At 42.7% G+C, this 65,463-nt stretch overlaps 2 protein-coding genes across 5 annotated transcripts; both read right to left on the bottom strand.

Annotated features, from left to right (window-relative positions):
- Nucleotides 1-5,500: 5,500 nt before the first annotated feature.
- On the bottom strand, nucleotides 5,501-28,875 carry LOC109437592 (zinc finger protein 805). 4 transcript variants are annotated; one of them, XM_074315429.1, is made up of 5 exons: nucleotides 28,451-28,875; nucleotides 26,161-26,287; nucleotides 22,419-22,514; nucleotides 8,815-8,934; nucleotides 5,501-8,199 (listed from the first exon to the last, which is right to left on the bottom strand). In XM_074315429.1, exons 1-4 carry the CDS (start codon nucleotides 28,481-28,483, stop codon nucleotides 8,861-8,863), a joined length of 330 nt encoding a protein of 109 aa, XP_074171530.1. In that variant the 5' UTR covers nucleotides 28,484-28,875; the 3' UTR covers nucleotides 5,501-8,199; nucleotides 8,815-8,860. The 4 variants fall into 4 exon arrangements, with proteins under 4 accessions (XP_074171530.1, XP_074171532.1, XP_074171531.1 ...); XM_074315431.1 differs by lacking the exon at nucleotides 22,419-22,514; XM_074315430.1 differs by lacking the exons at nucleotides 5,501-8,199; nucleotides 8,815-8,934 and adding an exon at nucleotides 19,687-21,156.
- On the bottom strand, nucleotides 15,616-62,585 carry LOC109437590 (uncharacterized). The gene is given in 5 exon segments (XM_074315433.1): nucleotides 15,616-19,159; nucleotides 39,893-41,349; nucleotides 57,427-57,516; nucleotides 60,779-60,905; nucleotides 62,292-62,585. Coding segments are annotated over 5 exon segments (3,330 nt in total). The 5' UTR covers nucleotides 62,511-62,585; the 3' UTR covers nucleotides 15,616-17,722.
- Nucleotides 62,586-65,463: the final 2,878 nt, after the last annotated feature.

Below are 65,463 nucleotides of genomic sequence, written 5' to 3'. Positions count from 1 at the left end.
AGGCCTTGACTTCAAATCTCCCCATACTGTACTTTCACTTTCTCAAATGCCCAGGATCACTCCCACACACCAACCTTTGCTCAGGATGTTCTCTCTGCCTAGAAGTCCAGGTGTAGGGCTAACTTCTATTGTATCAGGTTTAAATTATATGCCACAGTAGGGCTTGTGATTGGAAGGGGGAAAGAGGAGCTCAGGGCGATCCAGGAGGTCAGGCCATGTTGTTTTTAGTAGCTGATCTGGAAATCACCTCTAAACTCTGGGAATCTCTTGTTGAATATAAACAAGTTCACAGAACACCAACCTCAGTCAAGGCCACTCAGTGACCATGATTGAGTGAGACAAAGACAAAATTACCCTATCATTGTGTCTGAGCACAGACAAAAACAAGAACCCTGTGCAAACAGAAATGACCACATAGCCCCCTTTTCCTGGGTAACATAAGTGACAGCTACATCTTCTATCACCTGCTGCTTCAGTGCAGCTTCCTTCCCCTGCCTTGTAGGTAGCAAATTTTAGGATATCTGATCATAGAATTAACCCCACATCTCAATAGTCAACAGCATCCACTTCAGACCAAAGCTATATTTCCTTAAACTCTCCTCCAAATAACTGAACACAAGCCGAGCCTAGAAAATGTCCTATCATCCTCTTACTGAGCACCCTGTACTTCCGTGTTGTATCCCACATCACAATGTACCAACCTTACTGTTCCACAGGTCTCAGGTATGTTGCTGGTGCTTGAGGGTACTGGTACCACATACCTGCAGACTGAAACACTCCCCTAAATTCTAGACTTATACGTCCAACTAGTTTGTTTCCTCTTGGATGTCTGATGGACATTTCAAATTCACTGAGTACAAAACAATTCCTCATCTATCCCTGCCCGTCAATCTCACTGCTCACTACAGCCATGGTAGCCTTCATCTGGCATGTGCAACAGACCATGATATTGTCAATCTCTGTTACCTTTGCTGGAGGTGTTCTACAACTGACTCTGCCTGGGGATCTGTAAGGAATAGAATATATGAAGGTCTGCCTGGGAACATTTGGGGATGTAAACTCTCACAGTGGCTGGGATATGTGCATGGCCTTGGAAAGATTGGCTACCCTCCCAAAGACCAAGAAAACAACATGATGAGGAGCCTGGCCTTCGCCTCAGCGCAACTGGGCCAAGCTCCGATACATCTAATCTTGTACCAAGGGCTGGCCCTGGCTCCTAGCCAGATCCGAGACCAATTCCTTGTGTTGCTGACATGTATGCTTATTGGCTCCTTGCCACTGTTGTTAGTGAAGTCCTCAAACCCCAGAAAACCGAGGCAGGCACGGTTGTTCCCCCAGCCGCCTCTGCTACTGCAAGATATTTCGCCCGTACTGATGAAAGGCCATTATTGCTTCTGCGACTCTAATTGACTGGGATTTCACCCGCATGGATGAAGGGCTGGTGCTGTTTCTGCACATGATGTTTCGCCCGTGGTGCTGTTTCTGCGACTCTAATTGACTGGGCCCTGGTGGTATGTATTGCCTCCTTGTTAGTGGTATGATGATATATTCCCCTAATCTCTGTCTTGTTTTACTTACTTTCGCTTTGTAATAAAACTCTAACCCCTTCATCCCGGCTTGTGGTGGTGTGTCTTGCGTATCGCGCCTTGAAATTAAGTCTGTGCACAGCAATCGATACTTATCGACACAGGATCACATATCCTTCAGGAGTCTTTGTATCAACCACTTGTCTGCCCTGCTTCCTGAGCTTTCGTTCAATGCCCATCTTCCCATTTTACACACAAGAGCACTGAACTCCAAGGTGACATGGCTGGGGATGGGTATGGTGCAGACAGGCTGGAATCCCAAATCCAAGCTCTTAGCTCCTAATTCACTCTGCCCCCTCCACACCTGCCCTCTCATTCCCCCATTTCCATCCTTCTTTCTCTGTACTTCTGGGGTCCCCAGACACATTTCTGTCAACGCAACAATTACTTGATTGCACGGGCTTCATTTAATGTTCTCCACATGAGACGAGCTCAAGGGCAGGGCCCACATCTCAGTCACCCCGGGTAGCTCAGCTCCTCACCGTGTGCCATGTGAATGAAGGACAGGGTCACATCACTTGCCCCAACAGTGGCAAGGTCATAGTGGCCCCTCTGACTGAACATGGAAGACCAGACAATGAGAAACGGGAGATAAGGGAACAAACCTGAGTCCTTCATCCTCTGGAGGGCATGTCATAACTGCTTTGGGACAAATGCAGGACCAAGTCTCTGAATCTGCTGTTATACTGAAGATCTCCCAGGTGTGGAAAGAAACATCTTCTGCAGGAGAGGGTTTCTTTGATTTTTATGGACCCAGGAGCTCAGCTACAGGTACAGCCAGAGCCACTGCACAGATACGTTTTTCAAGAGAGGATAGATGGGCCCTTGAGAGACAACTCTCACAAATAACAGAAAACTATACAGGTTGTCACTAAAAAATCGTAATTATTTTGACTACTGACTCATTGAGAAATGAGTGCATAATGAAACATGGTAAAGGCACCACAGAATGGCTTCATCCACAATGGTGATTCAAAACTATGCCTGAGCTCATTGACGAGGCACTGAAGACGGTTCACAGTGAGGGTGTGATTATTTTTATATTAAACAATGTGCTATATTTTTTAACATGAGGTAATAATGATCATGTCATATAGTTCAACATTTAGCCTCATAGACAATCCCATAGGAGATATTCCAAAATGAACTTCCTGATGAGAGCACCAACAAAGTGAAACCCACACGTACCTGCATGTCTTCAGCTCGCTGGTAGTTCCAATCACTTTTCTTTATGGCAACACTTGATACATTCTCATAAGATTAAATACTGATATTGCTTATTCATTTGTTTTTTCGAAGTTTAGCATGAATTTAAATTGAATGTATGCTTTTACTGTTTTAGCCCTAATTCAACGCCTAGAAAATTATTGAGGTGGACTTAGAAAAGACCCTCAAGAGATTTTAAAAAGTGAAAATTCAGCCAGAGGAAGGAATCAGGACTCACTGGGAAGACTGCACAGCTTCATGATCATCTTCATGCCTCAGAGAAAATAAAAAACACGCAGATCACGATGGAAAAATGACTGTGTTGGATGTTTAAACTGACATGAAAAAAGAGCTTGGTTTTTTTGTTCATTTGTTTCTCTTAACAGTATCTTTTTAAATTATTTTTTAAAAATACAGTTGACATACAATATTGTATTAGCTTCATATGTATTACTTTTTTGTTGTTTTAATTGAAGTCCTCGCTCACCACTCTTATTCAACATAGTATTGGAAGTCCTAGCTATAGAAATCAAGCAAGACAAAGAAATAAAAGGCATCCAAGTTGGAAAGAAAAATTGTCATTATTTGCAAATGATATGATCTTATATATTGAAAATCCCAGAGACTCAACTAAAACACTATTGGATCTAATCAATAAATTCAGTAAAGTTGCAGGATATAAAAATCAAAACACACAAATCAGTTGCATTTCTATACACTAGCCATGAAACATCTGCAAAATAAAGAAAACTATCCCATTCAAACAACACCAAAACCAATAAAATACCTAGGAATAAATTTAACCAAGGACGTGAAATACCTGTACACTGAAAACTACAAGACTGTTGAAAGAAATCGAAGAATACACAAACAAATGGAAGGACATCCTGTGTTCATGGATTAGAAGAGTTAATATTGTTAAAATGTCCATGCTGCTCAAAGCCATCCATAGATTCAATGCAATCCCTATCACAATTCCAACGGCATTTTTCACAGGAATAGAAAAACAATCCTAAAATTTGTATGGAACCACAAAAGATCCCAAATAGCCACAACAATCCTGAGAAAGAACAAAACCAGAGGTATCACACTTACTGATTTCAAACTATCCTGCAAAGCTATAATAATTAAAACAGTATGGTACTGGCATAAAAAAAATGATACACCAATCAAACAGAACAGAGAGTCTAGAATTAAAATCCACATAAATGCTCAAGTAATATTTGATAAGGGAGCCAAGAACATCCAATAGGGAAATAGTCTCTTCAACAAATGGTGTTGGGAAAATAGAAAAACCACATGCAGAAAAATGAAATTGAATGCCTGTGTTACACCATTCACAAAAATTAACTTGATATGAATCAAAGCCTTAAACATAAACCCTGATACCATAAAACTTCTGAAAGAAAACACTGGGAAGAAGCTCCTCGACAATGATTTTTTGGATATGACACCAAAAGCACAAACAACAACAACAAATCAACAAGTGGGACTACATGAAACTTAAAACCTTTTTCACTGTAAAATAATTAACAAAATAAAAGGGCGACCTATTTATTTAGGTTCTCCTAAATAACAACTCAATAACAACAACAAAAAAACCCCAAACAATCGATTAAAAAATGGGCAAAAGAACTAAATAGACAATTTTCCAAAGAAGATACCCAAACAGCCAACACATACGTGAAAAGGTGCTCAGCATCACTAATCATCATGGAAATGCAAATCAAAACCACACCAGGAGGTGGCTGGTTAGCTCAGTAGGTCAGAGCACATGCTCTTAATAAGGCTGCTCGTTCAATTTCCCCATGGGCCAGTGAGCTGCGCCCTTCACAACTACCTTGAAGACAACTTGAGCTGAGCTGCCGGTGGGCAGCCAAATGGCTCAGTTTGTTAGAGCGCATGCTCTTAACAACAAGGTTGCCGGTTCTACTCCCACAAGGGATGGTGAGCTGTACCTCTGCAACTAGCAACGGTGACTGGACGTGGAGCTGAGCTGTGCCCTCCACAACTAAGATTGAAAGGACAGGCCGGCCCGGTGGCTCAGGCGGTTGGAGCTCCATGCTGCTAACTCCGAAGGCTGCCAGTTCGATTCCCACATGGGCCAGTGGGCTCTCAACCACAAGGTTGCCGGTTCAACTCCTTGAGTCCTGCAAGGGATGGTGGGCTCCGCCCCCCTGTAACTAAGATTGAACACAGCACCTTGAGCTGAGCTGCCGCTGAGCTCCCAGATGGCTCAGTTGGTTGGAGCGCGTCCTCTCAACCACAAGGTTGCCGGTTCGACTACCGCAAGGGATGGTGGGCTGAGCCCCCTGCAACTAGCAACGCAACTGGACCTGGAACTGAGCTGTGCCCTCCACAACTAAGATTGAAAGGACAACAACTTGACTTGGATGAAGCTGATGAGTCCTGGGAAAAACATACTACTGTTCCCCAATAAAGTCCTATTCCCCTTCCCCAATAAAATCTTGAAAACACAAAAACAAAAAAAGAAAACCCACAATTTAAAAAAAAAAAAAAGGAAAGAAAGAAAAATGTTGACAAGAAAGTAGAGAAAAGAGAATCCTTGTGTAATACCGCTGGGATTGTAAACTGGTCCAGTCACTTTAGAGAACAGTATGGAGGTTCTTCAAAAAATTAAAAATAGAACTACCATATGATTCAGCAATCCCACTTCTGGGTATTTATCCAAAGGAAATGAAAACAGGTTGTTGAACAGATATATGCACTTGCACGTTTATTATAGCACTGTTCACAACAGCCAAGATATGGCAACAACCAAAGTGTCCATCAATGGATGGATAAAATTGATACACACACACACACTATTCAGCCAAGACAAAAAAGGAAATCCTGCCATTTGCAAAAACATAGATGGACCTTGAGAACATTATGCTGAGATAAGTCAGACAGAGAAAGACAAATACTGTATGATCTCTCTTACATGTGGAATCTAAAAGAAAAACCAAATCAAATTAAAAAAAACAGAGTGGAACAATGGTTACCAAAGGCTGGTGGGTAAGAAATGGAAGAGATTGCTGTTTAGAGGGTACATACTGGCAACTGGTAGATAAATATTTCCTGGAGATTTAATAAACAGTACAGATTACAGACAACAAAACTGTATTACAAACGTTCAATTTGGTAATAGACTAGATCTTAATTGTTCCCACTACCAGAAATGATACATATGCAACGTGATAGAGGTGGTAGTTAACACTACAATGGCAATCATAGTGCAATATAAATGTATGAGATGAATATATTGTACGTCTTAAACGTTGTACACAGTGTTATATGTCAATTATACCTCAAAACAATACCAAATAAATTAATACTGAGGTCTCAAACGATCTTAAGTGGCACAGTAAAATGTACCTATTCATAGGTGTGGACTTATCTCCTTAGATATGAAATAATCTTAGGCAACAAGACTTTTAGTATTCTCCTTTAAGTTTTAAGTGCTTCACATTTATCACAAAGGCTTATGCTCCCCAATGGTTGAGACAGTGTTTTGTAATAAAGGATTTCAATAAATATTTCCAGAGCTGTTCTCAAGTGCGCAGGTTACCTGACGCAGGAAGGCAGAGCATGTACATTAAGTCAGGTGACGGGGACAAGTCCCCTTTACTTCAAACCCTGCTCCTTTTCTGCCACCCAGCAACAAAAAACAATGAATAACAAATTGTCATGGGTTTGTCAGGAAAACCCCAAAGAAGCCATGAATGCATTTCTTTTTGTTTCGTCTACTTCCTTTCTTCCTCCTCCTTTGCGTCTGTTTTATGTTTTTTAAATATTCCTGTGATTGCTTGTCAGTGAATACCAAGGGTAGAGCTACAGGTGAAGGTTTTTATAATTGCACAATAATCACTGGTTCTCTTTTATAAATTCTCAGATGTAATATCTTAGGCTGGGTCGATTTCCAGTATGACTCTGATGATTTGCCTCCGAGTTTCTCATAGCAATGACACTTGCTGGGCTTCTCTTTGGTAAAATTCTCGGATGCCAAGTAAGATGCTTCCTCTGGTCAAAAGCTGTTCCTCAAAAAGTTACATTCTAAAGGTCTTTCCCTAGTATGAGTTCTCTAAATTTGACTGAGGTATGTCCACTCGCAGGCTTTCCCACGTCCCTTATACTCACAGGTTTTCTCCTCCAACACACATACTTTGAGGCTGGGTGAGGAATGAACGAAAGCTGAAGGTGGGTCTGCATTCACTGTATTGACAGGTTTCTCCCCAGTGTGATTCCTCACATGTTGAGTTAGGGAACAGCAGTCACAAAAGGCTCTCCAATATTCTTTCCACTCAAAGGGTTTTTCTCCAATGTGGATCCTATTACCCCAGAAAAAAACAGAAGGGTGAAGAAGGCCTTTCCACATTCACTGCACTCAGGGCTTCGCTCCTGTGAGAACCCACTGGTGATGAGTGAAAAAACACCTGTCACAAAAGGCTTACCAACATACTCTGCACTCAGAAACTTTGTCTAGTGTGGGAAATAGCTCCGGCCTCTTGAGAAAGGCTTTCTCATGTTCACTGCAGTCAGGGCTTCACTTCGGCACAAACTGCTAATGGCGTAACATGCCAATGTTGGAATCCTTACCCGTGTTCCTTCCACATGTGCAGATCTTCCCCTGTGGAGACCATGAAGGCATCACCTGGTCCATGTGAGTTCTGTTCGTGGAAAGCATGTCCTGGACAGAGCAGACTATCATCTGTCCCCACACCAATGTGTTCATAGCTCATCTTCCTTGGGAGACTCTCCTTGGCTTCCAGCAGTTTGGTTGTTCCCTGGCTCACCTCACCCGGGAGTCCCTTGAGACTCCGAGTCAATTGACCCTGCAGTGAGGCTCCCTGCAACAGGGCCAGCTGAGAGGAGGAAGGCTTTATGGTCTCAGGTCATGCTTTCTCGCCTAACATGAATCCAACACACACACAAAGGCCTGTTAGTGATGCCGGCACAGAAAGACCTCCCCACACTCCGTGCTCATGTGTGGCTTCTCCCAGTCAGGGGCCTGGTGCTGAACAAATCCAGAGTTGGCCAGAAGTTATTCTGACCTGCCCTGCAAGTGAAGGCCTTCTCTAACACACAGGATCTGCCACTCCTCACAAATGAGGCCTAGCCCTCTACCCTTCTAAACAATTCTGCTCCCCCTGCTGCTTCTGCCTCTGATCAAGGCTTACACTGAACGGGAAGTCTCTCCTACATGAGTCACATGTTGCTGGATGGTCACTGCCAGACATTGGTCCCTGTGGCTCAGCCAGGTGCAAAACTGTCTGTCAAAACCAGGCTACCCATCAGAGTGAGCCTTCTGTGGGGAAGGGCCCGCCTTGAGAGTTCTCATCTGTGACACTTCCAGAAACACCCTGCTCAGAAGGTGCAGCTTCATCCTCCTGTCCACACCAACAACCTGGAGAAAGAGAAATGCTGGTGAAGTACATGTTTAATGGGGGGGCAAATGGCATCCCATAACAAACGTGTGTCTGACAAAGGAATTAGTCCCTGGGACTGTTGGCAGAACATGGGTGCTAGAATCAGGATGAGGAAGGGCTGTTGTGCACTTCACAGAATGGAGGACACATCACGGGGAGAGGGTCTGAGGACAAGGAACAGTGTAAGGAGAAGAGATATAGTCTCCCAACAAGGCATAGGCTCCTTGTGACAGGTGAATGCTATGCCAAAGGGTGTGTCCAGGGCCAGAAAAATCTGTCTGAAACTGAATACTTAGTCTTCAAGGAAATTTTAACGAAATGTGCACACCTCATGACATGTTCATTGAAAGCCAATTCTGTAGAGCACTACATGGAGTACCAAGAAAAGAATAGATAAGATGTGGGACGAGAAAGGTGGGGGACTAACCGGTACCTAAAGTCCGAGTACAAATGACAAGTGAGCAAAGCATCAAAAATGGGGAAGGAAAAGTGAGATGAGGTTAACCACTGATGTTGGCATCAAACACTACTAGTCAAAAGCACAGATCACTCATGTAATGCGAAGCCAGCCCTGATGTCACCACTGCACTCACCAGGGCCAGGCCTCCTCCAGGTCTTCTTTGCTATGGCTGGAGCTGTCTACCTTCTCAGGAACCCTGGGCTCCCCTCTGGCTCCATGTGGGTGACTCCATGGGACCTGGAAACTGCAAGTCCTAAGGGGAAAGAGCTGGTGAGTGGCCAACCATGACCCAGGGCAACGATTTCCACAGAGAAGAAAATTAAATTTAAAAAAAAAAAAATCTTGGAAGAAACTCTTGCAGGAACAGCTCACTGTTTTTCATAAGGCGTAATCACATCAGTGCCTGCAATTCTTTGAATAGTTAGGCCTTGGGAAATGTCATTTGGAGGAAAGGGGCAGAACCTGGGAACAGAAAGGCCAGGAATTGGGATAGTCCTCCCAGCCAACGTGTGGCCAGGACATTGGCAATCTGTTGAACAGACTGTAAGTCTCGTGACCCCAAATCCTTCATTTCAAAGCTTTGGATAGTACATGTTGGGGCTGCTCAGGAAAAGGAGAAGGCAGTAGAAGGCAGTGCCCACTGCCTGGCCCTGGTACCCACACCAACTACTCCAGGGAACCAAAGAGCTGTGCTGTGATAGAACCATGAGACACAGAGCTGCCCCTTGGGAAAAAAAGGAAGACTAAAACCCAGCCCAGGAAACTGGGAATCATACCCACCCCCCCTGGAATCCATGCCCTCATTAAGCACCTCCAGCTGTGTTTGGGCTGGACCTAAATACTCTTTCTTATTAATAAGAAACAGAATATGGCAAAAATGATGGGAAGGCCTTTTTTTTTTTTTTAAGATTTTATTGGGGAAGGGGAACAGGACTTCACTGGGAAACAGTGTGTACTTCCAGGACTTTTTTCCAAGTCAAGTTGTTGTCCTTTCAATCTTAGTTGTGGAGGGCGCAGCTCAGCTCCAGGTCCAGTTCCCATTACTAGTTGCAGGGGGCACAGCCCACCATACCTTGCGGGAGTCGAGGAATTGAACTGGCAACCTTGTGGTTGAGAGCCCACTGGCCCATGTGGGAATCGAACCGGCAGCCTTCGGAGTTAGGAGCATGGAGCTCTAACCGCCTAAGCCACCAGCCTGGCCCTGGGATGGCACTTTTGAGAATAGATTACAAAAATACTGGCTTCTATGTTGAATGTTGTCTCTTGCTCATGTTCATGGGAATCAGCTGCCTTGTGGCCTGCTTTCAGAGAAGACAACATAGCAAGAAACTGAGGGAGGGCTCTGGCCAACAGCCAGCAAGGAAATGACAAATTAGCCCAATAGTCTCCTGCTTGTGTACATGATCTTGAAGAGATTCATCTCCAGTTAAGCCTTCAGGTGAGACAACAGCCCTGGACAGTGTGACAGCAATGTCACAAAAGACCTTGAGCTAGAGGTACCCACGTAGGATATGTCTGATTGTGACCCACAAAAACCATGAAATAATAAATTTCTGTCTTTTCAACCTACTAAATTTGGGGGAATTTGCTGTGTACCAACAGATAACTAAAACAGGGACTTACCCAGTGAGGACACAAGTGCAAAGTTCTCCAGCATCACATCACGATACAGGCATCTCTGAGCCTCCTCAAGGAGCTCCCACTCCTCCCGAGAGAAGTACACGAACACGTCCTCGAAGGTCACACAGCCCTGCCATGATGGGGAGTTGAGCCCACAGGCAACAGGACCCCCCAGTCAATCTGCTCACATACCCAACCCCTGGTCCCTCTCCTCCCAGCCTCCCAACTCAGAGGACACACCAGGCCTCTGATCACTATGTCCAGCCCCAAACAGAACCAGGCAGGTGGGCAGACAGATACTCTGTAAATTATGGGTCTGGCGGGAAGGGCCCAGAACACCTTGCTGCCAGTCAGTTCCCCTGGTGCCATCCAGACCATGCCTCCAAGACACAACTTTAAGGCTGTCAGTTCATATTCCTCCCTGGTCTCCCTTCCTCCTGTCTCATTTCTATTCTCCACTCTGCAGCCAGAAGGAACATGCTGAATGAAATCTGTTAAATCATCTCCGTTCTCTGATCCAAACTTTCAGAAGGGGCACTTAGCTCCTCCAGATACCATTCCAGGCCGGGCTTCTGCCCACGCTGTTTCCGTAAGATACAATAGAGATCCCGATCACTCCCAACTCAGTCTCACTTCCAAGTCTTTGTACATGCCTGTTCTCGTGACTGGGACACACTTCCGAACATTTTTTCTTCCATGTAATCCTTGGCTTGTTCTCAGGACACTAGTCCAGAACTGACCCCCTCCAGGGACTCCACGAAAGAGAACCGAGAGATGGAAAGGTAGAGCCCTAGGACACCACCATCAGCTACCTAGGGGAATGGTGACGACGAGGGTATGTGACGGTGAGGCCAAAGGACCCTCCACTCACCTGCGCGGGATTCATCAGCGCTGCCGCCCACGCCTCTGTCACCCGGCCGAATGGGCTACGCGGAGCCCTGTGTGGCGTGTGACCAGGGTGGGGTAACCTCCTGCTTCGTGTCGCACTTTGAGCGTCGCTATAAGAGGGTGTAGAACCCTCACAAGGCCCAGGCCGCCACTTTCAGGTGTCGGGGCGCCGGATCGTTGAAGCCCTGGGCAAGCACGAGGCACGAGGGCGCCCTTCCCACAGTCGCCGACAGTCTCTGGGAGACAGAGCAGGCGCCAGAAGTCACAATCGCACAGGAGCAGGGACAGCCCCGCCACGTCACCCTCCTTTCGTGCTCCGCCCGAGTAGCCGCCTAGCGCTGCGCTCCCATCCACGTGGACCCGGTCCAACCAGCAACTGCGCGCTACAGGAAGTATTCCGGAGGCAAGGCCAGAAGTCCCGCCCCAAGGCGCCGGAATCGCCCCTCTCCCAGGCTTTCATTGGCCCAGAGCTCGGGCGGAAGCGTGAGGCATCTCCTTCTGAGTAGTTAAGTCTATTCCGTGTTTGTGCGCATGTGCGGTTTCTCTTCTCCATATCAACCGACAAGCGGCGCTAGTGGAACAGGCCGGGAAATAAAGTTCCAGGTTTCCAAACACAGGAGCGGTTGGTTCTCTTTCTCTTAAAACGACCAAATTTCGATAGGCATGGAAGCAAAGCCTGCCCTCAGTTATGTAACCGCAGGACCAGGGAATCTGTTAGAAATGCCAGCTCTGTGGCCTAACCCAGACCTAGTGAATCAGAAACGTTGGGGACCGGGTGCAGCATGCTGCTTTATGGAATCTTCTGGTAGCTCACTCAACCATGAGAACCATAGCGCTACTGTGACTTTGATGGGAAGTAGTTAAGTCCCTCATGGGAATGCACATAAAAGTGCCTTTCACATAGTGCACAATAAATTAATAACTACACTAATCCCCCCATCAGTGGTTTTGCTTTCCGCAGTGTTAGTTAACTGTGGTCACCTAGTCTGAAAATATTACATGGAAAAGTCCAGAAATAAATAATTCATAAATTTTAAATTGCACACAGTTCTGAGTAGCATGTTGAAATCTCAACTCATCCTGCTCCGTCCTACCCGGGATGTGAATCATGCCTTTGTCCAGCATATCTGCACTGTATATGTATATGTCTGAATAGAAAAATACATAGTATAGTGTTCGGTACTATCCTCCATTTCAAATATTCACTGCGGATCTTGGAAGTATCCCCCACAGATAAGGGAGACCACTGTCGTTAGCGTTATCATCACAATGCTTTCATGTACACTGCTGTGGGAGGTGAAGTGGGGGGGCATCTCTGCAGGATTCTTGCCATTATTTAACAAAACAAAACAAAAAATGACTCACTGACTCAGCAGGTAGTTGCATAAGTTTTGATTAAAAGTTTTACATAAAAGCACACATTTGGGGCCGCCTGGTGGCTCAGGCGGTTGGAGCTCTGTGCTCCTAACTCCGAAGGCTGCCGGTTGGATTCCCACATGGGCCAGTGGGCTCTCAACCACAAGGTTGCCAGTTCGATTCCTTGAGTTCTGCAAGGGATGGTGGGCAGCACCCCCTGCAACTAAGATTGAATACAGCACCTTGAGCTGAGCTGCTGTTGAGCTCCTGGATGGCTCAGTTGGTTGGAGTGCGCCCTCTCAACCACAAGGTTGCCGGTTCGACTCCCGCAAGGGATGGTGGGCTGCATCCCCTGTAACTAGCAACGGCAACTAGACCTGGAGCTGAGCTGCGCCCTCCACAACTAAGACTGAAAGGACAACAACTTGAAGCTGAATGGCATCCTCCATAACTAAGATTGAAAGGACAATTTGATGTGGAAAAAAAAGTCCTAGAGATACACAATAAAAATCCTGTTCCCCTTCCCCAATAAAATTAAAAAAAAAAAAAAAAAAAAAAAAGCACACATTTGTACTATTTGGCTTTAGTTATTTTTTAAACAGCACGGCAGGGTTTCTTAAACTACAGGTAGGCATGTTGCCCAAGAGATGCCTTATTGCAGGCCACACAGTTCAGATCTTGGAAACATCAGGATTAACTGCTCTCAGGCCTAAATGGATAGTGGAGTTGATATAGCTTCACACTTGTGACATACTAGTTCACAGTAACCAGGACCTCCCTTTTCCCCTCCTTCATCTCCTTCTGACCCTCAGAGGAGGTACAAATAAGTAATCATGAGATGGCCCAGCCTGAAGCTCAGAGGCTTCAGGTCATCAGGTCCTGTCCTCATCAAAACACCATCACAATAAGCCCATCACCTGAACTTGCAGCCCCCAAGGCAGCACTAAATCCTGGGGAGGTGTAAAATCTAGAATCACTGAGGAGATCCCCAGAATGGTGCACAAATACAAGAACAATTAATACACAATTTCAGTCATTTCTGCCTATATTCAACTGGCTGCAACTCATTCACATGGTCCCAAATTAAGTGTAAAGAAAGCTGAGACACTGTTCTGCCAGGTGTCCAAAAAAAGAAAATAGGATTGGTAAGCATCTGGCCAGTTTATGTCACAACCCATCAATCTGGCCACCAGATGTATATTTTATTATTTATCCTATGTATTCTGCACTGTCACCCTTTTATTATTACAAGTCAAAACACCATTAGTTACTGAGCTCATTTCACTGTTGACAATCCCTAAGGTGTGTTGTCCTTTGCATCATGTTCAAATATTGTTCCTTACCATTAGGAAACAATCAACACAAAATAGTCTCCACTCACTCCCAATATATAGTGGGTCAGGGACATAATGAAAGGACATACTGAAGATCCTGAAGAAATCGCCAACAAAGATTTCAATAGTGTTTTTCAAGAAAAAGCGTGGAATAAGATTATATGTGGCCAAAAACGAAAAATGTAATAGAAAACTAACTCACAGAAAATGAATGTTAAAGGTTCCATTTAAGGTCAAAGGAAAGTGACCAGGTGAAAGGTCTGCAGCAATACTTTTTTTCCCTGAAATTAAGACCTAACCGGAAAATAAGCCCTAGCATGATTTTTCAGGATGACATCCCCTGAACATAAGCCCTGATGTGTCTTTTGGAGCAAAAATTAATATAAGACCCAGTCTTATTTTCAGGGAAACACAGTAGAAGGAATAAAGATCCAAAAGGATGCATCTGTGAATAATAGTTATTCATTATCTGTATAAAACATAAACAGTATCTCATTGCTGAGTACAATGATAGAATTATCATGCAATCCTCAATATCCCTCATATTGTGCAAGAGGAAGGTGAAGGTATTAACTCTATGCTCATTTATGTTAAGGACAAGTGTTATAATTTTAGCTTAAACTTTAATAGGAGTATATACACTCCCAACTAAAAGAAAAGTGTAGAATGTAAACAATCTACATAAATTTTTAAAGGAAAGTACAAGAAACAGAACTGAAGCAAAGATAAGCACAAAACAGAAAAATGCATTTAAACCCAAATATACCAACTACCATATGAAATGAGTATGGAATAAGTGTTTAAATTAGTAGTCAGTAACTTTGGTGGGTTGAAAAATATCCAGCAATATTCTGTTTACAGTGACACTAAGAAATAATACAGAAATAGATGGAATAACACCAATACTATAAAATCTCATCCAGAAAAGAAGAAGAGGAGGAACACTTTCCAGTTAATTTTTGGAGGTCAGTATTATTCAGACACCAACACCACTACAAAAAAAATTAGACTATGGACCAATATGTACATGATTTTAGACACAAAATTCCCCAACAAAATAAGAGACAATATCACACGATCACATCAATCGAAGGAGAAAAGAATTTTCCCCCCTTCATTCGCCTCCCCTCCCCACTCCAGTTTAAACCATTGTTTCTCAGTCTAGTTGTGTAGGACACAGCTCCCTGGCCCATGCTGGTATTATGAGCCTTGCGCTTCTACCAAGGGAGATAGTTGGTTGCCGGTTGCCAGTTGGCCACTCATGGCAGCACACGGTAGCCTGTGGCAGGAAATAAGCAGCCCACGGATGCTCACAGCAGCCTAGCTCCAGGGAGAGCTGTTGTTCACAATCTTAGTTGTAGAGGGCGCAGCTCACTGGCCCATGTGGGAATGGAACTGCTGACCTCAGTGTTAGGAGCACGGCGCTCCAACCACCTGAGCCACCAGGCTGGCTGGAGAAAAGTATTTAACAAAATTCAACATCCATTCATAACGAAAGCTCTTAGCAAATTAGGAGGGAAACATTCTAAACTAAAGAACATGTGTAATAAAAACCCACAGCTATCATCTTATTTAATGGTCAACACTGAATTCTTTCTCCCTACCATTAAGAACAAGTGTGTCCTCTTTCATCACTTCCATTCAACACTTTACTGGAAGTTCTAGCTGGTATGATAAAGACAGGAAAAGGAAATGAAAGGGTTACAGATTAGGAAGAAGAAATAAGATGTTCACTATTTACTGGTAACATTATTGTTTATGAAGAAAATTCCAAGGAATCTACAAAAAAAAAATGCTGCTAGAACTAATAAATGAATTCGGCAAGACCATAAGATACAAGTTCAACATACAAATATCATATTTCAATATAACAGTAATGATCATGTGCAAACTGAAATTAAAAACCCAACAATGCATACAATGACTCAAAAAAAAAGTGCCTAGATAAAAATCTAACAAAATACAGTCAGGGTCTATAAGCTAAAGTTACAAAACATTAGCGAAATAAATCAACAAGGATCTAGATAAATGGAGAGGCATACCATGTCCATGGACTGAAAGAGTCAATATAATAAAGATTCCAACCTCACCAAAATGACCCACAGATTAATTTCTACCAAAATCCCAGCATGAAGTTTTGTAAATATAGATAAGCACATGATAAAAATGTATATGGAAAGACAGGAAAAAAAATGACATGGAAATCTAAATCAATTTTTTAAAAGGATATGGAAGAACCATTTTACCCAATTTTAAGACTTAGTAATAACTACAGTAATCAAGATAGTGTGGTACTGGCAGAAGTTAAGACACAGCAATCAATGGGATAATATAGAGAACTCAGAAATAGCCCAGCATGAATGCCCAACTGATTTTTGACTAAGGAGTAAACGCAATTCAATGAAGGTAGGATAGTCTTTTCAACAAATGGTGCTAGAACATCCTTAGGTAGAAACACAAGAAAGAAATTTAATGTAAACCTCACATGGCAATACAAAAATTAACATGAACCAGAAATGTAAAAGATAAAACAGTAAAACTATAAGAAAACACAAGAGAAAATATTCCAGACCTAAAGCTTTCTGAAGACTTCTTAGACATAACATGAAAAGGATGAAGGTTTTCACAATAATGCCATGGATAAATACAACGAAAATGGCTTGGCCTACAATGCCAAAACTACACATGTACTCACTTAAAAGGCCCTAAGGAGGGTTCCAAGTGAATACGTGATTATTTTGATATCTTTCTGTACAGTATATTTCTTAACATGAGGTAATACTATCACATGAAGCTCAAAAAAAATCAATGAAGGAATTCCAAAATACCCTGATAAAAGATACTAGTCATTAGTCTTTATATCGAGACTAAGCTTATGGTGACAACAGTGCCACTCACACATACCTAAATGTATACATGCCCATTTCACCTGTTAAAATGCTAGTTAATTTGACAGTGAACCTTCACACAATCTTTTGTAAAGTTAAAAATGAGATGCTTTCTCTATGTGTTTTTCTGACTTTATTATCATTCTTTAGCTTAACTTAGCCATGTTTTACTTTATTTTCACTCTCATTCAACCCCTATAAAATTGTTGAGGTGGAAGCGTCTCTAAGGAAGATTGAAGAAGCTCAGAAACCACAATCAGAGGTAAGAATTAAGTTTTATCTGGAAAGGTTGCACAGCCACTATCATCCTCACCTCACAGAAAAATAGAGAAAAAACAAACAAGTGAATGGATAAAGACGAAGTATGAGTTTTTTGGGTGGTTAAAGACACATTTAAAAAAATCATGATTTTCAAAATTCAAACAGTCTTAAGTGTGCAGTAAAATGGACCCATTCATAGACATATAAAAGCAGTTCATCACTCAGGCCTTCATATTTCTCACAGACTTATGCTGCTCACAGGTAGAGACAATGTTGTAGAACACAGGCTTTCTTTCAATCGATGTTTTCAGACAGCTAACTCTCCCAATACTGGACAGAAGTGAAGGTATATAAAAGACAAAGGGACAAGACCCTCTGATCTCTGAAACAACACTCCCCTCTCCCCAAATAAACTAAGGATGGGATGACAAATTGCCATAAACTTGTATGGAAGAAGCTGTGCTTGCATTTGTCTTCCCTCTTCTGTCTCTTCTCCTTTGTTTAAATTTCCCTGAAAATAATTTTGTAGTATAAACTAAGGAGGAAGATGTGGCTGAAGGTTTTGCTAAGTGCATGATAAACACTGGGTCACTTTCCTGGATGAATTCTCTGATGTTGAATGAAATTCTAGGCTGAGTCAATTTCTAACGTGACTTGTTAAATGACAACTGATATACTGCAATAGAAGGTTTTCTCACAGAGAAGAAAATTGTGGAATTGCTCTTTGGTATGAATGAGTAGATGTTACTTCTGGCAAAACATTTTCCTCAGTGGTTACATTAAAAAAGTCTTTCCCCAAAAGGAGTTCTTAGAGGTTGACTGCAGTCTGCCCATTTGTGAAGGGTCTTCCCATTTCTGTTACACTGACAGGGTTTCTCCCAGAATGCATCCTTTGATGCTGATTCAGGGATGAGCTGCGACTAAAGGCCTTTCCACACTCAATGCACTCATAGGGCTTCTCTCCAGTGTGGATGACGGTGTGTCGAATGAGGCTTGTGCTCCAGCAAAAGGATTTCCCACACTCCATGCATTCATAGGGCTTCTCTCCACTGTGAATCCGCTGGTGCCTTGTGAGGCCTGAGCTGCGGTTGAAGGCCTTCCCACACTCACTGCACTCATAGGGCTTCTCTCCAGCATGGATGCTGATGTGTCGAATGAGGTCTTTTCTAGTGCTGAAGGCTTTCTCACATTCTTTGCACTCAAAAGGTTTTTCTCCAATGTGGGCCCTTTTATGCAAGATAAAAGTGTAGCAGTAGGTGAAGGCCTTTCCACATTCAGTGCACACATAAGGCTTCTCTCCTGTGTGGATAATGGCATGTCGAATGAGGTTTGCCCTCTGGCAAAAGGCTTTGCCGCACTCCAAGCATTCATAGGGCTTCTCTCCACTGTGAATCCGCTGGTGCCTCGTGAGGTATGACCTGCGGTTGAAGGCCTTCCCACACTCACTGCACTCATAGGGCTTCTCTTCAGTGTGGATGCTGAAATGTCGAATGAGGTCTGACCGATTGGTAAAGGCTTTCCCACATTCTTTGCATTCATAGGGTTTTTCTCCAGTGTGGGCCCTTTTATGCAAGATAAAAGTGGAGCAGTGGGTGAAGGCCTTTCCACACTCACTGCACACGTAAGGTTTCTCCCCAGTGTGACTCCGCTGGTGCTGCTTGAGGTGTGACCTGCGGTAGAAGGCCTTACCACACTCAAGGCACTTATACGGCTTCTCTCCAGTGTGGATAACGTAGTGCTGAATGAGGTCTGTGCTGTCACAAAAGGCTTTTCCACATTCCTTGCATTCAAAGGGTCTCACTCCGCTATGAATTTGCTGGTGCCATGTGAGGTGTGACCTGCGGTTGAAAGCCTTCCCACACTCGACACACACAAAGGGTTTCTCTCCCGTGTGGATGATGTAGTGTCGAAGGAAACCAGTCTTATCACGGAAGGCTTTCCCACATTCTTTGCACACAAAGGGTTTTTCTCCAGTGTGGCTTCTGTTATGCAGGACCAGATTGGAATGGTGGGTAAAGGCCTTTCCACACTCACTGCACACATAGGGCTTCTCCCCAGTGTGGATCCGCTGGTGCCTCGTGAGATGTGATCTGCGGTTGAAGGCCTTCCCACAATCGAGGCACTCATAGGGCTTGTCCCCCGTGTGGATCATGTGGTGCTGCAGGAGGTGTGTGCTCTTGCTAAAGGTTTTCCCACACTCTGTGCACTCATAGGACTTCACTCCAGAGTGAATGTGCTTATGTCGAACCAGGAAGCATTTCTTGTTAAACACTTTCCCACATTCCTCACATTTATAGGGCTGTTTCCCTTCATGAATTAAGGGACCTCTCATCAGTCTGCATGAGTCTTGTTCACATAGAATGTCTCCTGGAGAGACTGGTTCCTGGACAATCCTGTAGGGCAAACCATCATCTCTCCCTAAACCATCACATTCAGAGCTCAGTTTTCCAGGGAGCTTCTCCCTCGGGGATTCTGTCCCTGGTCTCAAAGGTCCTTCCTGAACTTCTGATAGCCCATCCTGACCCTTGCCTTGCCCTACACGGGCATCCCCTGAGGCTTGATGAGTCCGTCTTTCCTGGAGTAAGAAATCCTCAGACAAGGCCAGGTGGGAAGGGGGAGGCTGTGTGGTCTCGGGTTTTGTGCTATCACCTGAAGAGAACACACACACACAATGGCTTATTAGTGATGACAACACAGAAAAAACAGGATCACCATTTCAGTGAGAGCAAGAAGATGAAGATAGTGGCCCTGTGTTCAATCTCTGAAACCCAGGTTTGCCATTTATTTTTTTGGTTCTTGGACTCTTGAAACCTTTAGAAGGGAGACTCAGAGGGAACGGATGGATGGGGGACAAAGTGTCTGGAGAGTACAGGCGGGTACAGCATAATGACACTGAGTTTGCTCAAAGCAAGAATATCTCAAGGTGCTACAAGGGGCCAGCGAAGGGGCACCTAATGCAGCCTAGATGGGAAGCAGTAAGATCGTGGTCTCTGGCCACAAAAACTGTAGGCCCAAGTTCCAGAGGAACTCAATATTAGCTTTGTGGCACCTGGCAAGGGACTCAAATTCTGTAAGCCTTCACTTTCTTCTCTAAATAATAAAGCTAAAAATAGTGCCTGCCTTATATAATGCTTATACAGAGGGTGCCAAAAAAATGTATACACATTTTAAGAAAGGAAAAAATTGTATTGAAATTGTAATACTTAATATATACCGATAACACAAGATGAATATAAGTCAAGTCACATTTGATTTATGCAATTACCAGAGGTGCTCAAAGTCGTTATCATCAGTGTAATTTTAATACAGGTTTTTCCTGTACCAGAACAACGCAGCTCAAATTCTGCCTGCACAAAGTCAGCTGACAAATTCCTTAGCTGTTCCCGTCTCAATTTCCTCATCTGCAAAATGAAGAGACTCCGTTTCTGCCTCACAGGCTGTCATGAGGGCTAAGTGAGAAGATGTCCGTAAAGCGCTTTGCACTGTGCCGGGCACAGCAGGAGCGTTCGGTAAACTGTGGGCCATTAGCCAAACCATTGTGATCACTGCCACATTTGAAAATTTGGAGCAAAGCACTGACCGTAGAAGCAGCAGTTCACTGCTGTTGTTGGAACAAAGGGACTTCCCCACAAGGCCTCAAAGGGCAAAGGGAACTATGTTACCTTGAGCTGACAAGGACAGGGAGGGATGGACATGCACATGTGAACAGTGGGGATGGGAAAGGTTGCAGACACTGCGAGTCTGGTAGTTTCTACTGATGCTGAACATAAAGCTACCCCACGACCTATACACATACCGGAACAGGTTAACAGAAACCAATGCTTACATACACCAAGACACGGCAAGAGTATTTCCTGCAGTGTTAAGTTAAAAACAACAGAAATGTCCATCAAGACAGGAATGGATAAATGAATTTCAGTGACATAACACATTGTACTGAAATTGATCAAAGTCCAACCACACAAAAAGAATTGTAAGGCAGGGGCCGGCCGGTGGCTCAGGCAGTTGGAGCTCCGTGCTCCTAACTCTGAAGGCTGACGGTTCGATTCCCACATGGGCTCTCAACCACAAGGTTGCCAGTTCAATTCCTCGAGTCCCGCAAGGGATGGTGGGCAGCGCCCCCTGCAACTAAGATTGAACATGGCACCTTGAGCTGAGCTGCCACTGAGCTCCCAGATGGCTCAGTTGGTTGGAGTGCATCCTCTCAACCATAAGGTTGTCGGTTCGACTCCGACACGGGATGGTGGGCTGCGCCCCCTGTAACTAGCAACAGCAACTGGACCTGGAGCTGAGCTGCGCCCTCCACAACTAAGACTGAAAGGACAACAACTTGACTTGGAAAAAAGGCCTGGAAGTACACACTGTTCCCAAATAAAGTCCTGTTCCCCTTCCCCAATAAAATCTTTAAAAAGAATAAGAATTGTAAGGCAGATATGACAAATAGCAGACTGTGGGGCTCAATAGTCAAAACTGATCTATGCTGACAGGCTAAATAGGGGAACCTAGAGAAGGGCTACTCAGGGCATGGACCTCGATGAGGTGCTGGAGATAGTTTATATATTGGCCAAGGTGGTGTGTAAAAGTTTATACATATGCAAAAATTCATCAAGCTGACCTCTTAAGATTTTGCACAATACAGGATGAGTACACCTCATTCAAAAAGTGCAAGAAATAATAGTAAGTGGGAGGTATGGAACACAAGTGTAGACATCTCTTTGAAGAATGACAAAGCTTCTCTAAGATCGATTGGACAGGGAAAGGAATCAATGCCAGTGTGAAGCCATTAGAGAGGCATTGGCACTTTTTATTTACTTTCCCCAAGCACAAGGCCCTGAGAATATTTTATGTCAAGTAGAGAACAGATGAAGTTACTGAAGAGGCAGAAAAGAAGAAGCAGGTTTCCGGAGAAGGTGTGATCTAGACACTGGTGCAGGAATCGGCCGTGTTTGGAGGCAAGACCTCCCCTAGGGAGGTGAGAAGGGAAGACACACACACGAGAGATGAAGATGAATGTGTAAGGGTGAGGACCAAGCCACACAGGAAGAAGACTATTTTTGCCATGAAACTCTGCTGAGACATCAGTGGCACGACAAGATCACACGCAACTTCCCCAGGGCCACAAGGCTGCTGTGCGTCACAGCTAGCTTTTAAACCCAGGCAGCCAGAGCCTAGAATGCAAATGTACCTAACACCCCACAACTCCCCACCAGGAGCAGTGAAGAGTGTGATAGGGCTCAAAGGAGGGGGAGAGAGGACCACAGATTAAAAGCCTCCATGGATCCCAACCTTACAGAGGCCACAAGAAAATTCCCACAAATTCCAGAGGCAGTGGTCAACTCATTGTCAGCAAGGGGGCCGTGACCCCCACCTGGCCAGCTGTTGGCACCCACCTGGGCAGGAACTTGGGGAGAGGCCTCTCTTTGATGTCTGTAACTCCGGGCTATGTTCCAGTGGGTAGATCAGCTCTGGTTTGGGCAAGGGACAGCCTGTTCATAGAGATAGAAAGAAGACATAGGGATTTTGGTGACAAGAAAGAAAACCTCTCAGTCTAGGCTGGGACTTCAGGATATGGAGGAGACCTTGGAACAAAGCTGCTCCCATTCACGCAAACAAAATGCTGTGACCTGGAAACCAATGGCGAAAACACCATCATTGGGCCCCAGACTGTTGACATTCAGGCTGGCTGCATAGACCACACCAGTTCCCTTTGATTTCCATGTGTAGAATCCCACCACAGAGATGCTTTCTCGTTAATCCAAGTCGGGCCTCAAGCTCCCCAGGCATCAGCAACCCCAGGGCTCCTGGTCGCCACCAGATCCATTCAGACAAAACCTGTGGGCAAGGCCTGGGCATCAGTACGTTTTACACAAGCCCCAGGTGATGGTGACCCACCTACCTGATAGGTTAAAAAGCCCTGGTCTCCATCATCTCACAAATGACAGCCCTGATCGTCAGTAGTCTGAGATAGGCAGGTGACCCACACGAACCACTCTGAGTAACAAGAGAGCTTATTCCAGGAAGGGCGGAATGACACGCCTACAGCTCCTGTTGTCCTGGAGCGTGTTGAGACTTCTGTGAGGGACCCAGCCTGAGCATCACGACCAAGGACAGGAAGCGAAGAAACAGATAACTGGGTTAGCACCCACCAACCCAGGAGCCTGCCCACATCTGAGTTTCTTGTTGGATGAGATGCTGAATTTCCTTCAGGATGAAGACTGAGCTGGTGTCATGTGTAGCTAAACACATATCAACAAATATGAAGGGAAAAGACGCTGGAGAAGTCAACAGCAGAGGAGCCGGGACCACAGAAAAGTCACCTGCAGATCCTGCACCAAAGCTCAGGGTTCACCCATCTTCGCAAAGCAAATGTTCACTCACGTCTGCCACATGCCCAGCACAGAGCTCGGTGACAGGGCAGTGGAAAGGTGACCGAGGCTGTCCTTCAGAACTATCAGAAGCCATTCTCCCTGTGACCTCAGGGCCTTTGCACATGTCAGCCTTCTACCTGGAAGGCTGTTCTGACTCCCACCTAGCTCCTTCTAGCTAACTCTAACTCTTTGGGTCTCAGCTCAAATGTCACTTCCTGAAAAGACTTCACTGAACTGTGGCTCCTGGGTCCGGGTGCTTCATTAATCTGCCATGTTGTTACGGAATTTTTAATCCTAATAGTAAGTCAAAAACTAACACTTAGGGCATTTCCCATTTCTAGTTCTGCATATAAGGAGCTTGGGAGTTGCCACTCCATCCTAACAAGTGAAAAGCTGCAAAGACTGAACGGCAAAATCAACAACTCTTCTTGGAACAGTGACAGAGGGGAGCACACAGGGCAAACTGCTGCCTGCCCCCAAGACTGCAGAGATAGACAGCGAATACAGGGAGTCATGGCTTTCCAGAGCAGACTCATGAGCAGAAACTGCTGTGGGAACCAGTGCCTGGGCAGGAAACCTGAGCAGTAAGAGATGAATTGTTGGAAGCTCAGTGCAGACAACTCCAGGGGGACCCAGTCAGAGAAGGATCCTCACAATATTATGAGATTTACCTCTAGGAGCTCAACTAGATTCCCACAAAAAATACAAGAAAAACATCCCCTTGGGCTTCTGGCAGGGGGAGGGGAAAAGAACCAATGTTGAAATATTCCATAGTGCCCTGTTCTTAACAAGCCCGCCTCTAGGAGAAACTATGGAGTTAACAAAGCCTAACCAACTAGAGTTTTATCAGAGCCTAAGTCACCTGGGAGAAGGGTGTACAACAGCAAGGGTGACCCTGCTGTGAACTATGGACTCTGGGTGACTATCATGTGTCAGTGTAGGCTCTCAACTATAACAAATGTCCCATCTGGGGAAATGTCGATCATGGGGAAGCCTGTGCATGTCAGGACAGGGGTTGTATGGGAAATGTCTGTACTTTCCTCTCAATATTGATGTGAACCTAAAACTGCTGTAAAAAATCTTAAAAACAAAAAAAAACCAAACTAGTGTTAATAGGGTGTAACCACATCCCAGGGACTGCGCCAAGCAATTTAACAGCATCGTTTTGTTTCAAATTGAATTAAATTTATGTAGTAATTTAGAAAAGAAATGACATGTTTAAAATATTGAGTCTTTTCAAAAAGGAACAGGTTAAGTGTCTTCATTCATTGATCTAACTGGTTTTTATTCTTTTTTTTTTTTTGGTCCTAAGCAGTGTTCTGTTGTTCTTCCTGTAGGCATGAAAAATTCCATTTTAGGATTTCCTTATGGCATCCACATGAAGTACATACTCTGAATGAGCACCATTTTATAGATGAAGAAACCAAGGCTCAGGGAGGCAAAATGATTTGTTGAAATCAGGTAAATTGATAGCTGAGCCAAGATGGAAACCAGGGTCTAGTCGTGTCTGGCATCTGGCCTACTTAACTACAAAGCTACACAGCACTGTTCCAGAAAAGGCTGAGTCCCAGTGTGAGGATGATGACCAGGACAATGATGGTCTCACTAAGAGTCATGACAGCAGCAGGAGTCACAAATGCTAAACCACATAGCAAGGAATCACCAAGCATTGTTCTGAGCCATTTACCCTCATAACAGCCTGTGAAGTAGATACTATTTCACCTCACTTTACCTATGAAATAACTGAGGCACATATGGGTTCAGTAACTTGCCCAGGAATGCACAGCTCATAAGTAGCAGAGTAGGGACTGGACACCAAGGGTCTGAGACCAGACACTGGTCTTCCAAGTGCTACACTAAGGAGGAAGCTACGAATACTCCTGTGTGGGGCCAGCACCCTCAGACAAATGAGCTGTGGTGATGACAGGACATGAGCAGAATTCAATTCTCAGGAAACAGGGACCAGAGAGGGGCAGGCTTGGTGACGCCAGACTTCAGCATTTCACGAACCAATAAAATAAAAAATTGGGAATTCCACATAGTGATCTGGTCAAAATGACACATTTGTACAAACATCAAGTATCTATTCTTATCAACATTTCACAAAAGAAAGGACTTGTACCATCAAAAACTGCAGAGCTTTTCAAAATAAAGATGAGTCGTTTAAATTGAGTGGATTAACCTTTATGAGGGACTCATTGCAATGGCCCTATTTTCCTTCCTTGCCAATGACAGCATGCTGGGAGAATTGAATGAGTGAAGAGAAACAATATAAACATACAGAAAGAAGTAGAGACGAGGAATGTATTGGCCTCAGAGAGCAAGGGCTGGATGACCACTTTCTTCTGCAAAATAGCTGCGGCAGAAAAATCCACTGTGAAAAGACAATGACACAGGCCACCCCAAAGAGAGAAGCCAGGAGGAGAGACCCAGAAGCCAGGGCTAATCATGGTTTTCTGAGTTCTTTTATCTGTCCCTCAAGGAGCCCAGCCAGAATGCGCCTTTGGGTTCTGCAAGACACCCTCACTTCCTCCCAACACATCCTTCTCCTTTGGCTGTGACCAAAGGTGAAAAAGTCTGTTTCTTGCCCAACCCTTGCTAAGAGACAGGAGACTAGGTAGGAAGACAAGAGTCCAGAAAAAGACTGAAGCTGTGGGGATTAGGGAGGGCAGGCTACAGGCCTTCTCAACCAGCAAGCCTGGAGCCAGAGGATAGAATGAAGGAGGTGGCAGGTCCCCCACATGGCAGAGTGGGGAGGACTTACCCAGAGATACCAGGAGCCTGCAGGTTTCCAGCATCACCTCCTGGTACAGGGTCCTCTGGGCCAGGGCCAGCTGCCCCCACTCCTCCTGGGTGAAAGTCACTGCCACATCCTCAAAGGTCACAGGCATCTGGAAAGTCAAATAGAGGCAGTAGTGTTGGTCCTGTGGCTGTTGGATGGGATCAGAGACCGTCTGTGTCGATGGAAAAGGGGCAGAGAGCAAACACTTCCTGAGGGCTGAGCTCTGTGTTAGGCTCAAGGAAACAGACACTGCTTGCACTGATCACAGCAGTGCAGGAGACCAGTCCCCTCTGTGGGAGCCAATGGAGGAGGACACAAGGTCAGGACCATCCTGTGTGGACTATGAGGGACAGAATAGTAAAAACTCTCGGATGTCAGAGGAATAGGAAGTAATAATGATAATGAAAACAATACCAATAATAATTACAGTACCTGCACCCAAGACTCACTGGTCCTCACTGTGTGCCTACCTGTGTTAAAAGTGACAGGAAGTCCCCAGTTCTGACGTCATACTGAGATGCGAATCCCAAATCTTAAAATCAACACTTGCCTACTGTGTGAACTTGGGGACCTCACTTCATTTCTCAGAACCTGGATTTCTGGATGAATACAATAATTCTCACTCAGCAATAATAGTTATAAAGAATTAAAGAAAAAATATTTGTGAAAGAAATACTGGGGTGACTGAGCACAGCCTGTAAAGTCAATACCATCATCTTCACATCAGTCAGAGACCTGAGATCCAGGGGGCTCTACCAGTTCACCCAAAGTTTACATGTCTTATGAGCAGAGGTAGGATTTGAACCCGGGCCCCTCTGGTCTAGGGTCTAATTGCATAACCCTGACATTCCTCCATTAGCAAAGCAAAATCAGAGTTAGTGAAGATATGAAGTATTTCAAATAAATTTCACTGTTACATTCATTTCAGCCACCACTGAAAATATTTCTGTGGACTTGGGCAGAGGAGCAGACTCATTATCACCCACCTTACAGGAGAGTCACCTGAGGTGGTGGCACCTGCTTGGGAAGTGGCAGGACCAGCTCCCGTTGCTTCTGTGCCTTGGAGACTCCCAAGGAGAATCCACAATGAGACATCATTTCTTTAACTTACCTCTTTCCTGACAGCACATATCCCTGAGGAAAGAATACTTCGGGACCAGGAAGAGGAGTTGCCAAGGACAATGCAGGCTGTGACCCACAACAGAACGATGTCTGTCCTGGCTGAGTAGGCTGGAACATTCAGCAAATGACCACAGTCTGGCCATCCTAGGACATGTCTCAGCAGACTGAGGGAGGGGCAAGGCAACCCCACACGTCCTCTGGGGACTCCTTAAACAACCAATATATCCTCTTTCTGTCCACCTGCTGAAATGCCATGTCCTCAACTCATGCCAAGACCACCTACTGGAAGGTATCCCACTCGGCGCTTACTTTACGTGTTACCTGCAGGCCTCCCTATCCACTGCTGGTAGAGAAGAGGGTAAAAATACAGGCTGTGGTAGACATAGTGGTTGTTAGTTTCTGCTACTTAAGAGCTGCGGTGACCTTGGGCAGGTAACTGAGCCTCTGAGCCTCAAGTTGATCTTGTGCAAAACAGAACTCAGCTCTGAGTTGAGGATGTAACCAGGTTATATATTATGCCTGCCTGTCAGCCCACAGCAAGGACTCAATGAAGGTCAGCTATTCTACTTTTTTGTTATTGTTTTCTCTTTGCTCCCACAACATCCTGGACAAATTCAATCAGATACACTTATTTCATTTGGCTAGGTTTCTACACAAAAATGCCAGAAAGATTGGCAAGTAGGGAAGAGGCCGTTGTAGCTGGAACAGCTAGGAAAGGCCTCTCTACATAGGTGACATCTGAGCACAGGCCAGATGAGAGGGAGGCCCTGCAAAGGTATAGGGACAGTATCCCAGGAAAACACTCAGGCAAGGACAAAGACTGGGGGATGAATGAGAACTTGGAATGGTCAGGTTGATGTTTCTGAAGAGGTGGTACGGGAAGAACGGAACGCCAGAGGTCAGCCGGTGGGTGACGGGGTAGGAGCCTGCAGGCCATGGCGGCGGCTGGATTCGTAACTGCTCATGGGAGCTTAGGAAGGAAGCATCATTTGTCCTTCACGCAGTCTGAAAACGTGTCACAGACGCGACACAACTGTAAATAAACGACAAGGACAAAGAAAATGCAGTGCCTTTCCTGACCTCCACCCTGCCCAGGAGCCCTCTCGGAACCAGCAGAGAAGCAGCAATGCCCAAAACATCGTCCACTCACTTGTGCCGGGTCCATCCACACCGCCGCCATCATGGGACCCTGCGGACAAAGCGGGACCCGGAGAGGTGGCGACCGAGGCGGCTCCAGAATTCTGCCGACCGCCACCTCCTCCCTGCCCAGAGCAGGGCAACGTCGCCTGACTGTCGCACTCAGTTTCCCCGAGTGAAAATGCACACCAGGCCTAAGTGGTCGCGTCAGGGTTGCGGGGACCGAGGTTGGGGCCCCGGCTGGCGCTCACGGGGTGCCCCTTCCCTACCCGGGCCGGGGAAACGCGCCCGGAACATCCCTCCAGCTCCTAGCGCACCGGAGGCGCAACCCCGCAGTCAGATGACGTACATCAGCCAGGAGCCAGAAGCCCCGCCCCGCCGGACCGGCCGCAGGAAACAGCCGTCCTGGGCCGTCATTGGCCCCGCGCACACGCGGCTCCTAGCCTCCTGGGTAATGCAGTTGTTTTCCTAGCGACAACAGGGTGTGGGGAACTGTCCAAGCCAGGAGACCCTGAACGCCGCCTCAGATCCGCCTCTTCACAACTGAGTGAACAAGAAGCAGAGGGATCGAGGCTCAGGAGGCAAAGGCCTTCGCCCTCGGCGTGGAATCAACGCTGCGATCTTGGTTTCTTCTCTCCGGATCCCTTTACAGGGCACGCGGATGAATGAGCAATCTAAATAAACGCCCACAGGAGGGTGCCGGAAGTCCCGCCCTGACATTTTACAGAACGCACAGACCTCAAACCCTTGTACCTACTTTGACCTGGAGCCACCTCCACAGGATGCACAGACTTCTGAGTAAAACAACTCAAGACCACTGTCAAGGTAAGAATGTCCAAACCTGTAGTGAGTTTTTTGTTGTTGTGGGTTTTTTTTGGAAGTGTATTTGAGCCAAACAGGATATGCCTGGAGTCAAGATCTAAACAGAATGAGAAAACACTGTCATTTGCAGATTCTTTTATGCATATAGAATTAAGGAGGGAACGTAAGGAAGATGACATGGAGGTGGGAGAAAGCAAGGCGGGAATTGGATTGTAGGATGGTTAACAAGATTATGTGCTCTCTAGAGGGTAGTCACGTTTTGGAGGGAGGGTTTTGAAAGTGTGGTCAAGCATTGTTAAGTCTGAAAAGACACATTTCAAAGGTGTGTTCATCTAAATGCACAGAAACAATGGACAGGGCTTGCTTAAGGTAAAGATAAGCCTTTTACTAAAAAAGTCATATGCCTGAGGTGTGACTACTCACCATGACCTACCCAGTTAGGAATTTATGATCAGATCACCCTGTGAAGTTACTTTCCATAGAACCCCTTTTTTGTCCACACCACAGTGTGTCCCATATGCATTTCAAACTATGTCTGAACATTGGGAGAGAGTTTGTGACTGGATATATAAATTTTGGAAGTTGTTAGCATACACTGTTATTTTAAGTAATGATACTGGGTGACACCAACAGGGAATGAGTGTGTAGGTAAAGAAATGGACAGGGGTGAACACCAGACAAACCCAGCATTAAGTAGTTGCAAACCAGAAATCAAAAAAGTCACATTAGGAATATTAACAATCCTTCAACAATTATATTAAGAAAAGTCTTAGAAGTCATAATTGGTGACTTTTTTCTTCAAATGACTATGAAGGTGAGAAAATAAAATTCAGCTTCCGATGACCTGAGGATACATAAAGTTATGAAAATGGAAACAGGTCAACAGCATTTGACCCTGCTGTACTGTCACAGGCAAAGGAATTGACCTCTCCTTTCTCCTTTGCCCCCCACATGTATAAAATGGGAATCACAACACACATAATAAGTATTCATATTTATTTGATTTTTAAAAATAAAAGCACATAGAGGGAAATGAGACAAATCTTCCTTAAGAATACCAAAGAATACATAGATACCCCTATTTCAGGTAGTGGAGTTTGATTCCCTTCCACCTGAGTTGGCTAGACATAGTGACTAAGTATGGAAAGAGAAAAACAGTAACTTGACATCAGAGGTCAGGGTGATGGGATCAGATCATATAACCATTCCCAACTCATAGAGGCCTTTCTGCATCTCTCAATTTGAAGTGGTCCCCCACCCCAATGTGACGCTGTTCTATTTCTCTTGTCACTCATAACCATTTGAAAATATATTTACCTATTAACTAATTCAGTAAGTACTTATTGAGTGCCTATCTTTTGAGAGGCACTACTCTAAACTACGGGATATATAACCAAAAAAAAGTACATTACTGTTCTTGAGGGTCTTTCACCCTAACAACCAATAATTTTAAAACAACAACAACAAAACCTAAACAATATAGATGGTTAAAAGGAGGCAGTGCTATGGAGATAAGAAAAAGTAGAGCAGGTAATAGTGGAAGAGTGGGACAAAGCAACTTTGCAATATTGAGTAATGTGGTTGGGACAGGTCTCATAAGACATTGATATCCGAACACAGACTTTGAGGACTGAGTCACCAAGTGGGTATCAGAGGGAATAGTGACCCACATAAACACCTAGGACAAGAGTACAGGGGTGTCTGAGGAAGAGCAAGAAGGCTAGTGTGGCTAGAGCTGCATCCACAGGGGTTAGAATGGAGTGGTTCAAGACAAGTTGGACAGATAAATGGAGACAACTTTTAGAGAGCCTCGCAGGCCATTGTAAGGAGGTTCTAACATGTTCTCTGAGGGTTCTAAAATGTACCCAGGAATTGTTTAACCTGGTATGGTTAAGATGCACAGACCTGGAAATGATTGTCATAACGGAAGTTTATACTCACAGATCTTTATAAAGGGGAAGCAGGGCATATCACATTGCGCAACGTGGGGAAGACCAGGATGGGTCAGGGGGCAGGAGAGGAGAAAGCCTGACCCACAGCCTTTATTGTTTTCCACAGGAAAGGCAGGGCCAGGGAAAACAGCTTAGGGCTGCCTAACTTGAATACTGTCAGCAGACTTTGGGGCATAGGGACCTCCCTATTTGTCTGGTACCAGGCCCTGAGATGACCAGAACAGAATATTGTCTCTTTAAGCCAGAAAGAGTGGGTGGTTCCAATTAGGGGCTTTGAATTGTTTAATTTGCATATGAAAGGAATGGCCCCTATGAATATTTTGCTGAGACCATGGAAGGGTCATGAGAGGAGGAAGGAGATCTGTTAGGAAGTTCTCACTGCTTTCCATGTGTGTGAGGATGATGACTTAAACCAATGTAATGACAGGGGAGGTGGTTTATCACAAAGTACAAACAACAATTGATCAAATAGGACATGTAATCAAATGAGCACTACAATACAGATATGGATATAATGGATTTATAGTATGGATTGGTTGTTTCTTTAAATCTATCCATACCCCCCACTGTACCCTTCAAATGTTAGGCATATTCAAGATGATACTATGGTGTATCTGTTACAAAAATGCTTTCATACAAGTACATGCTCAGGCAAATATGATTGTTTTGCTGTAATAGAGCCTAGGCCAAAGTACAGAGAGGTGGGCTGTGCAGGAAAGTCTTAACTGAAGTCTTTGGTTGCTCAAATGCTGCACATTCCAAAGAAAAAACTGGCTCTTGACCAGCTTCAGGAAGACCACCTGAGTCCCTCAGTTGCCTGGGACCTGACTCTGGATTGATTAGGGCAAGGAGACAGTGGCTCCATGTGTGAGACTTTGAAAAGTTAGGTTAAAGGGTGTGGGCTCTGGATTGGTTGGTTTGCATGTAAAAGGCGTGCTCAGGGGAGTCTTTTGCTACCTCTAGGAATCAGCTAGCCCCTGGGACATTCCAAAGAAAGAGTAGTCTCTGCAGTATGAGCAAGGTACCAGATGCCAAAACATCAGAACAAAAGATACACTTAATACATGGACCTTCAAATTACAGAGTGGACAGGAATTTCCTTAAAATCATCCAGCAGGTAAGAACAGGGCCAGCAAGTATAACCAGGTAGGCAGACTAGAGGGCCCATGCTCTTTTCACTGCCCATTTACAATTTAGCTGAGACCATTCCATTATGAGATGCATAACATACCTGTGAGCAAACAGATTACAAATCTTGAACCCTCAAAACACAAGGATGACATCACTGAGGATTCCGGGGGTACCCCAGCTTCCCATAACTGAGACAGGGAAGGTGGTCTGGGCCGGAGGGTGAGTACAAAGGGGAGCTGCACATACTCCCAGAGAGCAGGTTCCCGTAGGTCTCTAGCATCATGTCCCTGTAGAAGGCCCTCCTAGCCAGGGCCACCTGCTCCCACACCTTCCAAGTGAAACTCACACACAGATCTGTGAACATGACTAAGCCTGCAGTAACACACTCCTCAATCTCAAGTTATGTACATTTAATGACACAGAAATGATTATGACCCCATGTTCTTTAATTTTCTCTTTCTTGAACCCAAAGGCTACAAGTTTCATAAGCAGAAATAGTAAAGGAGAAATTGTTGGCATATGTGCAATGGAAATACACAGCATTGACCTGGCCATTATATCTTTGTAGACATAAAGGCAAACAAAGGGAATATTTACAAGTTAAATCACTTGAAGACATATCTATATACATATATAGGTATCAAGAGAGACAAGATCCTTTCCCACCATTCTCTGTACCTTATCAAATTAAATACTGACTGCTTTGTAAGAATTTCTACTGTGACTTAACTGACTGTTTTAGTTACCATGGTTTGCGTGTGTGCGCGCGCGTGTTCCCCACAGAGCTATGATGTATTTTTTGTTGTAGCAAACTATATTTGTCAAAAATATTTGAACTTACTCAACATTGTAACACCATTCAAGTCACTGTGAAGAAGAGTTAACACAGCAGGCCTTAAACTGCTATCCTTTGAACTTCAGCATTTGCCCTGGGCTGGAATTTGGGACCTCAGATTTTGGAAGGTTTTCTATCATTCCCAGTAATGATGAATGACTCAGTGTGTCTGTTGTTTGTGTAAACAATGTGGTGTATGCTGGTGACCTGCTATCCTTCTGGTGGTCTAAAATCTTGGTTATGTTCTAAACAAAGAATGCCCCAAAAAATTCTGGGCACTGAGTTTCTAATGAGCCTCTCTAGCAGACATTTCACACCTTCTGTCCTAACTCATTGATGAATCCTAAATTAAGCACTCAGAACGTCTAAAGCTTGTCCCTGGTTTTCTCTGGACTTCAGTCCATGCCTTTTCCCTTGTCTGACTTTGCTTTGTATTCTTTTGCTGTAAAACAATCATAGCTATTGAGTATGGTAATAGGCTCAGTCCTTTGCGTTTCCATAGTAAATCATCAAACCTGGGATAGTGTTGACTTCTGACACAACTATTCATTATGATTTGCAGTCTTATAGATCCGGCCATAAAAGCCCATGTAGATTCTCATTGAGGTCAACACGTCACGTACTATGCCAACTATATACACAGCTTTGTGTAAGCATTCTGTGAGGGACACAAACATTAGAATAAAAATACACTGCTGCATGTGGCCATTCACTAAAACACACACATATTGAGTGTCTAGTAAGGAAAATAAAAAGGTAAAATGACAGTGGCTGGATGCAGGGTGATGAAAGAAAAATGGCTGCAAAGTATCAGGCTTGGACAAAGCAGAAGGTAATGGGATTCACTGAGATGTTTTTCAGGCACCCCAAACATAACATCTAAAACCAAATGCCTGCTTAAATCTCTCTCTACCTTCCCCCAATCTCAAACCCAGAGATCATCTGTATATTCTACAAAGTTACAACAGATTATACAACCATTAAAGAGTTTGGTTTATCTCATTCAACCTGAAAGAATGGCCAAGATGAATTGTCAAATGAGAAAAGGGGGTTACAGCTAAATGAGGATTATTTGATCTATTTTAGTAAAAATGAATAGTGACCAGGAAAACAAAGACTTATCCTGTGAGAAAAAATATAGGAGTCGTACAGGCATGGATTCTACAGCCACCCTATCTGGCCTCCAATCCCTAATCTCACACTTCCCAATCGACTACAACTTTGGGCAAATTCTTCAACCTTTCTGTTCCTTAACTTTTCTCATCGGTAAAACGGGGATAACAAGACCTACCACAGAGACTTGTTGCAAAGGTTAAGAGTCAAAATGTGTAAAACATTCATAACAGTGGCCGATACACAGTAATACTATGTTTGCTTGCTCTTATGATTATTATGTGTGCATCCATAGCCATGGCTACATGACACATGCATAAACTCAGTGTATATGAATACAGAGAAGGTGTGGAAGGATGACCAGTGGGTAACAGACATTAGACTCATTCAGCCTGGAGATATGAATTTGGGGGAACCTCTAGATCATTCAGAATAAAATGAATTGAGAGGGAATTAACTCACTCATAGAACACAAGTGAGATAGCAATGACCACGGATGGGTCCTAGGAAGCACAATGGTTTAATAGATAGAAGATACAGACCCTCTGAAGGAGAAGGGAAGGAACTCACAGAAGCTAGGAAAGGACCTTCAAATCAGAGAGGAGGGTATCAGTAAAAAGGTCCAATAATGGAAGGGGGGAGGGGAGAGGGCAAAAGGGAACTTTGTGAGATCTGCTGAAGTCAGTTACAGTGGTAGAAGCCACTCTTTTAGTTGTCAGTGGAGTGAAAGGAATGTGAGACAGTGAGGACAGAAGTGGACACAAAAGTTATACAAAATGTGTCTGTGAAAGAAGGGAGTAGGGCAGAGCTCAATGGGCAAGTGGGACAGAAAGTGCCTGAGGGTGAGACTAGAAACTTGAACACGGGTATGGATCATGAGGATAGAAGGGATTATGAGGGAGAAGTTAAAGACCAAGCAGTAGGGGCATAAAAGACAGAGGAAAGTGGGAAAGTCCTAGACAAGTTGGAAAGTAGGGGGATGTGTTCGACCACAAAGAGGAAGAGTAATCCTGGAAGAGGAATGACCCCTTCTCCTTTGAGGCTACAACACGGTTTAGAGAGCTGGGGAATTTTACACAGAAACCTTTCCTGAAGAATACAACTCTAAACAATCTGCAGATCACACCGTTATAATATTTGTCCTTAGAAACATTTGTGGATACCAACATATAAGACTACAGGCCTGCCATTCCTTCAGATGATTTAGGATTTCCATTCCAACGTCAAGATAAACCACCAGAGAACCATGACTTTGAACTACTACGGTTTTGCCTGTTTTCTCAGAGTCCTTTTTTGGCATTATAAACTAAGCAAAGAACTAGAAGATGTATAAAAGAACCAAATGGAAATTAAACAACTGAAAAATGCAAAAGCCAAAATGCAAACTCACTGGGTGAGCTCAATCAATTAGATATGAGAAAGAAATCAATGAGTTCAAAGAAAGATTGATGCAAATTAATTAATCTGAGCAACAGAGAAAAATAGAATGGGGAAAAATACAGATGGGAGCCTGAAGGACCTGAGGGGTAAAAAATGAGGTCTATCATTCATGTTATTGAAGTGTCTGAAAGAAAGGAGAAAGTATGGGGCTTCAAAACTTTTTGAAGAATAACTAAAAATTTCCCAAATTTGGCCAAGGGCATAAAAATCCCACAAAAACATCCTTCAGGAATGAAGGGGAGGGACATAAAGACATTTTTAGATGAAGGAATACAAAACTGTTTGTTACCAAAAGATCTACCCTAAAAGAAAGACTACAGGAGTTAGTGGAAAAGAAAGGAAATGTTAATAGAAGAAATCTTGGGATTTCAAAAAGGAAGAAAGAACAATGGAATGTGTAAAAGTAAAGGCAAACAGACTATGCTTCTCATGAGTTTTGTAAAACCTATTTGAAAGGTAAAGCAAAAAAGAACATCACCCAATATGGTGCTCAGCATATGAAGAGGACATTCTTAAGACAATTGTATTATTAAAGAATGGGGAATGTAAAGGGACCCAATAATAGTAAGGTTTCTATACATCAAAGTGCTAAAATGTTAATATTGTAGCCTGTGATAAGTTATGTATATAATACAATACCTAAAGTAATCATTAAAATACAAAGAGATATACTCAAAAACATCACAGATACATCAAATGGAATTCTAAAGTAACCCACAGGAAGGCAAAAATAACAACAGGGGGACAATACACAAGGAACAAAAACAAAAATAAAATGGCAGACTTAAGCCCTAACACATCAATAATTATTTTAAATTTAAATGGCCTAAATATACCAATTTAAAACCAGAAATTGATAAAATGGATAAAAAGTATGACCCGAGTATATGCTAGTCACAGAAACTTACTGCAAATGTAATGATATAGATAAGGTTGAAAATGAAATTATGAAAAAATTTAAACCATGCAAACATTAACCAACATATGCAATAGTGACTACATTAATATCAGATAAAGTATAGTTCAAAGCAAAGAAAATTTACTAGGGCTAAAAGGTGCATTACATAATGATAAAAGGGTCAATAGACCAAGATGACATAGCAATTCTAAATGTGTATGCACCAAACAACAGAGCTTTGAAATACATGAAGCAAAAAACTGATAGAACTTAAAGGACGAACAGACAATTCCACCATTATACTGAAAGACTTCAACACCCATCTCTCAGCTATTATAGAAATACTAGACAGAAAATCAGCAAGAATATAGAAAATCTGAATAACATCATCAACCAAAAGGTTTGTGTAGACAGTTACAGAAACTCCATCCAATAACAGTAGAATATATTCTTTTCAAACAGTCTTACAGAATATTCAAACCAGACCATAGCCTGGATCATAAAACAATCCTCAACAAATTTAAACAGCCAGATCAAACATATAACAAACTAGAAATCAGTAACAAAAAGAGAACATGAAATATGCCAACACTAGAAAATTAAACTACATACTTTGAAATAATCCATGGGTTAGAGAGGAAGTCTGAAATGAAGAAATATTTAAAACTGCATGAAACGTAATCAAAACATATTAAAACTTCTGAGATGAAGTTAAAACACTGCTATGAGGGAAATTTATAGAACTTAATGCTTACATTAGAAAAGTAAATCTCAAATCAATAATCTAAACACCCACCTCAAGAAACTACCAATGAAAATATAACCAAAGTAAATAGTAAAAAGAATATCAGGGGAAAAAAATCAGTGAAATCAGGAACCGAAAGATAACAGTAAAAACAATGAGATAAAGTGCTGGCTTTTGGAAATGATCAAAAAATTGATAAATACTAGAAGACTGACAAAGATAAAAAGAGAGTTGACACATTTCTCATGAGGAATAAAACAGGGTATACAAACAGATTCTGCTGCCATCAAAAGAATAATAAAGGAATACTTGAAGCAAATAAACTTTAGACATAATGAAACATTACTAGAAAAGGACAAACTATGAAAATTCATCCAATAGGAACTAGATACTCTAAATAGTTCTATACATATTAAATAAAATAAATATATAATTTAAAAAACATCCAAAAGAATAACCTCCATGACTAAATGGTTCACGGGAGAGTGCAACGAAACACTAAAAGATCAAATAAAACCAATTCTACACACTGTCTTCCAAATAATAGAAGAAGGAACAACCCCCCAACACATGTTGGGAGGCCAGTATCACCTAGACACCAAAACCAGACAATGACACTACAAAACAAACAAAACCTACAAATGAAATTTTAAAAACCCCAGAAACTACATATTACTCTCATGAAAATAGAGGAAAACTTCCTCCATAAAATACTAGCATATTGAATACTGTAATATATGAAATTATACTCCATGACCAAGTGAGGCTTATTCCAAGGACACAAGGCTGGTTCAGCTTTCAAATCTCAAGTCAATATAATACATCACATCAATAGGCTACAGAAGAAACAAAACATGACTATATCAACTGATAGAGAAAAAGCATTTAACAGAATTCAACACACATTCGAAATAACAAAAAAAAATCAAATTAGGAATATGGGAAACTTGATAAGAAACCTCTATGAAGAAAACATTAAGACTAACATCATACTTGATGAAAAACTAAATGTTTCCCCCTAGTATCAGGAATCAGACAAGGATATCCTTTCTCACTACTACCATTCAGTATCATATTGGAAATCCTAGCCAGTGCAGTACAACAAGAAAAAACAGGTACATAGATGAGAAGGAAGAAACAAAACTATCACTATTTGCAAATTATATTTCTATGTAGAAAATTCCAACCATTCTATCAAAAGAAATGGCTACAGTTCAGCAAGGTTTCAGGATGACAAAATAACATAAAAAAAATCCTTATATTTGTATACTACCAAAGATTGTGTGGAAATTGAAAGTTAAAAAAATCAATGCCATTTATACTTAAAAAAAAAAAAAAGCCTAGATATAAATCTTATAAAAATTGTACAAGACCTGTTATTGAAATTTATGAAACTGTAATGAAGTAAATCAAGCCATACTTAAATGTAGAGACATACCATGTTAATTAGACTCAACATAGTAAAAATGCCTATTCTGAACAAATTGATCTGCCAGTTTAACTCAATTTCTATCAAAATTCAATAAAGATTTTTTTGATAAAAACAGTCAACTATATCTAAAACTTTATATGGAAATTCAAAGTAACTAGGAGTGATAAATCAGTTTTAAATAAAGAATAAGAAGAATCACTTTACCCAATTAAAAAACTTATCATGTAACTATAGCAATCAAGTAAACCAATAGTACAGATCCAAGGAAATATCTGCGTATTAGGTCTTTAACACCACATCAAAAATTTGTTTTTAAATAACCAGACAGCCTTAAACAGCCTTAACTGATGTAAAAAAAATGTGCCTATTCATATGTTTTCTTATCTCCTCAAATAGGTATTTGGTAACTCAAACCTTCATGTTTGTCATTAAAATTAAGCTCCTTAACAGTAGAGACAATGTTTTAGAACAAATAAGAGGTTCAATGAAAGTTTCCAGACCTGCCCTGAACTGGCAAACTCTCTGGACATTGGACAGTAATGAATGTATATGTACAAGACATAAAGACCCTATATCCTTTACTTCTGGAACAAAACTTTCCTTCTGCCAATTAAACTAAGGAATCAGTGACAAAGTGCCCCAGGCTTGGCAAGCAGTCTGAAAGAAACTGTAGTTCTTGTTCTCTTCTAAGTCTCTCCCGTCTTTAAAAAAAAAAAAAAAAAAAAAAAATTCCTGAGATAACACTGCAGTATAAACTAAGGAGACAGATGTAGGTGAATGTTTTATAAGTGCATAATAACTACTGGGTCACTCTCCTGGATGAATTCTCAGATGTAGAATAGGACTCTACACAGGGTCAATTTCCAATATGACTCATTAGACGATGACTGATAACCTCCAACACATTTTCTCACAGGGAAAATTGTGGGGTTTCTCTTTGGTATGAATGAGTAGATTCTGAGTAAGATGTTTCTTCTGGTAAAACATTTTCCTCAGTGGTTACATTCAAAAAGTCTTTCCCCAAAAGGAGTTCTTGGAGGTTGACTGAGGATTGTCCACTTGTGAAGGGTCTTCCGACTTCTGTTACACTGACAGGATTTCTCCCAGAATGAACCCTTTGATGCTGACTCAGGGATGAGCTGCGACTGAAGGCTTTTCCACACTCACTGCACTCATAGGGCTTCTCTCCGGTGTGGATGATGGAGTGTCTAATGAGGTTTGTGCTCCAGCAGAAGGTTTTCCCACATTCAAGGCATTCATAGGGCTTCTCTCCACTGTGAATCCGCTGGTGCCTCGTGAGGCCTGACCTGCGGTTGAAGGCCTTCCCACACTCACTGCACTCATAGGGTTTCTCCCCCGTGTGGATGCTGAAATGTCGAATGAGGTCGGCCCGATTACTAAAGGCTTTCCCACATTCTTTGCACTCAAAAGGTTTTTCTCCAGTGTGGGCCCTTTTATGTAAGATAAAAGTGGAACAGTGGGTAAAGGCCTTTCCACATTCATTGCACACATAAGGCTTTTCTCCCGTATGGATCCGCTGGTGTCTCTTGAGGTATGACCTATGGTTGAAGGCCTTCCCACACTCAAGGCACTCAAAAGGCTTCTCCCCCGTGTGGATGACATAGTGGTGAATGAGGGCTGCACTCTCACAGAAGGCTTTCCCACACTCACTGCACTCATAGGGCTTCTCCCCCGTGTGAGTCTGCTGGTGCCACATGAGGTATGACCTGTGTTTGAAAACCTTGCCACATTCAAAGCATTCATAGGGATTCTCACCACTGTGGATAATGTAGTGTCGAATGAAACCTGGTCTATCGCGGAAGGCTTTTCCACATTCTTTGCACACAAAGGGTTTTTCTCCAGTGTGGCTCCTATTATGGAGGACAAAAGTAGAACGGTGGGTGAAGGCCTTTCCACATTCATTGCACTTATAGGGCTTCTCTCCACTGTGAATCCGTTGGTGTTGTGTAAGGTGTGACTTGCGGTTAAAAGCCTTCCCACACTCCATGCACTTATAGGGCTTCTCCCCTGTGTGGACCATGTGGTGTTGAAGGAGGTAAGTGCTCTTACTAAAGGTTTTCCCACACTCTGTGCATTCATAGGGCTTTACTCCTGAGTGAATCCTCTCATGTCGAGCAAGGAGGCGTTTCTTGTTAAAAACTTTCCCACATTCATTGCATTTAAAGATATTTTCCTCCTCCTGAACAATGGGATCTTTACCTAATCTGTATGAGTCATGGTCAAGTACAGCACCTCCTGGATGGACTGGCTCCTGTACAATCTTTGAACACACACCGTCAGCTGTCCCTAAGCCACCATGTTTAGACTTAGATTTCCTAGGGATCCTCTCCTTCTGGGGGTCTACCTCTGGTTTCAAGTATCCTTCTTGTAATTCCAATGGCCCATTCTGATCCTTGGTTTGGTCTAACTGGGAGTCTTCCGGGGCTCCAGCTCCTTCTGTTAATTGTTCCTGAAGTGAGGCTGCCTTGGACAAGGCTGGCTCACAAGTGGTAGTTTCTATGGTGTTGGGCTTTTCTTTGTCATCTGAAAGAAATTCAATACACAATAGGGCCTGTTAGTAATGCCAATAGAGAAGAAATATTAGCATTTCAGTGAAAAAAATGAAGATGAAACAGTGCCTCTGTATTTGTTATGTTTTGCTACCTCTGAATCCCATGATTGCAATTTCTTTCTTTCCTGGTCCCTGGACTGTTGACACCTTGAATAGGAGACTCAGGGGAGTGGCTGGGTTACGGAACACAATACTAGAGAGCAGACACAGTCAATTCCAGGTTGGATATTTATACAAATAGGTAACTAATTTGGTCCTTTAGATAGTTTATGCTGAAGAGATGACTCAGGGCAAGTCCTGGCCACACTTGAAATACTAACCATGTGATTAAAGGATTGGGGCATTGAGCTATAAGATAACTGGGCCTCTGGAAAGAGATGATGAGAGGGCAAGAGACTGAGTTATGTGGGTAATGAGTCAATCCATTGTGCTTATGAAATAAGAGTCAATCAAATTTGGACCCTGAAACCAGTTGAAATTTCTAGGTTGGCAATACTTCAGGCATTTACTGCCATACATCAATGTTAGGAGGGTAACGAGTCCCTGAGAATATGGTAGCTTATGTTTGGATCCCCTCCAAAAATTTTCCAGAAAAACACCTGATGCACACTTACTAGACAAAGACTTAAGTTATGTACAGTAGTACCTCAGTTTTGAACGTCTCCATTGACGAACATTTTGGTTTACAAACACCGTAGATTTTATGGGTCTATGGTATCATTAGATAGTAAAATTCATGCTAAATTTGCAGTTTTAGGGGTTGATTTTAAAGGTCTGTAACAGATTAATTCATTTTGCATTACTTTCCATGGGGAAACCGTGCCTCAGTTTTCAAATGTTTCAGAACTCAAATGGTCTTCTGGAATGGATTATGTTAAAAAACCGAGGTACCAGTGTATAAACAAAATGGAAATATCAATAAAGAGCTAGGAAACCTAAAAAGAAACCAAAAACAATTTCTGAAGCAGAAAGGTATAAGTGAAACAAGAAGTTCACTAGAGGGCCACAAAGACAGATTTGAGCATGAAGAACAAAACAGCAAACTTGACGATCGGACAATGGATATTCTCATGTCTGAGGAAAAAAGACTGAAGTGAACAGAACCTAAAGACCTGTGATATACCACCAAGTGAATTAATATACTCATGTGGGATTCCCAGGAGGAGAGATAAAGGATCAGAGAATATTTGAACAAATGGCTTGAAAATTTCCCAAACTCCATTAAAAACATCAATATAAATATCCAACAACCTCAAAGAACTCCAAGATGAACTCAAATAGACTCACACTGAGAAGAATTATATCTAACTTTTGAAAGCCAAAGATGGAGAGAGTATCTTAATATCAAGCATGAAACATAAAAGGGATCTTCAATAAGAATATCAGCATAGTTATCACTGGACACTTAGGAGGCGAAAAGAGAATGGGCCAATATATTCAAGTGTAAAAGAAAAAAGACCTGTCAACCAAGAATCCTATATCTGGCAAAACTGTCCTCAACAGTGAGAAAGAAATTAAGATGTTCCCATATATAAAAGCTGAGGGAGTTTGTTACCACTAGACCTGCCTTGCAAAAAATTCTAAAGAGAGTCCTGCAGGACACTAGAAATGAAAGGACACTAGAGAGTAACTCAAAGCCATATGAAGAAATAACAGTCTCGATAAACGTAAATACATAGGCAATTTTAAAAGCTAGTGTTATTTTAACAATGGTTTAGAACTACAATTTTTGTTTTCTACATAATTTAGGAGATGAATTTTTTAAAATTATTAATCTAAAAGCAAGTATTGTAACGTTAGTTTATAATGTAGTTTCCTACATAACTTAAGACACTAATGCATTTAAGAGAGCAATTACTTTAAGTTACTGGGTATACAATATGTAAAGATGTAATTTTGGGACATGAATAACTGAAAGGGGTGCGGACAGTTGTAGAGGAGTTTGTTTTTTATGTTATTGAAGTTTAGCTGGTACAAAATCAAATTAATGTTTGAACTTTAAGATGTTAAATGTAATCCCACAAACAAAATACCTATAGCATATCTGCGAAAGGAGATGAGAAAGGAATTTAAACATTTCTCTACAAAAAATTAATTAAACACAGAAGACAATAATACAAGAAATGAGGGAAGAAAAAAGCTATAATGCATGTAGAAAACAAATATCAAAATGACAAAAATCTCTCCATATCAGTAATTACTCTGTAAATTAAATGTAAATGAAAGACAAGAGATAGACAGAATTGGTAAAACCACATGATCCAACTATATGCTGTTTACAAGAGATTCAATTTAGATCCAAAGACACAAATAGATTGAAAGTCAAAGGATGGAGAAGGGTATCTCATGCAACTACTAACCAGAAGAGAGCAGGGGTGGCTATATTAACATCAGATAAAATTTATTTTTAATAAAAAAAGGTTATGAGACAATAAAGGACATTATATACAGTTATGCATCACTTAACAACGGGGATACATTCTGAGAAATGCATTATTAGGTGATTTCGTTGTATGAAAGTCATAGAATGCACTTACTCAAACCTAGATGGTAGAGCATACTACATTACATACCTAGGCTGTATGGTACAGCCTGTTGCTCCTAGGATACAAACATATACAGCATGTTGTTGTACTCAATACTGTAGGCAACTGTAATACAATGTTAAGTACTGGTGTATCTAAACATATCTAAACAGAAAAGATACATTAAAAATACAGTATAAAAGGTTATAAAGAAATTATAAACTTATGGCACCACCATCATATATGCAGTCCACTGTTGATCAAAATGTCATTATGTAGTACATGACTATATTAATAAAAGGTATAATACAACAAGAAGATGTAACAATTGTAAACACATAGTTGTAGATATAAAAATATATGAAACAAAAAGTGCCAAAATGGAAGGAAGAGACAACTCTATAATAATAGATGAAGACTTCAATACCTCATTCTCAATAATAGATAAAACAATCAGACAAGAGACTGGTAAAGAAATAGAGGACTTAAATAACATAATAAGCCAACTAAAGCTAATAAACATGTAACATTCTGCGTAACAGTAATAGCATACACATTCTTCTCAAGGGCACATGGGACATTTTCCAGAGTAGACCTTATGTTAGGCCACAAATTTAGTTTCAACAGCTTTAAAAAGATATCATGCTAAGTATGATTCGTTCCTAATGAAAAAAAACCTTAACATACCAAAACTTACGGCATGCAGTGGAAGCAGTGGTAAAAGAGAAATTTGTAGCTACACATGCTTACATTAAAAAACAAAAAAAAGGCCAGCACGGTGGCTCAGGTGGTTGGAGCGCTGTGCTACTAACGCTGAGGTCGCCGATTCAATTCCCACATGGGCCAGTGAGCTGCGCCCTCTACAGCTAAGACTGTGAACAATGGCTCTCTCTGGAGCTGTGCTACAGTGAGCAGCAGAGGTCAGCGTGGACTGCTGTGTGCTGCCATGGGTTACCGTGTGCTGCCATGAGCGGCCGGTGGCCAGCGTGAGTAGCCAGCAGCCAGTGAGTGGATGGCAGCCAGCGAGAGCTACTGTGAGGGGCTGACTGATGCTCACAGACACTACCGCTACAAGAAAACTAGACACTACCAGTACAAGACCATTATCCCTTATGAAAACCAATGCAAAAATCCTCAATAAAATATTAGCAAACTGAGAGAACGAATATAACTAAGAATATAAAGAAGAGGCCACATCAAGACTGGTAGGAGGGACAGAGATGTGAAACCCACAGAGAGAGGTTGTATGCCAGGAGGGAGACCTCGTTAGCAGAGGTACCCCCTGAAGAGGGAGAGGACCCCCAGCCCCACACCAGGCTCCCCAGCTAAGGGATCCTGTGCCAGAAAGAGGCGTTCCTATAACATCTGGCAGTGAAAATCAGTGAGGACTCTGTCTTCCCTTCCTGGTGGGATGGAAGCCAGGTGGAACCCAAGACACCTTCTTGTGGAGCCGGCACATGGACTCACTCACTCATGGGCACTCATGATCTCTGCTGGAGAGGTGGCAGCTAGGGAGGCCCAGAGACACACGGGGAAGGGCTGAATTGAGTGACTTTGGTGCTGGAGCCAAAGGGACAGAGGCCATTGTTGTCCCTGTGTGGAGCCTGACACACGTGTGGCTTACAGGATGGCACCATCTATTGAGGGTTAAGCCCTTCCCCAAAAGGCCAAGACTTTGATGCACTGGTCTGGGGGAATCTGTGTGTGTGCACTGCCTTGTTGACAACCTGGGTCCCCACCGTCCACACAGCTGGTGCTACATCGCCCAGGCAACTTGACTGCTGGGCTGCTGGCCCCGCCACACCGGCTACAGATTAAAGTGGGCAGAGGGCCTGTGGCAGCCCGTGTTTGCTGGAAGGCAGTGACCCAACACCTGCACTGTTGTGTAGATAGGCGGTAGCAGGCCTGAGACAAGCAGTAGCTAGTCGTAGTATTCTTGGGGGATTTTGCAGGGTGGACACAGGCCCAGCACCAGGGCAGGAGCCGAGAGTGCACTGACTTTATAAAACCATGGACCATGCCCCTTAGCTCCCTGTAATCCTACCCTGTCCACTTAGAGCTGCACTGCTGGGGCACTCTGGGCGCCTGGGTGGCTGGCCCAATCCCACAAGCTGCAGATGTTTTCTATAGCAGTGTACAATCCACAATAGCCCCGGTGGTGGACAGTGACCCAAAACCTGCCCACTTAGGGGCAACTCTTGAGAATTTGCAAGCTTGAGGTGGTGGCTGGCTTCAGTGTTCTGCGGGTGCTGTGCAAGGTGGTCACAGGCTGGGCACTGGCATAAGAACTGAATCTGCATTAACTTTGTAAAAACCAGTCATGTCTTGTGACTCCCTTGAACTCTACCCCACCCAGCTAGTGCTGCATCACCATGGACACTCTCAACACTGGGTCAACCAGCCAGGCACGTGCATCTCAGAAGCCTCTTTAAACAGCTAGACCTTATGGGCAGCTGGCAGGTGGTGAGAGGCCTAGGGGGCCCTGGGCCTCTTGCTAAGCTGCCTCAGGCCCACAATTGGTGGAACGCAGCCTCAGTTCACAGCGAGGCGAACCCCACATCCCTCCAAGTCCAGCCCAGACAGCTTTGAGGCTCCTATCAGATAGCCATGGTCAGGTAACACTTGAAGCTGAAATTGGCCTGCTGTCTGGATACCCGCCCAAAAGACACCAGAAACAACACACCCAGAGGCCAGCTTCAGAACACACCAGAGCACTACCTGGTTAGCCCCACAAGCAGCACACCCAAAGGGGAGGGGGTCTCAACAGGCACAAGAGTCTGTAAGGGCAAAGCCTCCTCTGAGGGGTCAGCCCCCACAGAGCAGCTCATACACTGTGGGTAGAGACAATCCTCACGGTTACTCAACTTGGAAGTCAACCCCACCTACTGATGTGCCAAAAGCAATCAAGGTTCAACTACAACAGAACACACACAAGGGATATTCTTGGAGAGGAGATCAGGGAGACTGTGCAATCGGACTACCCAGTACACATACTACATAAGTCCACCCCAGCAACTGAAAGACATAGGACAACTACCTAATACAGAAGCAAACAGACAGCAGCAGCCAGAATGAGGAAACAAAAAAAATATGTCCCAAATAAAAGAACAGGCAAAACCTCCAGAAATGGAACTAAATGAAATGGAGGCCACCAACCTACCAGAGACAGAGTTTAAAATGCTTAAGGAACTTAGTGAGAATTTCAACGAAGAGATAGAAAGCATAAAGGACATAGAAACCATAATAAAGAATTCAATAACTGAAATGAAGAATACACTAGAAGGAATCAACACCAGATCAAATGAAGCTGAGGACTGAATCAGCGATTTAGGAGAAAGGGTAGCAAAACACACCCAAATGGAACAGCAAAAAGAAAAAAGAATAAAAAACAATAAAGATAGTTTAAGGGACCTGTGGGACAACATCAAGCACAAGAACATTTGTATCATAGGAATACCAGAAGGAGAAGAGAGGGAGCAAGTGATCGAGAACCTATTTGAAGAAATAATAACTGAGGGGCGACCGGATGGTTCAGCTGGTTAGAGCACGATATCTCAACAACAAGGTTGCCGGTTCAATTTCTACATTTGATGGTGGGCTGCACCCCCTGTAACTAAAGATTGAAAACAGCAACTGGACTTGGAGCTGAGCTGTGTCCTCCACAACTAGATTGAAGGACAATGACTTGGAGCTCATGGGCCCTGGAGAACCACACTTCCCCAATGCTCCCCAATAAAATTAAAAAAAAAAAAAAAAAGAAAATAATCTTGGTACACTACTATAAACTACAGACTTAATTCAGATTTCATCATTAAAAAAGAAATAATAACTGAAAACTTCCACAACCTGTTGAAGGAAATAGAAATACAAGCCCAGGAAACACAGAGAATCCCAAACAAGATGAACCCAAACAGGCCCACACCAAGACATATCATAGTTAAAATGGCAAAGGTTAAAGACAATGAGTGAATCCAAAAAGCAGCAAGAGAAAGACAGCTAGTTACTCACAAGGAAGCTCCCATAAGACAATCAGCTAATTTCTCAACAGAAACTTTGCAGGTCAGAAGGGAGTGCCAGGAAACATCCAAAGTAATGAAAAACAAGGGCCTACAACCAAGACTACTCTACACAGTAAGGCTATCATTTAAAATTGAAATAGAAACAAACAAACAAACAAAAAATCCCAGATAATAAAGCTAAAGGACTTCATTAACACCAAACCATTATTACAGGAAATGTTCTAAGGATTTATTTAAGTAGAAAATAAAAAATATGAATAATAAAATGGCAGTAACTATGTGCCTCTCAATAATCACTTTAAATGTAAATGGATTAAATGCTCCAATCAAAAAACATAGGGTAGGGCCGGCCCCGTGGTTCAGGCAGTTGGAGCTCCATGCTCCTAACTCCGAAGGCTGCCGGTTCGACTCCCACATGGGCCAGTGGGCTCTCAACCACAAGGATGCCAGTTCAACTCCTCGAGTCCCACAAGGAATGGTGGGCAGCGCCCCCTGCAACTAAAGATTGAACACAGCACCTTGAGCTGAGCTGCCGCTGAGCTCCCGGATGGCTCAGTTGGTTGGAGTGTCCTCTCAACCACAAGGTTGCTGGTTTGACTCCCGCAAGGGATGGTGGGCTGCGCTCCCTGCAACTAGCAACGGCAACTGGACCTGGAGCTGAGCTGCACCCTCCACAACTAAGACTAAAAGGACAACAACTTGAAGCTGAACGGCACCCTCCACAACTAAGATTGAAAGGACAACAACTTGACTTGGAAAAAAAGGCCTGGAAGTACACACTGTTCCCCAATAAAGTCCTGTTCCCCTTCCCCAATAAAAAAAAATCTAAAGAAAAAAAACATACGGTAGCTGAATGCATAAGAAGAAAACAAGACCCATGCATATGCTGTCTACAAGATACCCACCTCAGATCAAAAGACACACACAGACTGAAAGTAAAGGGATGGAAAAAGATACTTCACACAAATGGAAACGAGAAAAAAGCTGGGGTAGCAATACTTATATTGGACAAAATTGACTTTAAAACGAAGACTATAATAAGAGACAAAGAAGGACATTACATAATAATAAAGGGATCAATCCAACAAGACAAAACCCTAATAAACATCTATGCATCCAACACAGAATCACATAAATATATAAAATATCAACAGACACAAAGGCAGAGACCAATAATTACACAATCATAGTAGAATACTTTAACACCCCACTGACTCCAATGAACAGATCCTCCAGACAGAAAATAACATGGAAACAGTGGCCTTAATGACACACTAGACCAGATGGATTTAAATGATATTTTTAGAGCATTTCACCCCAAAGCAGCAGAATATGCATTCTTTTCAAGTGCACATGGAATATTTTCAAAGACAGACCACACGTTAGGCCACAAAAAAAGTCTCAATAAATTTAGGAAGAATGAAATCATATAAAGTGTCTTCTCTGACCACAGTGGTATGAAACTAGAAATCAATTATAAGAAAAAAACTGAAAAACACACACAACCACATGGGAATTCAATAACATGCTACAAAATAATGAGTGGGTCAACAATGAGATCAAGGAAGAAATCAGAAAATACCTTGAGACAAACGAAAAGGAAAACATGACCCAATGACCCAAAATCTATGGAACACAGCAAAAGCAGTCCTAAGAGGGAAATTCACAGCAATGCAGACCTACCTAAAGAAACAAGAAAAATCTCAAAATCAACAATCCATCTTTCCACCTAAGGAAACTGGGAAAAGAACAGCAAAATAAACCCAAAGGGAGTATAAGGAAGGATATAACAAAGATCAGAGTGGAAATAAACAAAATAGACACCAAAAAACAAAAAACAAACAAACAAACAAAAAAACAATATAGAAGATCAATGAAACCAAGAGCTGGTTTTTGAAAAGATAAACAAAACTGACAAACCTTTAACCAGACTCATCAAGAAAAAAAGAGACAGCACCCCAATAAAGAAAATCAGAAATGAAAGAGGAGAACTGACAACCAACACCACAGAAATACAAAAAAATTTAAGAAAATACTACAAGCAATGATACACCAACAAATTAAGACAATCTAGGAGAAATGGATAAATTCCTAGAAGCATACAATCTTCAAAGACTCAATCAAGAAGAAACAGAAAATCTGACTGACCAATTACTACCAATGAAATTGAATCAGTAATCAACAAGCTCCCAAAAAACAAAGTCCTGGACCAGATGGCTTTACAGATGAATTTTACCAAACATGCAAAAAAGAATTAACAACTATTCTCCTTAAACTATTCCAAAAAATCAAATAGGAAAGAAAGCTCCCAAGCTCATTTTACTAGGTCACCATTACCATGATCCAAAAACCAGACAAAGACATTACAAAACAGAAAACTACAGGCCATAATCCCTAATGAACACAGATGCAAAAATCCTCAAGAAAATAGTAGCAAAACTGGGCCGGCCCGGTGGCTCAGGTGGTTGGAGCGCGCACTCCCAACGCTGAGACGGTTCAGTTCCCACATGGGCCAGTGAGCTGTGCCCTCTACAGCTAAGATTGTGAACAACAGCTCTCCCTGGAGCTGGGCTGTGCAGCTGGAGGTCAGCGTGAGCTGCCGTGGGCTGCTGTGTGCTGCCGTGGGCTACCGTGTGCTGCCATGAGCAGCCGATGGCCAGCACAAGTGGCTGGCAGCCATCGTGAGTGGCCGGCAGCAGGCGAGAGCTGCCATGAGCTGCTGTGAGCAGCCGACTGACAACAGGTGACCGACTGCCTGAGCTGTGGGGGAGGGGGGGCACAAGGCTCATAATGCCAGCATGGGCCAGGGAGCTGTGTCCTACACTAGACTGAGAACAACGGCTTGAACCAGAGTGGGGGTGAAGCAGAAGAAGGAAAGGAAAAAAAAAAAAAAAATATATATATATATATATATATATATATATATGTATATGTATATTAGCAAAACTAATTTAGCAATACATTAAAAATACATACACTATGATCAATAGGACTCATTCCTGATATGCAAGGTTGGTTCAATATGCGCAAATCAATTAACGTGATACACCACATAAACAAAATGAAAAATAAAAATCATACAGTCGTATCAGTAGATGCAGAAAATTCATTTGACAAAAGCCAGCATCCATGATGATATTCCCAGCAAAGTGGGAATACTGGGAACATATCTCAACATAATACAGGCCATATATGACAAACCCACAGCTAATATAACATTCAATGGGGAAAAGCTAAAATCATTCCCCTTAAGATCAGGAACAAAACAAGGATACCCATTTTCACCACTTTTATTCAGTTTAGTACTGGAGGTTCTAACCAGAGCAATCAGACAAGAAAAAGAAATAAATGGCATCCAAATTGGAAAGGACAAAATAAAATTGTCCTCATTTACAGATGACATGATACTATATAGAGACAACTCCAAAGATTCCATCAAAAAACTATTAGAACTGATAAATGAATTTAATAAAGTGGCAAGATACAAAATTAATATTCAGAAATCGGTTGCATTTTTATACACCAATAATGAAGTATCAGAAAGAGAAATTAAGAAAACAATCCCATTTAAAATTGCATAAAAAAAATAAAATACGGCTATGACCACCGCCACCACGACAGCCAGCGCAGTGGGGTGGAGGTGGCGCTGCCCCTTCAGACCTAAAATATGCCTGAAAACTCCAGTGACAGTGAATCGTCTTGTGGTTGGACTTTCATCAATCATGAGGGGTCAATAAAGAGATGGTGAATTCTGAACATGGTACAGCCAGTGACAGCTGTGAGCTCACCCCAGAGTATTCATCTTCAGAGCAAGAGGAGTTACAAGTACTGCAGGTAGAGCAAGGAGAGAGAAGCGAAAATGGCACAATGTTAGTGGGAGAAACTGTTTATCCAGCTTTGGAGGAAACGAAGTCAGCACTTGAGGGAGAGGAAAAGTCACCTGAAGACAATGTCTATTTTGGAACTGTCAGTGATGATTCTGATATTGTTACCCTTGAGCCACCTAGTTAAAAGAAACTGGAAATCAAGAAGAAGCTATAATTGTTAAAGAAGCACAGAGTCCAGCAGACTTTAACATGGGCTCTTCCTCTATCTGGTAAGAACTACCAAAGAATACACTAATAAGAGATTTAAAGACTTCTTATACATATACTTACATAGTGGCTTGTTTTCTAACTCTAACTCTCAAGTTTTTATTATATTTGGATAAAACTGAAGAAATTTTTTTGTAAAATCTACTGTTATACTTAGTGTTTTCCTAGACTCTAGGGCCTAGAGCACAGTTAGTCCTTTGTTATGACAATAAATACCATCTCTTTATCATTGTCTTATTAAAAAATAAAAAGAAAAGCTTCAGGGAGGTTTGTTAATGTCTCAAACATTCCAAACAAAATACACTTGACATTTTTGAGATCTTTGAGAGTGGGAGATTGATTCATTATGCCTAAAGGCAGGAGAATGTTAAGATTTTTACCTACAATGGTATAAATTTTATATTGTAGAAATAGTGAAAGAAAACTTATTGAAGTCTTTCAGATTTATTCAATCTGAATAGTTAGTTATTCAGCAAACATTTACTGAGTGCTACCAAGTGCCACAGCAGCATCCCAAAGCTCTGACCTTTGGATCATTCATTTCAGACAGAGTTATGAAAACTGCCTATTGTAAGTCACATTCTGTTCAGACAAAATCCACTGGAGGTTAAAATGTGAGTTACTGAACTAATTCCCTTCTCAAATTCTTTGGCTCAGTTTTAGGGACATAACATCTTTCAACATGACAGAAATATATTTAAACACAAGTTACCGGAAAATATAACAAACAAACCTGTAATTAACCCACAGTTATAACTTAAGTGTAAATTATGGGAGAGACACCTTGGAACACTGCTAGTGATTCCAAGAATTTCCTAATTTGATGCAAAAACAGGAACAGGTGATATCTGTTTCAGATCATTTCCCTAAATTTTACCATTCTTGAATATTTACATTTGCCAGAATCAGACAATGGAATTTCTCTTACTGCAGTTTAATAAAATGTCAGATAGAGATTTATAGCTATCTCATTTAATGATGAGTTATTTTCAGTTAGTATGTCAGTAGTTCGCCTATAAACAAGAGCTTGAAAATACTTTATTCAAATGTTTAACTACTCATCTGGCATTCTTAGTGGTCACAGAGAAACTTCAGCAGTGGCCAGAATAGTATATGTAGTACACTTATTTACGAGGGCTAATGTAATTGATTTTAGAATCCTTTTTTGGTCATTGAACTTTTATTTTTTAAATCTAGGATTTGTGCTATTCAAGTACTCCTTTTTTCTTTCTTTTCCTTCTTTTTTTAAAGACTGTGCTGGTTTGAGAATATCAGTAGGCCAGAAAAGGTAGTGAAGTGAAGCAGGAGTATTGCAAAAAGGTGCAAGCAGACATTTAAGAAATAGACAGTACATATACTGTTAATATTTTTGAGAAACTTGGATACTTCTGAGCACATTATTCTGATTTTTACCTCCTTTCTGAATTTGGACTTGGGAATTTTACAGATTCAGTTAACAGAAATATTTTATTAGGCATATTTTTGTCCATTGCTATCCCTCCCAAATGAATTAATTATTTCAATAAAGAAAATGTGAAAAAACAATAAAAAATTACATTTTGGACTATATTGAAAAAAATTATATATAAATCAGTTCCCTAGAGTTTTTTTCTTTCCCTTACCCCAATTTTTCTTGGTTTGTTAATTTCCTGCTACCTACTGCTTGTTTATTTTTTTTGTTCCTAGCCCTCTCTTCTCCATCTCTATAGGATTTTAATTTCAATTTTTTCTTCTTCTCAATTAGATTATTGTGACAGTAAACTTTTGTTGATTTAAGAATACTCCCCACTCCCTTCATATGAACCTCTCCTCCCTGAAGAAAATAAAGTTGGTAGTTGTAGAAAAGTTTGTATTGTATATATAGGTGTGAAAAAGGCATGATTGTTAGATTTTGATGGAGCACAGATAACAATGTTAAGTGATCGTTAAGTATTTTCAATTCTCTTTTTCCTTTTTATTCTTTATAATAAAGCTTTATAACATCTTTTTTTTAAAAAATAAAAATAAATAAATAAAATAAAATACATAGGAATAAATTTAACCAAGGAAATAAAAGACTGGTACTCAGAAAATTATAAGATAATGAAAAGAGAAATTAAGAAGATACAAACAAATGGAAACATATACCATGCTCATGGATAGGAAGAATTAATGTAGCTAAAATATCCATACTACCCAAAGCAATATAGTCAACGCAATCCCTATCAAAATACCAACGACATTTTTCGCAGAACTAAAACAAATAATCCTAAAATTTATATGGAATCTTACAAGACCCCGAATAGCCACAGCAATCCTGAGAAATAACAACAAAGTGGGAGGTAGCGTGCTAACTGATATCAAATTATACTACAAAGCTATAGTTATCAAAACAGCATGGTACTGGCATACAAACAGACACATAGATCAGTGGAACAGAACACAGAGCCCAGAAATAAATTCATGCCTATATGGTCATTTAATCACACAGGAAGCAAGAATTTACATTGGGGTAAAGACAGTCTATTTAATAAATGGTTCTGGGAAAACTGGACAGATACAAGCAAAAAAATGAAACTAGACCACCTTCTTAAGCCATTTACAATAAACTCAAATGGATTAAAGACTTAAATGTAAAACCTGAAACCATAAAAGTCCTAGAAGAAAATATAGGAAGTGAATCCTCAGACATTACCTTTAATAATATTTTTACTGATATATCCTCTAGGGCAAGGGAAACAAAAGAAAAAATAAACAAATGGACTACATCAAACCAAAAAGGTTTTTCACAGCAAAGGAAACCATCGACAAAACAAAAAGACATCCTACTGAATGGGAGGATATCTGCCAATGATACATCTGATAAGGGATTAATTAAAACAAAAAATATTCACACAACCCAACATCAAAAAAACCAACAGCCCAATTAAAAAACGGGCAGAGGACATGAAGAGACATTTCTCCAAAGAGGACATACATATGGCCAAGAGACGTATGAAAAGATGCTCAGTCTACGGCCATACCACCCTGAACGCGCCCGATCTCGTCTGAAAAGATGCTCAATGTCACTAATCATCAGAGAAATGCAAATGAAAACCACACTGAGATACCATCTCACTCCTGTCAGAATGGCTATCATCAATAAATCAAAAAACAAGTGTTGGTGAGGATGTGGAGAAAAGCGACCCCTGGTGCACTGTTGGTGGGATTCCAAATTGGTGCAGCCACTATGGAAAACAGTATGGAGGTTCCTCAAAAAATTAAAAATAGAACTACCTTATGACCTAGCAATTCCACTCCTGGGTATCTATACAAAGAAATCCAAAACACCAATTCAAAAAACTACATGCACCCCTATGTTTACTGGAGAGCTATTCACAATAGCCAAAATATAGAAACAACCGAAATGCCCAACAATAGACAACTGGATAAAGAAATTGTTGTACATTTATACAATGGAGAATTACTCTGCCATTAAAAGGAATGAAATCTCTGACTCTGGGTGGTGAACACACAATGGGATTTATAGATGATGTAATACAGAATTGTATACCTGAAATGTGTGTAACTTTACTAACAATTGTCACCCCAATAAACTTGAATTAAAAAAAAAAAAAGGAATGAAATCTTACCATTTGCAACAACATTGATGGATCTGCCGTGTTTCCCCAAAAATAAGACCTAGCCATCCAATCAGCTCTAATGCGTCTTGGAGCAAAAATTAATACAAGACCCAGTCTTATTTTACTATAATATAAGACCGGGTCTTATAGTAAAATAAGACTGAGTCTTGTATTAATTTTTGCTCCAAAAGACGCATTAGAGCTGATTGTCCGGCTAGGTCTTATTTTCAGGGAAACACAGACCGAAAAAGACAAACACCATGTGATCTCACTTATATGTGCAATCTAAAGAACAGAATAAGGCAAACAAAACAGAAACAGACTCATAGATTCAGAGAAAAAAACTGATGGTTGCTAGATGGGAGGGGTGTTGGGGGATGGGAGAGAGGGTGAAGGGATTAGAAAGTACAAATTGGTAGTCCCAAAATCGTCATGGGGATATGCAATACAGTATAGGGAATATAATCAATATTGTTATAAAGATTATGTAGGGTGTAAGAAGGGTACTGGACGTATCGGGGTGGATTACTTCATAGATCGTGTAGATGCCTGACCACTGCACTCTACACCTAAAGCTGATATAGAATATTGAACGTCAATATAATTACATATATATGTATATATACATATATATACATATATATACATATATATACATGTATATATATGGTCACAGGATGTATATATATGGTACACAACAGGAAATATGGTATTGTAATAGGCTATGTATGATGTCAGAGGGGTAGTAGACTTGGGGTGGTTATCACTTTGTGAGGGGCGTAAATTTCTGATCATTATGCTGTTTTGTACACCTGAAACTAATAAAATTTAACTAAAAAAAAAAAGAAAGAAAAAAAAATTATCAAACTGAATCCAGCAGCATATGAAAAGGATAATATACCATTACCAAGTGGGGTTTATTCCTGTAATGCAAAGAAGGTTTGACATACAAAAACTGATCAATGTCATACACATTAACAGAATGAAGAAAATGCCAACATGACCTTCTCAGTTGACGCGATAAATAATACCAACAACTTACTTTTCATGAACCACTTCCTATGGCTCAGACACTGTGCTAAGCAGTTTTATGCATAAATGCATGATGTGCTTACAGCCCCAAACAACCCCATGACACAGAAAACGTGATTTACTAGCATCTTCCAGGAACACACTGAGTGTAGCAGACAACACTCACCAAACCCTGCGCTCCTCAAACTGGACACACAGCTTCACACTTCCACACACCCAAGTGGGCCTGAATGCCTAGTTCTCGTCAGGGGGATGTGAGGGGAACCCGATGTTTGTGGGAGTAGGTGTGACATTCCCCCTTCCTCTCTCCATTCTCCTCTGCCAGCTGCAGGATGTCAGGACAACATGAAAGCCACATGTTGATGACAGAAAGGACCTGGGTCCCCGATTAACTGTGTGGTACACAGCTCCCCGCTGACTCACATGGACCCACCTCAGGGGAAGTGAGAAAAACAGTTTCCATATGCTGAGCACTGAGATTCTGGAGTTTGTCTGATCTGGTAGCTAGTTTTAGCTTATATGAACACACAGCGAGATCCTGTAACTTCGCTCTGACCACAGAGCTGGGAGTCGGCAAGTCAGGCTTTGAGCCTAAGACAGATCTTAGCTCACACACCTCTGTCCTCCATGAGGTCAGAGGGCCCACGGATCAAAGGGCTACAAGGCTTCCAAACCACCAGACAGGCCACAAGAAGCTTCCCCAGGGATCCATGACAGTGGTCTCCTCGAGGTCTCAAGCCTGCAGGGTCTCCCACTTGCCCACATCTTGGCTCCTACCTGGACAGGTGCTTTGCGAGAGGTCTTTCTTCACTGTCCATAGCTCCTGCTCCAGCTGGTAGATCAGCTCAGGTCTGGGAACAGGACACCCTGTTCATGGAGAAAGAGCACATAAGGATTTCTGTGAAAAGAAACACAACCTGTCAGTCTAGTCAGGGACTTCAGGATGTGGACAAGACCTCAGAATGAAGCTGCTCCCATCCACGCAAAATGCTGGAAACCACAGATATGCCATACTGACATGGAGTTGTTATTCCTAATACTAAACCAAAAACTAATATATAGAGAGTACAATCATATTCCAACCAACTTTAATGAATTATGTCATTTCAAAATTGAAATAAATTTATGGAGTAATTTAAGCAATTGACATATTTAAAATATTGACTCTTTTCATTCAAAACAAGGTATGTGTCTTCATTGATCTAGGTCTTTTTAGATCCTAAACTAAGTTGTATATCGTTCTTCCTACAGACCACAGACAACATGAGGATTCTGTATCTCAGGATTTCCTCATAACATCCCAGGAAGTACATACTGTGATCAACACCATTTTATCACTGAAGAAACCAAGGCTCAAGCAGATAACGCGACTTGCCAAAGAGCGTAAGTGGTGAGTGGCGGAGCCAATATGCAAGCCAGGTCTAGCCATCTCTGCTCTCTGTGCTATAACCTCAAAGCTACACAACTCAGCTCCAGAAGGTGCCGAGTCCAGACACAAGGACCAAAAGAATCTGATGAGAGTAACAGTAGTCGTGGTGGTAGCAGGGTTTTCAGTTGCTAACCTGCACACAACGGGATCACACCAGGTGTTCTGAGCCCTCTGCGTAAGTTACCCATTTACTCTTGCCACAGTCCTGGAAAGTAGATATCATTATCACCCCGTTTTACCAATGAGCACAGGAAGGCACAGACAGGTTCAGTAACTTGCCCAGGGCCACAGTTTTTAAAGAGCAGAGCTGGAGTGAACACCAGGGGTCTGGCTCCAGACCCTTGTCTCCCAAACACTCCATTACTGAGGAAACAGTGAACACCACTATGTGGGGCCAGCAGCCTGAGACCAAGTGCAGGATTGTGGGGAGGCAGGGACGTGAGCATAAAGATTCATCCTCAGAGAACGGGCCAGGGGAGGGGCAGACTCAGTGACTCTAGACTTCAGCATTTCATAACTACTAAAAAATAATAAAACTGAGAATGCTACATAGTGATATGGTCACATAAGGACATTTACAGGAACATCAAATATTATCTACTGTCTTCAACATTTCATTAAAAAAGGATTACTACAAAAAAATAGAGAGGACAGCTTCATGAAATGAAGTGTATATTCTATATTGGGTAAGTTAAGTGGCAATGGCCAAGTTTTCCTGACTTTGCAGCGGCCTGGCATGCCATGAAATTAAATGGGTGCAGAGGGAACAGAACCTGGAACAGGCCTAACATGCCACCAGTGCTCCACGGACCACAAGCTGTGACTATTAATCACTTTTCTTAAAGTGACCCAATTTTTATTTTTCTTAGACTGCTTCTAAAAGGGAATCCTGGGAGCGGCCGGTTAGCTCAGTTGGTTAGAGCGCAGTGCTCTTAACAACAAGGTTGCAGGTTCGATCCTCACATGGGCCACTGTGAGCTGCGCCCTCCACAACTAGATTGAAACAACTACTTGACTTGGAGCTGATGGGTCCTGGAAAATCATACTTAAAGTTTTAGAAAAAACTTAATTGATTTAAATAAATAAATAAATAAATAAATAAATAAAAGGGAATCCTGGGAGGTGGCCGGTTAGCTCAGTTGGTTAGAGTGTGTTGCTGATAACACCAAAGTTGCCGGTTCGATCCCCTCATGGGCCACTGTGAGCTGTGCCCTTCTTAAAAAAATAAAAAATAAAAATAAAATAAAATAAAAATGAAATCCTGTATTGCGCTTAATAAATGGGAAACACTTTCCTTGACATATAAAGAGGTATGTGCATGGGCGCTAGCAAGAAACCCAGCATGACGGGCAGCGTGAGCTCCAGGAAAGCATGTAAAGGGGGTGAAGAGTCAGCAGGGCCAGATGGGGCACCTTTTATTTTAAAACTTTTTAAATATTTAATCTATCAAACTTTTCTAATTGTGTTTTATCTCTTCTGATAGACACAGGACATGATTCCAGTTCTGTAATAATAGGCATGCCTTACCCTGGATTTTCAGCCCTCCATTCCCTCAAGCTGAGTGGTCTGCAGTGACCATCTTTAAGCAGACAAAACACCTAAGCTGGTGTTTCTCGACCTCGGCACTCCTGACACTACGCTGCACAATCCTTTGGCGGGGGAGTGGGGCAGGAGTGGGGAGAGGCTGTCCTGTCCATTGCTGGATTTAATGGCACCTCTGGATCTACCCACTAGATGACATTACCACCCACCCCAGGGCGGAGCAAGCAAAAGTGACTGCACACATTGCCAAATGTTGCCTGGGGGATAAAAATGCCACTCTTAACTGTTCTCTCTTGTGCTAGGAGAGGACTTTGGCCCTGGACTTAGGAAACAAGAGACGATCATGGAGGCACACGAGAATAAAGAAGGCCCATAGCCAAGACCATGTTGTTCGGAACAATACCCTGTAGCAAGGAGGGCAAAGGCCTCCTGGGGGTCTGCCTGCTCACCCTCTTCTTGGACAACATCCCATCACTCACCGCCCTGAAAACTGGCCTGTAGGGGACGCTTGAGCTGAGCAGGCTGGCTCAGTCAGATCCCTCTCTGGAATGTGAAATAAGAACCACAGACAGGCCAGTCTGTGCTGGGCACTGGGGTGAGAGATCCCAGGAAGTATGGGCTCGGATGGCCATTCCTGCCTCAGGGATGCCCCAGGGAGCCCAGCAGCAAAGTAAGAAAAAGAAACAATATAAACGTGCAAAGAAGTACAGACAAGGAATCTGGGGCCACAGAGAGCCGAGACCGAGGTGGCCAGTCCTGTCGCAAACTCAATGTGGAGTAAAAGCCATTGTGAACACAGTGACATGAGCAGACCCAGAGAGAGAAGCCAGAAGAGGAGACCCAGGAGCCAAGACGTAGTCCTGGTGGTCCCCAATTCCTATACCAGTCTCTCATTGGGCCCGACTGGACATCCTGCCTTTGGGTTCTACAGAACACCCCCATTTCCTTCCACCACATTCTAGGAGCCAGAGGGAAATTGTTTCTTGCTCAAGTGAGACCAGGAGACCAGGCAGGAAGAAATGAGTTTAGAAAATAACTGCACCTGGTGGTAGGAGGGAGGGAGGGCTTCTGGGGCCTTCTTGACCAGCCAAGATAGAGCCAGAGGTTAGAATGAAGGAGGTGGCAGGTGTCCCCCATGGCAGAGTGGGGAGGACTTACCCAGAGACACGAGAAGCCCACAGTTTTCCAGCATCACTTCCTGGTACAGGGCCCTCTGGGCCGGGTCCAGCTGCCCCCACTCCTCCTGGGTGAAAGTCACAGCCACATCCTCAAAGGTCACAGACACCTGGAATGTGAAATAGAGGTAACAGAGTTGGCCTTCTGGCTGCTGCATGCAATCAGAGCTCATTCTGCATCATGGTGTAGCTATCAAGGCCCTAATCATCGAACACCTCCTGAGGGACGAGCTCCACGCTGGGCTCACGAGCAAGGTAGACAATGCTTTGGACATAACAGTGTAAAAGAGAAGTCTCCTATGCAGAAGACATTGTAAAACGACAAAAGACAATGACATATGGACTGGAAGATGCAGATAGTAAAGTCTCTAGGACTTCAGAGAACTGAGGAAATAATTATAATACCAATAACAGTAACAACAGCAGGACCTGAGCCTCACTGGTCCTGCTAGGTGCCTTCCCCATGTTGAGGGCTTCACATTATATCTTAAAGTGATAACAAGTCCCCAGTTCATAAGTCATCGTTTTCACCAGTGTTTCCTGATTAAAAACATGGAGGTTGCCTCGGTAATTACTCCCACCGCCAAATTCTATCCATTCTCCTCAATGTGAACTGTCCATCAGATGCAGGAGCACATCCTGTGATGACCAGAGCCATTCATCAAATATAAATAATTCAGCCACACCACTCTCGGATGCACAGTCCCATCATTGCAGATCTATCATTTAAATGTTATGAGACATTGGCTCATGGTTTTTCACCCACACCTTCAGTGTTCACATCTCTGCTTTCTAGCTTCATCCTCTCTATCAGTTCTCTTAATATCTCAATTAAATACTTTTCAATTCCTAATAAATTAACAGGAACCATGCAATATTACTTATTTAAGGTGCTGGATAAACTCACATTACTGTGGATAACAGATAAGGATAGAAAAATCAACTAGGGCCTCAACACTTACTACCAGATGATACATGTTTCAATGATGAAAACTCTCTGACATACAATCATAGCATACTATATAACTGGTTAGGGTTGCACATATGTCTTTCTGTGGTTTTAAGTTAGAAGTGTGGAAACAATTAGAGAAAGAGTTGGTTATTAATCAAGTCCTGGCCATTTCGGGTCGACAGTTATGGACGTCATTGTTCAGCTTCGTGGACTGTCACTAAAGATAGTAATCTGGGGTCTGGTTAGTTGATTTAGAGCAGGCTGACGTCCTGAGTCGTTTTTTGTAGGTAAGCGGTTGATTTGCCTGGCAGGTTGCTGCAGGTTGTGGGTCAAAATTCTGTTTTTCTATCTGGTCTGTCTACTGTACATTTGCATATTCGGTCTCTCATGTTCTAAGGCTGGAGATAAGTGACAAGCCAGCTACACTTGTAAATAAACGACAAGGACAAAGAGGAATTCTATGGCTGACTTGGCCTCCACTCTGCGCAGGAGCCCTCTCCGAACCAGCAGAGAAGCAGCAATGCCAAAAACAATGTCCACTCACCTGTGCCGGGTCTATCCACGCCGCCGCCATCACGGGACCCAGTGGAGAGAGGGGGGCCCAGACAGGCGGTGACACAGGCGGGTCCCGCGGACTCAGCCGACCGCCACCCCTTCCCTGCCCTCGGGGTGACCTCGACTGACTGTCGCACTCCCCGCTGACAGGGAAGCTCATGGCTCGTTCGAAAGGACGGAGGTGACTCTTAGCCTCCTTTCTGCTCATTTTCGAAGAGCCGTACTACCAGCGACCACAGAACAGCAATCCCCTCCCCACAACTAGCGTGGACGAAACCGTCGCATGCAAATGACGTCTATCACAGAGAGACCGGAAATCCAGTCCCCCTCAGCCGGCCGCCGCAGGAAACGCCCCTCTCCTGGTCCGTCATTGGTCCAGCGCCCGCCGCACACGTACATTGCACAGCCTTCTGGACGATATAGTTTTTGTCTTCAAACAACCAGCATTGAGCGCGTTCAGTAGCGAGTGGTCCTTGGTGTGAAAGACTTACCAGGCCCAGAGCTACGGGTCAGACCCGCCTCGTCACGTGTCTTCACACAACACGGGGCAACCAAGGAGAAGGGGCGAGACCGTCCATTCTCCGCCCGGGGAAATTGAGGCTCAGGAGGCAGGGACATTCACCCCGGGTCATGGCAAGTGCAAAGGTGCGAAACCCGGCCCTCTGCTGTTTTCGTGACTTCCCGGTGCGCCTCATCTCTCTCTTGCTCCTCCTGTAGGCGATACGTATAAATGAGCAAATTAACCGCCAAAAGGAGCACTCCATAAAGTTCCTCGCCGACGTGTTGCGCAGGCAAGAACAGGTCTTTTGGGCTGCCTTTGGCTCAGAGCCACCTTCACGTGAGGCAGGGACTTCTGGGTAATGGAGTTGGGCCCAGGTAACCAGAAGAGAGTGGTTTGCCATCCTCTGAGGAAAGGAGGCCGTAAATAGGGGTGGCTTGGAGGGAAGCTCAGTATTCCACTTTACAGCAAGGTCAGTTTGAAATATCTGTAAGACCACACATTGTGTCACATAGGCACTTTCACCCATGTCTGAACATTAGGAGAGGGTTCATGCCTGAGTATATAAATTTAGGAGTTGTTAGTGCATGCTTTTATTCCAAGTCATGATACCAACAAAAGAATGAGAATAGATGGAGAAAGTAAAGGACGGGTGAACCCAGAACCAATCATTAACTAGTGGCAGACAAGAAACCAACAAAGTCATGTTAGGAATTCTAACATTCCTTCTAGAATTACATTGCCCAAAGTCTTGGAAGTCAACCTCAGTGACTTCTTGTTTTCTTCTCATGACTATGAAAATCAGGTAATAAAATCCAGCTTCTAATGTGTAGAGAATACATGCGGTTATGAAAATGGAACTCAAGAGATTTTTTATTGTTATTATTGGGGAAGGGGAACAGAACTTTATTGGGGAACAGTGTGTACTTCCAGGCCTTTTTTTCCAAGTCAAGTTATTGTCCTTTCAATCTTAGTTGTGGAGGGTGCCGTTAGCTTCAAGTTGTTGTCCTTTCAGTCTTAGTTGTGGAGGATGCAGCTCGGCTCCAGGTCCAGTTGCCATTTTCTAGTTGCAGGGGGCACAGCCCACCATCCCTTGGTGGTCGAACCGGCAACCCTGTGGTTGAGAGGATGCGCTCCAAACAACTCAGCCATCCGGAAGCTCAGCGGCAGCTCAGCTCAAGGTGCTGAGTTCAATCTTAGTTGCAGGAGGCGCTGCCCACCATCCCTTGCGGGACTTGAGGAATTGAACTGGCAACCTTGTGGTTGAGAACCCATGCTCCAACCAACTGAGCCATCCGGGAGGCAGCTCAGCTCAAGGTGCCCTGTTCAATCTTAGTTGCAGGGGGTGGAGCCCACCATCCCTTGCGGGACTCGAGGAGTTGAACGGGCAACTTTGTGGTTGAGAGCCCACTGGCCCATGTGGGAATCGAACCAGCAGCCTTCGGAGTTAGGAGCATGGAGCTCTAACCGCCTGAGCCACCGGGCCAGCCCCAAGAGATTTAATTTTTAAATTGGAGAAATGCGTAGTGACAGGATTTTAATTGAATCAAGGATTAAGGTGGAGTTAATTTCCTAGAAGATGATGCTGCTCATAAAAGGAGGTTGTAGACAAATGTGGCTTAATTAGCGCATAAGGAACAATATCATCCATCATTGGAGACAGTAATTTGCCCATATTGGAAGAGAGACATAATTCTCCTTTTCACATGTGGTAAACCCTTTGGTTAAATGAAATTATTTTGAGTTAGGACATAAAACAGATATTAAAGCTAAGATTTTTATGTTTTCTGCATCATGGGAGGCAGAATGTCTAAATCAGTGCAGGTGAGGAAAACTATACACCTATTGGAGAACTTTGAAATCCCTACTGTAAAGCATGTCAGAATTTTCATTATTTGAACACATATCATCTACTAGTCAATGTTGAGGCACTAGTTTGATTTTCCTTTCCTTCTCTGCTGTCCAAAATGTGCCCACTGATGAGTTTATTCAACACCAGAAATTAGTAAAATTGCATGGTTCCTGCGTATGCACCAGTTATTAGGAATTTCCAGGTGTTTAATTGAAGTATTAAGTCAAGAGAACTGATAGAGAGGATGAAGCTAGAAAGCAGAGATGTGAACACTGAAGGTGTGGGTGAAAAACCATAAGCCAATGTCTCATAACATTTAAATGATAGATCTGCAGTGATGGGGCTGTGCATCCAAGAGTGGAGTGGCTGAATTATTTATATTTAATGAGGGAGTCTGGTCATCACAGGATGTGCTCCTGCATCTGCTGGACAGTTCACATTGAGAATGTATAGAATATGGTGGTGGGAGTAATATTACTGGGGCAAACTCCATGTTTTTAGTCAGGAGACAGTGTGGTTACGATGCTTGCAATGAGCAGAATACATGTTTGAGCTCTCAGCTGAGTTAAGATGTTTACTCTGGTACAGTCAGCTAATCATGAATGGAGCAACTGCCACATGAAAGAAAGTTAGAACACTCTCTAAATTGCTGCAAGCCGAGGATGTGATTTCATAAGAGGTGATGCTACTTTTATTATTTGGGATGATTTATTCTGATGCAATCAGATGACACATCACAGAGGTGCTAGTGAAATGATTTGAGAATTGGGTGGCACTGATGTGCAGTGAGACATTTTATCTAGAAGACAG

The sequence above is a fragment of the Rhinolophus sinicus genome, linkage group LG11, assembly GCF_036562045.2.
Source record: "Rhinolophus sinicus isolate RSC01 linkage group LG11, ASM3656204v1, whole genome shotgun sequence".
Classification (NCBI taxonomy): domain Eukaryota; kingdom Metazoa; phylum Chordata; class Mammalia; order Chiroptera; family Rhinolophidae; genus Rhinolophus; species Rhinolophus sinicus.
The sequence above is the reverse complement of the archived record's forward strand: the minus strand, read 5'-3'. Positions and strand labels throughout refer to the sequence as shown.

Bases quoted from the DNA above. Each gene is read 5' to 3' on its own strand.
- LOC109437592 (XM_074315429.1), bottom strand. From the start codon at position 28,483: ATGATGGCGGCGGTGTGGATGGACCCGGCACAA. The intron at 22,515-26,160 runs GTAAGTCCTCCC...CTCTATGAACAG, and splicing joins CAGGCTCCTGGTATCTCTGG to GCTGTCCCTTGCCCAAACCA. The intron at 8,935-22,418 runs GTGGGTGCCAAC...CTTTCCCCTTAG, and splicing joins CTCCCCAAGTTCCTGCCCAG to GACTTGCAGTTTCCAGGTCC.